Source organism: Arachis hypogaea, chromosome 1 (assembly GCF_003086295.3).
Source record: "Arachis hypogaea cultivar Tifrunner chromosome 1, arahy.Tifrunner.gnm2.J5K5, whole genome shotgun sequence".
Classification (NCBI taxonomy): domain Eukaryota; kingdom Viridiplantae; phylum Streptophyta; class Magnoliopsida; order Fabales; family Fabaceae; genus Arachis; species Arachis hypogaea.
In genome coordinates this window covers 73,680,185-73,752,273 of record NC_092036.1, presented here as the reverse complement: position 1 = coordinate 73,752,273, position 72,089 = coordinate 73,680,185, and the positions used below count along the sequence as shown (strand labels likewise).

The window sequence follows — 72,089 nt, the reverse complement described above, 5'->3', positions numbered from 1 at the left end:
GACACTTTGCGATCCACGCGTACGCGTCAGTCACGCGTACGCGTCGCCATGCGACCTCACATTCCACGCGTGCGTGTCTGCTGCGCGTGCGCGTCGATCTCAGCATCCCAAATCCTTGTTTTTACACGAGTTCTCCACTTGCATGCTTTTCCTCTTCATTCCTTTGATCCATTCCTAACCTTTCCAATCTGAATTCACAAACAAACACATTAAGGTATCTAATGGAATCAAAGGTGAATTAAATTTAGCTAATTAAGGCCTAAAAAGCATGTTTTCATACTTAAGCACATATTAGGAGACGATCATAAAACCATGCTATTTTATTGAATGAATGTGGGTAAAAGGTGGTAAAATCCCCTGAAATCACTACAAGATAAACCCTAAAAATGGGGTTTATCAATAGAAACACTAAATTCTTTCATCTTCAGACTTTGGTGCATAGAAACCATAATAGAGTGTGGATTATATGTTAGAGATGGGTCTTGGTCTACTGATCCAGATATTCTCCAGGAAGAAGCCCTCTCTTTTTACAAGAATATCTTTAGTACAATGGAAGAGGTTAAGGATGATTGTTTAGGGGATGTTCTGATGCCCACTTTAAGCACCTAGGCTTGTGCTAAGTTTATTGACCCTGCCTCTTTTGTGGAAGTCAAGTCAGTAGTATTCAGTATGAGCCATTTTAAGGCTCCTGGTCTAGATGGTTTTCAAGTTTATTTTTTTAAAGAATATTGGGAGATTGTAGGCACTGAGATTTGGAATATTGTCTGGAGCGCTTTTTTGGGAGAGTACTTAAATCTTAGCATCATAGAAACTCTGATTGTGCTTATTCCTAAAATTGATAACCCTACCTTTATGAAGGATTTCAGGCCAATTAGCCTGTGGAATGTTGTTTATAAAATTATCACCAAAGTTTTGACTAATCGACTTTGGCCCTTTCTTCCAGATATTGTTAGTCATTTACAAGGAGGTTTTATTCCGGGGTCGTGGTGCTCCTGATAATATTATTGTAGCTCAAGAAATTATGAATTTCATGAATCCTACAAAATCCAAGAAAGGTACTATTGCTTTCAAAATTGATCTTGAAAAAGCTTATGATAGGGTGGATTGGAGATTTTTGGAGAATACTCTCATTACTTTTGGTTTTTCTATCATCACTGTTAATTTAATTATGAATTGTGTCCGTGCATCATCTCTTTCTATTATGTGGAATGGGAATAGATTGGATAGTTTTTCTCCTAGAAGGGGGCTTAAACAGGGTGATCCAATGCCTCCTTACTTATTTGTGCTTTCTATGGAAAGACTTGCTTGCTATATATCTCATAAGGTGGTTGAGGGTGTATGGAAACCAGTTTATATCACTAGGGGTGGCCCAAAATTTTTTTATTTGATGTTTGCAGATGATCTCTTACTTTTTTGTCAAGCTACAAAGAGTCAGGTCCAAATGGTCATACATTCTCTTAAAATTTTTTGTAAGGCATCTGACATGAAAGTAAATCTTGAAAAGTCTAAAATTTTTTGTTCTAAAAATATGACTGTTCGCAGAAGAGATATTTTTACTATTGTTTCTTCAATACGTTTTGCTTTGGACTTAGGAAGATATCTTGGAGTTAACCTTAATAATTCTCGTACCAGTAGGACTTTTTTTCATTCGGTGATTGAAAAGGTGAGGGAAAGATTAGCTAATTGAAAAGGAAGTATTCTAAATAAAGCAGGGAGACTTTGCCTTATCAGTTCTGTTGCAGCATCCATTCCTGTCTATCATATGTAGGTATCTTTTTTTTTTTCAAATTGGGTTTATGATAAATTATCTTCTATGATGAGACAGTTCCTTTGGAAGGGTCAAGTTGATGGCAGAGGTCTTTCTCTTGTTAATTGGAGGACCGTGGTCACTCCAAAGAAATTTGGTAGTCTAAGTATTAGAGATCCTGCGTATGTTAATATATCTTTACTTGGTAAATTGGTTTGGCAAATTTTTCATTGTCAGGGCAAGCCTTGGGTTGCTCTATTGAGGGTGAAGTATCTGAGGAATGAGAGATTTTTTGATGGCCCTGTCCCTTGCAATGCTTCTGATGTTTGGAGGAGTATCTCAAAGGCTTTTGGTGCTCTTAAGGATGCCTTCTCTTGTTGCGTTGGGTCACTTGATCAATCTTTTTGGTTTGATAATTGGAGTACTGAGGGCCCAATTATTCAAGATGTCCTTTTTGTATATATATCTGACTCTAATTTAACTATTAGAGACATTTGGAAAGATGGTCAATGGAATTTTCATGATGTTTTCTTTAACATTCCAGAAGATGTCAAACAATGTCTGATTGCTTATAATCTAAATTTGAATGCTGGAGAGAGTTCAGGTTCGTCGTGGGGTGAGGCATCTTCTAGACTCTACTCAGCTAGAATGAGCATGATAATTGGTTGTGGGTATGGCGATTGCATATTTCTAAGAAGTACAAGTTCTTGATTTGGCTTAGTCTTTATAACGTTATTCCTACGTTAGAGTTTCATTTGGGTCGTGGCTTAGCTTTATCTATCACTTGTCATCGGTGTCAGAATGGTTCTGAATCCATTATTCATTATCTTCAGGAGTGCCCTTGTGCCAAGGAGGTATGGAACCTTTTAAGCCAATATTCAGATAACTCAAATTTACGTGATTGGCTCTACAGAGGTACAAGGAGTGGTGATGTTTTTCTTTTTTTTAGACTATCTGGTGGATTTGGAGAAGACAGGATCATGACTTATTTAATATAGATGACTCTTGGAGTTCTAGTAAAGTCGTGAGTTTGATTCATAGTTCAATAAGGGAGTTCCACACTATTTTTGCTATGCATCAATCTTTGTCTCCTCCTTTACTTTGTTTGCATTGGATTCTACCTCTAGTTCATTCTGTTAAATTGAATTGTGATTCTAGTTGTTTTGCTCCTTTTGGCTATACTGGTTTTTGTTGTATCATTTGCAATTCTGATGGATGTTGGTTGAAAGGTTACACTAGAAAAATTGAAGTGTTCAGTGTTCTTTTTGCTGAATTGTATGTGATTTGGAGAGGTTTTCTTCTAGCTTGGGATAGTGGACTTCGTTAGGTTATTTGTGAAACAGAATGTTTAGAAGTTCTTTTCTCGGTAAACCAAAGAATGCTTGGTAAGGATATTCCAGAATAGGATTTGGCAAAGCATATACAAGAGGTAATGAATTGGAATTGGACAGTCTCTATTCTTTTAATTCAAAGGAATGTAAATAGTGTTGCAGATTGTATGGCTAAAGTAGCTGCTTCTGGCGTTGACATTCACTCGAATTGGAGTCAACCATGGAGTGAGTTTCAACATCTAATAGATTAAGATATGAACCTAGCCAATTAATTTGGTTTTGTCTCTATTTTTTTCTTTCTTTTTTGTTTAATCACAAAAAAATAGCATAGTTTGATTTATTAGCTAATTTTACCTAGTAGGATAAAATTTTGTCGTTTTTATTGTTATTTTTTTCTTTTTTTATAATCATGTAAGCCCTAGGAGCACTTTCACTCATATTGATAATAGAGTGTCCCCGTGGAAGTTTATCTGATAATTTGGCACTCCAATAATTAGTTGAGATCATAGATGATATCATATGAAAATGTACATGGATCGGATCTGACCAAAATCTCAGTTTAATATATAATAAAATCATTGGATAGGACCAAATCAAATATCCGTGTTTTTTAGGTTTGGATTCGATCCAATATAGTCAGATATACCTGGTCAAAAAATTTAAAGAAGTGAAGTATTATAAAGTTTAGCAACAATTCATTCTTACTAAAAAGATTTTAAATGAAAAAAAGTAGTGAAACTTATTGGTCGTGGGAATATTTTAAAAGAAACAATCTAAGTTATTATGCACTAATACAAATAACATGTGAGAAAACCTAAGATTGTTAAAGAGGTTGCACTGCACTTTCAACTTTTGGATATCTAACACTATAGTAACCAGAAAATGTTATTCACTTCAATATGAACAAAATTAATCAAAAACTAAAACCAAATCAGAATTTAAAGCACAACAAAAAATAACCAGAAATTTAATAACTAATAGTAGTACCAAATTTAAATCACAATAAAAAAATCAAAATTTTCTAATAGTATTACTAAAAAAATTTAATTCAGACTAGTATCTAAATTTAAAGTAGAACCAGAACCTCATTGTAACTAAAAAAAATTTCTTATTATTAAAACACTAGAATTAGACCCTAAATATATCTAAGTTAAAAAAATATAGAAAAAAGACATAACCGAAGAAATTACCAAAACACAAATTTTATTAATATTTATTTTTTTAAAAAAATACCTTGTCAAGGACTTAAAGAAAGCAAAAACAAAAGCAAAAACAAAATTGCATAAATGAAGCAGAACTACAGAAATAAAATGAAGAATAGAACAACAAACCGAAGTAGAATAGCAGCGAGGAACAATAGTGAGGAGGCAAGTAGTGATGAACCACGAGGAGCGAAGGACTGAGAAAGGGAAGAGTGGACGATTGTGCCAACGTAGAGGAGGAGTGAGGTGAGGTGAGCCGTCGTGCCTCCGGCATGGCGGCTGGAGCACGGAATTGTGATCACATTTTCCAACGGAGATTGCCGGCTTGAAGCAAGCTATGGTCATCCTGTAAATCTTAGTCAGGCGAATTCAATTGGTATTGAGTTTTGATAATTGAAAGATAAATAAAACGCAAATTAAAATAAAGATACTTATGTAATTCATTGGTAGGAATTTCAGATAGGCGTTTGGAGATGCTTTGTTGCTTCTGAACCTCTCTGCTTTCCTATTGTCCTCATCCAATCATGCATGCTCCCTTCCATGGCAAGCTATATGTTGGTGGATCACCGTTGTCAATGGCTACCATCCGTCCTCTCAGTGAAAATAGTCCAGCTACGGTTTCTGTACGGCTAATCAACTATCGGATTTCTCGTCTCGGATGAAAATACCAGGCACAGCTACCGCACGACTAATCATCTGTTGATTCTCACTTGTGTCAGAATAGGATCTCTCTATTCTTTTGCACACTATCACTGCGCCCAACATTCGTGAGTTTGAAGCTCGTCACAGTCATCCCGTCCCAAATCCTACTCAGAATACCACAGCCAAGGTTTAGACTTTCCGGATCTCAAGAATGCTGCCGATTGGTTCTAGCCTATACGACAAAGGTTCTAATCTCACGGACTCGGTCCATGGATCAGAGACCCAAGAGACTATACTCCGGCTGTTGTCCAATGACTACATTGAACATCATGTAGACCGTTTGTGATTATCAAGCACGCGGATCTTGGCTAAGCGAGTAATCACGGGTCACCCCTTCATTTTGACATAACTGAATTAAGTACGAGAGTATATCTTGGAGAAGAAGTAAGCGTTAATTGAAGGAGAAACAATAGTACTTGTATTAATTCATGAAGAACAACAGAGCTCCGCACCTTAATCTATGAGGTGTAGAAACTCCATCGTTGGAAAATACATAAGAGAAAAAGGTCTAGGCATGGCCGAATGACTAGCCTCCCAAATGTGAAAATATGGCATTCAAGTCCTTGAATACAATAGTAAAAAGTGTTATTTATACTAAACTAGTTACTAAGGATTACAGAAAACGAGTAACTAAGTGCAGAGAGTGCAGAAATCCACTTTCGGGGCCCACTTGGTGTGTGCTTGGACTGAGCTTTGAGCTTTACACGTGCATAGGTCTTTTCTGGAGTTAAACGCCAGCTTGGATGCCAGTTTGAGCTTTAACTCCAGTTCTGGTACCAGTTCCGGCGTTTTACGCCAGAAAAGGGTCTCTGGTGGGCGTTTTAGCTCCAGTTTGGGCCATCAAATCTCGAACAAAGTATGAAGTATTATACATTGCTAAAAAGCCCAAGTTGTCTACTTTCCAACACAATTGAGAATGCGCCAATTAGGCTTCTATAGATCCTGGAAATTCACTTCAAATGCAGGAGGGTCAGAATCCAACAACATCTGCAGTCCTTTCTCAGCCTTTGAATCAGATTTTTGCTCAGGTCCCTCAATTTCAGCCAAAAAATACCTGAAATTATAGAAAAACACACAAACTTATAGTAAAGTCCAGAAATGTGATTTTTTTTCATAAAAACTAATAAAAATATACTAAAAAGTAAATAAAACATACTAAAAACTGTGTAAAAATAATGACAAAAAGCGTATAAATTATCTGCTCATTACAACACCAAACTTAAATTGTTGCTTGTCCCCAAGCAACTAAAAACAAAATAGGATAAAAAGAAGAGAAAATACAATAAATTTAAAGTGTTGCTTGTCCCCAAGCAACTAAAAAAAATTGGATAAAAAGAAGAGAAAATACAATAAATTTCAAAATATCAATGAAGCTTAGTTTCAATTAGATGAGCGGGACTAGTAGCTTTTTGCTTCTGAATAGTTTTGGCATCTCACTTTATCCTTTGAAGTTTAGAATGATTGGCATCCATAAGAACTCAGAATTCAGATAGTGTTATTGATTCTCCTAGTTTAGCATGTTGATTCTTGAACACAGCTATTTTTTGAGTCTCTGTCGTGACCCTAAGCATTTTGTTTTCTAGTATTACCACTGGATACATAAATGCCACGGACACATAATTGGGTGAACCTTTTCAGATTGTGACTCAGCTTTGCTAGAGTCTCCAGTTAGAGGTGCCCAGAGTTCTTAAGCACACTCTTTTGCTTTGGATCACGACTTTAACCACTCAGTCTCAAGCTTTTCACTTGGACCTTCATGACACAAGCACATGGTTAGGGACAATTTGATTTAGCTGCTTATGCCAGGATTTTGTTCCTTTGGGCCCTCCTATCCATTAATGCTCAAAGCCTTGGATCCTTTTTACCCTTGCCTTTTAGTTTAAAGGGTTACTAGCTTTTTCTGCTTGCTTTTTCTTTTTCTTTATTTTTTGCCATTTTTTTGTTTTCTTTTTCGCAAGCTTTGTGTTTTTCATTGCTTTTTCTTGCTTCAAGAATCAATTTTATGATTTTTCAGATTATCAATAACATTTTTCTTTTTTCATTATTCTTTCAAGAGCCAACAATTTTAACATTCATAAACTTCACTATAAAAAATATGCACTGTTCAAGCATTCATTCAGAAAACAAAAAGTATTGTCATCACATTAAAATAATTAAACTATTTTCAAGATAGGATTCGAAATTCATGTACTTCTTGTTCTTTTGCAAATAGAAACATTTTTCATTTAAGAAGGGTGCGAGATTCATGGAACATTCATAGCTTTAAGACATAGACTCTAAACACTAATGATCATGAAATAAAGACACAATCATAGACAAAGCATAAAGCAAAGGAAATGAAAAACGGAAAAACAAATAACAAGGAAATTAAAGAACGGGTCCACCTTAGTGACGGCGGTTAGTTCTTCCTCTTGAAGATCCTATGGAGTGCTTAAGCTCCTCAATATCTCTTCCTTGCCTTTGTTGCTCCTCTCTCATGGCCTTTTGGTCCTCTCCGATTTCATGGAGAATGATGGAGTGCTCTTGGTGCTCCACTCTTAGTTGCTCCATGTTGGAACTCAATTCTCCTAAAGAGGTGTTGAGTTGCTCCCAATAGTTGTGTGGAGGGAAATGCATCCCTTGAGGCATCTCAGGGATTTCTTGATGAGGGACTTCCTCATGCTCTTGTTTAGCTCTTGTTGAGGTCCATGAGTGTGCTCTCTTATTTTCTCCATCCTCTTTCTAGTAATAGACTTTTGAGATGAATCTCTCCATCTCCCATGACTCAGAGTTGGAACCAACTTCCTTCCCTTTCCTCTTCCTAGAGGTTTCTCCGGCCTTAGGTGCCATTAATGGTTATTGATGAGCGGATAATTTATACGCTTTTTGGCATTGTTTTTAGTATGTTTTTTATTATGTTTTAGTTAGTTTTTAGTTAAAATTCACTTTTCTGGACTTTACTATGAGTTTGTGTGTTTTTCTGTGATTTCAGGTATTTTCTGGCTGAAATTGAGGGACCTGAGCAAAAATCTGATTCAGAGGCTGAAAAGGACTGCAGATGCTGTTGGATTCTGACCTCCCTGCACTCGAAGTGGATTTTCTGGAGCTACAGGATCGCAATTGACGCGCTCTCACCGGCGTTGGAAAGTAGACATCCTGGGCTTTCCAGCAATATATAATAGTCCATACTTTGCTCGAGATTTGATGGCCCAAACCGGCGTTTCAAATCAGCTCAAAACTGCCCGGCGTTAAACGCCGGAACTGGCACAAGAATGGGAGTTAAACGCCCAAACTGGCACAAAAGCTGGCGTTTAACTCCAAGAAGAGTCTCTACACGAAAATGCTTCAATGCTCCGCCCAAGCACACACCAAGTGGGCCCGGAAGTGGATTTTTATGTCATTTATTCATCTTTGTAAACCTTAGGCTACTAGTTCTTTATAAATAAGACCTTTTGCTATTGTATTTTGATCTTGGTAGCTATCTTTAGTCTTATGCTATCTTAGATCATGGGGTCTTGCCTCACGGCCATGCCTAGACCTTGTTCTTATGTATTTTCAACGGTGGAATTTCTACACACCATAGATTAAGGTGTGGAGCTCTGCTGTACCTTGAGTATTAATGCAATTACTATTGTTCTTCTATTCAATTCAGATTATTCTTGTTCTAAGATATTCATTTGCACCCAAGAACATGATGAATGTGATGATTATGTGACACTCATCATCATTCTCACTTATGAACGAGTGCCTGACAACCACTTCTGTTCTACAAGCAAACAAGGCTTGAATGTTTATCTCTTGGATCCCTTGATCGGAATCTTCGTGGTATAAGCTAGAACTGATGGCGGCATTCAAGAGAATCCGGAAGGTCTAAACCTTGTCTGTGGTATTCTGAGTAGGATTCAATGATTGAATGATTGTGACGAGCTTCAAACTCCTGAAGGCTAGGCGTTAGTGACAGACGCAAAAGAATCACTGGATTCTATTCCAACCTGATTGAGAACCGACAGATGATTAGCTGTGCCATGACAGGGTGCGTTGAACATTTTCACTGAGAGGATGGGAGGTAGCCACTGACAACGGTGAAATCCTACATACAGCTTGCCATGGAAAGGAGTAAGAAGGATTGGATGAAGACAGTAGGAAAGCAGAGAGACGGAAGGGACCAAGCATCTTCATACGCTTATCTGAAATTCCCACCAATGAATTACATAAGTATCTCTATCTTTATCTTTATGTTTTATTCATCATTCATAACCATTTAAGTTTTCCTGACTAAGATTTACAAGGTGACCATAGCTTGCTTCATACCAACAATCTCCGTGGGATCGACCCTTACTCGCGTAAGGTTTATTACTTGGACGACCCAGTGCACTTGCTGGTTAGTTGTGCGAAGTTGTGACAAAGAGTTGAGATTGCAATTGAGCGTACCATGTTGATGGTGCCATTGATGATCAGAATTTCGTGCACCAAGTTTTTGGTGCCGTTGCCGGGGATTGTTCGAGTTTTCGGCAAGCTTTTGGTCCGGTAACATCAGTGCCAAATTTTTTATCCGGCAACAGCACCAAGTTTTTGGCGCCGTTGCCGGGGATTGTTGAGTTTGGCCAACTGACGGTTCATCTTGTTGCTTAGATTAGGTATTTTTCTTCAGAGTTCTTAAGAATGAATTCTAGTGTTTCATGGTGATGTTCTTATCATCACGAAAGCTGATTGATTTTCATCAATTTAGCTCTTGAATGCAATGTCCCGCTGAAGCTTGGCTAACCATGTCTAATTCCTTTAGATTAAAGCTTTAGACTAACATTGCATGATTCCTGGAATTCTCATTAAGAATTTTGATATTTTTATTTTCTTCTCCACTTAATTTTCGAAAAAATCCAAAAAAATTACAAAATCATAAAAACCAAAAATATTTTATGTTTCTTGTTGAGTCTAGTGTCTCATGTTAAGTTTGGTGTCAATTGCATGTTTCTGTTCTCCTTGCATTTTTCGAATTCATGCATGTGTCTTCATTAATCTTCAAGTTGTTCTTGATGATTTCATTGCTCTGATCTTTAAATTCTCTTGACTTGAGTATTTTGTGTTTCTCATGTGCATTCTCATTTTGTTAGTGTCAGTAGTAGACAAACTGCTAAGTTTGGTGTCTTGCATGCATTGTTATTTGATTTTAGTTGCATTTTGATTATTCCTCATTATTAAAAATCCAAAAATATTTTTAATTTGTGTCTTTTCAAGTCAATAATACAGAGAATTGAAGATTCAGAATATACAACAGAGGAATTATACAGAAAAAGCTGGGCGTTCAAAACACCCAGTGAAGAAGGCAAACCGACGTTTAAACGCCAGCCAGGGTGCCTGGCTGGGCGTTTAACGCCCAAAAGGGGTGAGTTTTGGGCGTTAAACGCCAGAATGTGCACCATTCTGGGCGTTTAACGCCAGGATGGCACAAGAGGGAAGATTCTGTTTTCAATTCAAATTTTTTTTCAAGTTTTCAATATTTTTCAAAATCAAATCTTTTTCAAATCATATCTTTTCAATCATATGTTTTCAAAATCAATTTCTTTCCATTTTCAAAAATACTTGCTAACAATTAGTGATTTGATTCAACAATTCAAGTATGTTGCCTTTTCTGTTGAGAAAGGTTTAATGTTTGAATCATATCTTTTCTTGTTAGCCAAGTCATTAATTTTCAAAATCAAATCTTTTTTTAAATTGTTTTTCAAATCATATCTTCTCAATCACATCTTTTTAAAACCATAACTTTTCAATCATATCTTCTTGATCACATCTTTTCAAAATAGTTTTCAATCATATCTTTTTAATTTCTTATTTCAAAATCTTTTTCAAAAATCACTTGATTTCTTTTCCACTGTTAGTTTTCGAAAATCAATTAAAGTTTTTCAAAATGTTTCTAAAATCTTTTACTTAATTTTCAAAAATTTCTTCCCCTTTTCTCACATCCTTCTATTTATGGACTAACACTCCTCCTCAATGCACAATTCAAACTCTATCTTTCTAAGTTCGAATTCTTCTACCTCTTCCTTCTATTTTTCTTTTCCTCTGACACCTCAAGGAATCTCTATACTGTGATATAGAGGATTCCATATTTTCTTGTTCTCTTCTCTTTCATATGAGCAGGAACAAAGACAAAAGCATTCTTGTTGAGGCTGACCCTGAACCTGAAAGGACCTTGAAGCAAGAGCTAAGAGAAGCTAAAGCACAATTCTCTGTAGAGGACCTAACAAAAATCTTCAAAGAAGAAGACATGGCAGCCAAAAACAACAACAATGCCAACAATGCAAGGAAGGTGCTGGGTGACTTTACTGCACCTACTCCCGACTTCTATGGGAGAAGCATTTCTATCTCTGCCATTGGAGCAAACAACTTTGAGCTTAAGCCTCAATTAGTTTCTCTAATGCAACAGAATTGCAAGTTTCATTGACTTCCATTGGAAGATCCTCATCAGTTTTTAGCTGAATTCTTGCAAATCTGTGACACTGTCAAGACCAATGGGGTTGACCCTGAGGTCTACAGACTTATGCTATTCCCTTTTGCTGTAAGAGACAAAGCTAGGATATGGTTGGACTCACAACCTAAAGAAAGCCTGAACTCTTGGGAAAAGCTAGTCAATGCCTTCTTGGCAAAGTTCTTTCCACCTCAAAAATTGAGTAAGCTTAGAGTGGAAGTCCAAACCTTCAGACAGAAGGAAGGAGAATCCCTCTACGAAGCTTGGGAAAGATACAAACAATTAATCAGAAAGTGTCCCTCTATTATGCTTTCTGAATGGAACATCATATGTATTTTCTATGATGGTCTGTCTGAACTGTCCATGATGTCTTTGGATAGCTCTGCTGGAGGATCTCTTCATCTGAAGAAGACGCCTTTAGAAGCTCAAGAACTAATTGAAATGGTTGCAAATAACCAATTCATGTACACTTCTGAAAGGAATCCTGTGAACAATGGGACTAATCAGAAGAAAGGAGTTCTTGAGATTGATACTTTAAATGCCATACTGGCTCAGAATAAGATATTAACTCAACAAGTCAATTTGATTTCTCAAAGTCTGTCTGGAATGCAAGCTGCACCAGGCAGTACTAAGGACGCTTCATCTGAAGAAGAAGCTTATGATCCTGAGAACCCTTCAATGGAAGAGGTGAATTACATGGGAGAACCCTATGGAAACACCTATAATCCTTCATGGAGAAATCGTCCAAATCTCTCATGGAAGGATCAACAGAGACCTCAACAAGGTTTCAACAATAATAATGGTGGAAGAAACAGGTTTAGCAATGGCAAGCCTTTTCCATCATCTTCTCAGCAACAGACAGAGAATTCTAAGTAGAACCACTCTGACTTAACAACCATGGTCTCTGATCTAATCAATACCACTCAAAGTTTCATGACTGAAACAAGGTCCTCCATTAGAAATTTAGAGGCACAAGTGGGTCAGCTGAGCAAGAAAATTACTGAACTCCCTCCTAGTACTCTTCCAAGCAATATAGAAGAAAATCTAAAAGGAGAGTGCAAGGCCATCAACATGGCTGAATTTGGAGAGGAGGGAGAGGCAGTGAACGCCACTGAGGAAGACCTCAATGGACGTCCACTAGCCTCCAATGAGTTCCCTAATGAGGAACCATGGGAATCTGAGGTTCACACTGAGACCATAGAGATTCCAATGGATTTACTTCTGCCATTCGTGAGCTCTGATGAGTATTCTTCCTCTGAAAAGGATGAGTATGTCACTGAAGAGCAAGTTGCTAAATACCTTGGAGCAATCATGAAGCTAAATGACAAGTTATTTGGCAATGAGACTTGGGAGGATGAACCCCCTTTGCTCACCAAAGAACTGGATGACTTGTCTAGGCAGAAATTACCTCAAAAGAGACAAGATCCTGGGAAATTCTCAATACCTTGTACCATAGGCACCATGACCTTTAAGAAGGCTCTGTGTGACCTAGGGTCAAGTATAAACCTCATGCCTCTCTCTGTAATGGAGAAGCTAGGGATCTTTGAGGTACAAGCTGCAAGAATCTCACTAGAGATGGCAGATAATTCAAGAAAACAAGCTTATGGGTTGTAGAGGATGTTCTGGTAAAGATTGAAGACCATTACATCCCTGCTGATTTCATAGTCCTAGAGACTGGGAAGTGCATGGATGAATCCATCATCCTTGGCAGACCCTTCCTAGCCACAGCAAAGGCTGTGATTGATGTTGATAGAGGAGAATTGATCATTCAAGTGAATGAAGAATCCTTTGTGTTTAAGGCTCAAGGATATCCCTCTGTCACCATGGAGAGGAAGCATGAAGAACTTCTCTCAAAACAGAGTGAAATAGAGCCCCTACAGTCAAACTTTAAGTTTGGTGTTGGGAGGCCACAACCAACTTCTAAGTTTGGTGTTGAACCCCCACATTCAAACTCTAAGTTTGATGTTGGGAGGTTCCAACATTGCTCTGAGTATCTGTGAGGCTCCATGAGAGCCCTCTGTCAAGCTACTGACAATAAAGAAGCGCTTGTTGGGAGGCAACCCAATGTTATATTTTATCTATTTTCCTTTGTTATTTTATGTTTTCTGTAGGTTGATGATCATGAGAAGTCACAATCAGTTGAAAAAGCAAAAACAGAATGAAAAATAGAAAGAACAACAGCACACCCTGGAGGAGAACTTGCTGGCGTTAAACGCCAGTGAAGCTAGCAAATGGGCGTTTAACGCCCAGTCTGGCACCATTCTAGGCGTTTAACGCCAGAAAGGGGCACCAGACTAGCGTTAAACGCCAGGAAAGGGCAAGAAGTTGGCGTTAAACGCCAGAAATGGGCACCAGCCCGGCGTATAACGCCAGATTGGCACAGGGAGCAATTTTGCTCGCCACTTGGTGCAGGGATGACTTTTCCTTGACACCTCAGGATCTGTGGACCCCACAGGATCCCCACCTACCCCACCACTCTCTCTCTTCTTCACCCATTCACCAATCACCTCAACATCTCTTCCCTAAAAACCCCTCACCTATCAAATCCGATCTTTCTCTTCACCACTCACATCCATCCTTCATAAAACCCCACCTACCCAACCATTCAAATTCAAACCACTTTCCCTCCCAAACCCACCCATACATGACCGAACCCTACCCCTCTCTCCACTCCTATATAAACCCATCTTCACTCCTTCATTTTCACACAACCTAAACACTACTTCTCCCCCTTTAGCCGAACCACAAAGCCATTTCCATCTCCTTTATTTCTTCTTCTTCTACTCTCTTCTTTCTTCTTTTGCTCGAGGATGAGCAAACCTTTTAAGTTTGGTGTGGTAAAAGCATTGCTTTTTGTTTTTCCATAACCATTTATGGCATCCAAGGCTGGAGAAACCTCTAGAAAGAGGAAAAGGAAGGCAAAAGCTTTCACCTCCGAGTCATGAGAAATGGAGAGATTCATCTCCAAGGTGCATCAAGACCACTTCTATGAAGTTGTGACCTTGAAGAAGGTGATCCCCAAGGTCCCTTTCAAACTCAAAAAGAGTGAATATCCGGAGATCTGACATGAGATTCGAAGAAGAGGTTGGGAAGTTCTTACCAACCCCATTCAACAAGTCGGAATCTTAATGGTTCAAGAGTTCTATGCCAATGCATGGATCACCAAGAACCATGATCAAAGTGTGAACCCGAACCCAAAGAATTGGCTTACAATGGTTCGGGGGAAATACTTAGATTTTAGTCCGGAAAATGTAAGGTTGGCATTCAACTTGCCCATGATGCAAGGAGATGAACACCCTTACACTAGAAGGGTGAACTTTGATCAAAGATTGGACCAAGTCCTCATAGACATCTGTGAAGAGGGCGCTCAATGGAAGAGAGATTCAAGAGAAAAGCCGGTTCAACTGAGAAGGCATGACCTCAAGCCCGTGGCTAGAGGATGGTTGGAGTTTATCCAACGCTTAATCATTCCGACTAGCAACCGGTCCGAAGTTACTATAGACCGGGCTATCATGATTCATAGCATCATGATTGGAGAGGAAGTAGAATTTCATGAGGTTATATCCCAAGAACTTTATAAGGTGGCGGACAAGTCCTCTACCTTGGCAAGGTTAGCCTTTCCTCATCTCATTTGTCACCTCTGTTATTCAGTTGGAATTGACATAGAGGGAGACATCCCCATTGATGAGGACAAGCCCATCACTAAGAAAAGGATGGAGCAAACAAGAGACTCCTCTCATCATCAAATCCCTGAGATGCCTCAAGGGATGCACTTTCCTCCACAAAACTATTGGGAGCAAATCAATACCTCCCTAGGAGAGTTAAGTTCCAACATGGGACAACTAAGGGTGGAGCACCAAGAACATTCCATCCTCCTCCATGAAATTAGAGAAGATCAAAGAATCATGAGAGAGGAGCAACAAAGGCAAGGAAGAGACATTGAGGAGCTCAAGCACTCCATACGATCTTCAAGAGGAAGAACAAGCCACCATCACTAAGGTGGACCCGTTCTTTAATTTCCTTGTTCTTTACTTTTCTGTTTTTCGAAAAAATCATGCTTATGTTTATCTATGTTTGTGTCTTGTGATCATTAGTGTCTTAGTGTCTATGCCTTAAAGTTATGAATGTCCTATGAATCCATCACCTCTCTTAAATGAAAAATGTTCTTAATTGAAAAAGAGAAGAATTGCATGAATTTTGAATTTTATAACAGATTAATTATTTTGATGTGGTGGCAATACTTTTATTTTCTGAATATATGCTTAAACAGTGCATATGTCTTTTGAATTTGTTGTTCAAGAATGTTGGCTCTTGAAAGAATGATGAAAAAGGAGACATGTTACTGAGGATCTGAAAAATGATAAAAATGATTCTTGAAGCAAGAAAAAGCAGTGAGTACAAAAAAAAAGAGAGAAGGAGAAAAACGAAAAAAAGGGAGAAAAGAAAACGAAAAAAAAAAGAGAGAAAAAGAAAGAAATAAAGTTGTGATCCAAGGCAAAAAGAGTGTGCTTAAGAACCCTGGACACCTCTAATTGGGGACTCTAGCAAAGCTGAGTCACAATCTGAAAAGGTTCACCCAATTATGTGTCTGTGGCATGTATGTATCCGGTGGTAATACTGGAAGACAGAGTGTTTTGGGCCACGACCAAGACTCAATAAGTAGCTGTGTTCAAGAATCATCATACTTAACTAGGAGAATCAATGACACTATCTGGATTCTGAGTTCCTAAAGAAGCCAATCATTCTGAATTTCAAAGGATAGAGTGAGATGCCAAAACTATTCAGAGGCGAAAAGCTAAAAGCCCCGCTCATCTAATTAATACTGATCTTCATAGATGTTTTTGGAATTCATTGTATATTCTCTTCTTTTTATCTTATTTGATTTTTAGTTGCTTGAGGACAAGCAACAATTTAAGTTTGGTGTTGTGATGAGCGGATAATTTATACGCTTTTTGGCATTGTTTTTAGTATGTTTTTAGTATGTTTTAGTTAGTTTTTAGTATATTTTTATTAGTTTTTAGTTAAAATTCACTTTTCTGGACTTTACTGTGAGTTTGTGTGTTTTTCTGTGATTTTAGGTATTTTCTGGCTGAAATTGAGGGACCTGAGCAAATATCTGATTCAGAGGCTGAAAAGGACTGCAGATGCTGTTGGATTTTGACCTCCCTGCACTTGAAGTGGATTTTCTGGAGCTACAGAAGCCCAATGGCGCGCTCTCAACGGCATTGGAAAGTAGACATCCTGGGCTTTCCAGCAATATATAATAGTCCATACTTTGCCCGAGATTTGATGGCCCAAACCGGCGTTCCAAATCAGCTCAAAACTGCCCGGCGTTAAACGCCGGAATTGGCACAAGAATGGGAGTTAAACGCCCAAACTGGCACAAAAGCTGGCGTTTAACTCCAAGAAGAGTCTCTACATGAAAATGCTTCAATGCTCAGCCCAAGCACACACCAAGTGGGCCCGGAAGTGGATTTTTATGTCATTTACTCATCTTTGTAAACCTTAGGCTACTAGTTCTTTATAAATAAGACCTTTTGCTATTGTATTTTGATCTTGGTAGCTATCTTTAGTCTTATGCTATCTTAGATCATGGGGTCTGGCCTCACAGCCATGCCTAGACCTTGTTCTTATGTATTTTCAACGGTGGAGTTTCTACACACCATAGATTAAGGTGTGGAGCTCTGTTGTACCTTGAGTATTAATGCAATTACTATTGTTCTTCTATTCAATTCAGCTTATTCTTGTTCTAAGATATTCATTTGCACCCAAGAACATGATGAATGTGATGATTATGTGACACTCATCATCATTCTCACTTATGAACGAGTGCCTGACAACCACTTCTGTTCTACAAGCAAACAAGGCTTGAATGTTTATCTCTTGGATCCCTTGATCGGAATCTTCGTGGTATAAGCTAGAACTGATGGCGGCATTCAAGAGAATCCGGAAGGTCTAAACCTTGTCTGTGGTATTCTGGGTAGGATTCAATGATTGAATGACTGTGACGAGCTTCAAACTCCTGAAGGCTGGGCATTAGTGACAGACGCAAAAGAATCATTGGATTCTATTCCAACCTGATTGAGAACCGACAGAAGATTAGCCGTACCGTGACAGGGTGCGTTGAACATTTTCACTGAGAGGATGGGAGGTAGCCACTGACAACGATGAAACCCTACATACAGCTTGCCATGGAAAGGAGTAAGAAGGATTGGATGAAGACAGTAGGAAAGCAGAGAGACGGAAGGGACCAAGCATCTTCATACGCTTATTTGAAATTCCCACCAATGAATTACATAAGTATCTCTATCTTTATCTTTATGTTTTATTCATCATTCATAACCATTTGAGTTTGCCTGACTAAGATTTACAAGGACCATAGCTTTCTTCATACCAACAATCTCCGTGGGATCGACCCTTACTCGCGTAAGGTTTATTACTTGGACGACCCAGTGCACTTGCTGGTTAGTTGTGCGAAGTTGTGACAAAGAGTTGAGATTGCAATTGAGCGTACCATGTTGATGGCGCCATTGATGATCACAATTTCGTGCACCAGTTATGAAAAAAAAAGCAGAGCTTTTTTCCACACCAAACTTAAAAGGTTTGCTCATCCTTGAGCAAAAGAAAAAAGAAAGGATTAGAGGAAGAAGAGATGGAGGAGATGGAGGTGTACAAATGGTTCGGCCAAGGGGGTTTTAGGTGGTTATGATGTGTGAAAATGAAGGAGTGATAAGGGGCTTATATAGGAGTGGAGTGGAGAGGGAATTCTTGTAATAGGGGTTGGGTTTGGGAGGGAGATGGTTTGAGTTTGAATGGGTGGGGGTAGGTAGGTTGTATGATGGTTTTGGAGGAGACATGAAGGTGATTGGTGGCGGTTATTTTGGGAAAGAGTGTTATGGAAAAGTGTGAAAAGGAGAGAAAAAGAGTTGGGGTAGGTGGGGATCCTGTGGGGTTCACAAATCCTGAGGTGTCAAGGAATTCTGGTCCCTGCACCTTTCTGGCATTTAAAGGCTCTCTGTGTGCCATTTCTGGCGTTTAACGCCAGCTCTGCTGCCTTTTCTGGCGTTAAACGCCAGGCTGATGCCCCTTTTTGGCGTTTAATGCCAGCCAGACACCCTTTTCTGGCGTTAAACGCCAGTCTGTCTGCCAATTTTGGCGTTTAATGCCCAAAATGCTGCTAGACTGGGCGTTAAATGCCATTCTGCTATCCTTACTGGCGTTTAAACGCCAGTAAGCCTGTCCTCCAGGGTGTGCTATTTTTGATGCTGTTTTTTTATTCCGCTTTAATTCTACAGCTGTTTTTGTGACTCCACATGATCATCAACCTAAAGAAAACATAAACTAATAATGGAAATTGAAATGAAAAATTAATTAGCATAGATAAATAAAATTGGGTTGCCTCCCAATAAGCGCTTCTTTAATGTCAATAGCTTGACAGTAAGCTCTTACAGAGCTTTATAGATACTCAGAGCATGATTGTGGCCTCCCAACACCAAACTTAGAGTTTGAATGTGGGGGCTCTGCTTGACTCTGTATGGAGAGAATTGGATGAAGCTTTTCATGCTTTTTCTCCATGTTTACAGAAGAATATCCTTGAGCCTTAAACACAAGGTAGTCCTCATTCAATTGAAGGACTAACTCTCCTCTGTCCACATCAATCACAGCCCTTGCTGTGGATAGGAAGGGTCTTCCAAGGATGATGGATTCGTCTTCATCCTTTCCAGTGTCTAGGATTATGAAGTCAGTAGGGATGTAAAGGCCTTCAACCTTCATTAAGACATCCTCTACAAGTCAATAAGCCTGTTTCATTGATTTGTCTGCCATCTCTAGTGAGATTCTTGCAGCTTGCACCTCAAAAATCCTTAGTTTCTCCATTATAGAGAATGGCATGAGATTTATACCTGACCCTAGGTCACACAGAGTCCTCTCAAAGGTCATGGTGCCTATGGTACATGGAATTAAGAACCTTCTGGGATCCGGTTTCTTTTGAGGTAATGTTTACTGAACCAAGGCATTCAGTTTATTGGTGAGCAATGGAGATTCATCCTCCCAAGTCTCATTACCAAATAACTTGACATTCAGCTTCATGATTGCTCTTAGGTATTGAGCAACTTGCTCTTCGGTAATGTCTTCATCCTCTTCAGAGGAAGAATGCTCATCAGAGCTCATGAATGGTAATAGTAAATTCAGTGAAATCTCTATGGTCTCTGTATGAGCCTCAGATTCCTTTGGTTCCTCATTAGCAAACTTATTAGTGGTCAGTGGACGTCCATTGAGGTTTTCCTCACTGGAAAGATATTGAACCCGATGAAGAGTTGAAATAAATCCTAATTTCTAAAAATCCTACCTAAATCCTAAGAGAGAGGAGAGAACCTCTCTCTCTAAAAACTACATCTAGAACTAAAATTATGAATATGAGAGCATAATGAGTCTCTGCAAGTTCCCTGACTTTAATCTGTGTTTCTGGGCCGAAAACTGGGTTGAAATGCGGCCCAGAATCTCTGCCAGCGACTTTTGTAATTCTGCAGATCGCGCACATCACGCGATCGCGTCATCTATGTGGACGCGTGATGAGAGAACTATTGCGTGGTCTAGAAATTTGCGGATAAATCCTTATTGCAAGTATAGTTTCTAAACCTTCAAAAGTCCTTTCATACAAACGATTTGGGTGTCACAAGTAACAAACCCCTTTAAAAATTGTTAACCGAGTATTCAAACCTCGGGTCATCTTCTCAAGGAACTGCAAGGAAGTATGTTCTTATTATTGGCTATAAAGGTTGTAATCGGGGTTTAGAAGGTGAGAAGCAAGTGATTTAAAAGACAAGTAAAGTAAAGGGCAATTAAAATAAATAAACACTGTAAAGCAAACGTTTGGCAAGGTAAGAGAAATTGGAAGTCCAACTCAGTTATCTCTCTCAACAATAATGAAAGTTGAATCTGAATTCCACTTAGTTAACTTTTAAACTATAGGAAAGTCAAGGGACTAATTAGCTTTATCTTCGAATCCTATTTATTTCCTAAGAAAAAGTTGGGATTATTGAAGTTTAGTTCAATTAGCAAGATAATGATTATCAATTATGCTGAGTTTAATAACTATTGAGTTACTAATTTCTTAACCAAGACCAAAAAGGAAAAAAATAAATTGCTGGAATAAAATATCTTCAAATCGTAAGCAATGATAATCATAAATTAACGAGAGCAATAATAAACTGAAAATACCTCAAATGTCATTAATTCAAATAATAATCTGTAACATGGAGTAATTCATAAATTAAATTATAAAAGTAAATAATCAATTCAAATGCTGGAATAAATAAATAAAGTAAAAGGGAAGCTTAAAAACAAAGGAACATAAAAACCTGGATCGAGAGTCACTCCTAAAACAAGGAGAAGTCCTAAATCCTTTAAGAGGAACCCTAATCCTAATCCTAAGAGAAAGGAGAGAACCTCTCTCATTAAAACTAAATCATGGAAAAGTGAATTATGAGTGAATAATTATGAATGCATGCATTCCCCCACTTTATAGCCTCTAATCTGTGTGTTCTGGGCTGAAAAGTGGGTCAAAAGCAGCCCAGAAATCACTCCCAGTGCTTTCTGGTCCGTACAGGTCGCGGGTGAGTGACGCGGAGGTGTCGTCCACGCGGCCGCGTGGATTGAGGTTCGCAGATGCGATGCGGCTGCGTGATCCACGCATTCGCGTCGCCTGGCGTTAGAACAGGTATAGCAAATTTATATCATTGCGAAGCCCCGAACGTTAGCTTTCCAACGCAACTGAAACCATCTCATTTGGACCTCTGTAGCTAAAGTTATAGCCGTTTGAGTGCGAAGAGGTCAGGCTGGACAGCTTAGCAGTTTCTCCAACTTCTTGTATTCCTTCCACTTTTGCATGCTTCCTTTCCATCCTCTGAGTCATTCCTGCCTTGTAATCTCTAAAATAACTTAACACACATATCAAGGCATCTAATGGTAATAAGAGAGGATTAAACATAGGGAACTTAAGGCCAAAGAAGCATGTTTTCAATCAAAGCACATAATTAGGAAGGCAAATGTAAAACCATGCAAATAGTATGAATAAGTGGGTAAAAAGTTGATAAAAACCACTCAATTGAGCACAAGATAAACCATGAAATATGGGTTTATCAACCTCCCCACGCTTAAACATTAGCATGTCCTCATGCTAAGCTCAAGAGAAGCTATAAAGAGATGAAGAGGAATGATAGAATGTATGGGATGCAACCTATGAATGCAACTAAATGCAAAATATTTCTACCTACTTGGTTAAAAATAGATAAATCTTTCAAGAATAGATATGAACTGAATTTCACTAATTTAAATCACAAAATACAGTACACATAACTTGCAAGAAGAAAATAGCTCATGAAAGCAGGGAACATAGAATTAGGCATTGAACCCTTACTGGTAGTGTATATCATTCTAACTCTCAAGTGTCTAGGGTCAATTCTCTCAATTCTCTACTAATCTTGCTTTCTATAGCTTGCTCTTCATCTAACAATCAACAGAAATTTAATGCACCAATACACAAATCAATAGGTCTTTTAAGGGTTGTAATGGGGTTAGGGTCAAGGTAAGATTGTATTTGGCCAAGTGGACTAAAATCTGAATCCTTAATTAACATAAACTTTTCACTTAACTTATGACAATCCATGTAATATAAAATCAATAAATACCCATTAACTGTGTTTACTACATATTTATGCATTCCAAGTTTCAAGTACAGTACATATGCATTGATACCAACACTTACTTTGGGACATTTTGTCCCCTTTCACTTATTTTGCTCTCTTTTTTTCATATATTATTTTTTTCTTTTTGTTTTTCTCAGTGCATATGATTGAATGCATGAACATGTCCTAAACATTTCTTTCACATTTTCAGAAAATTCTAACATACTCAATTCTCAAACCAGATGTTTCCAAACCCTCTTTCCCCACACTTAATTCATGAGCACTTTCACTAGTCTAAGCTAATCAAGGATTCAAATTAAGGACATTATTGTTTTCCGCTTAGAGTTAATGATGTGCTAAAGTAAAGAATTAAGGGGTATAATAGGCTCAACATTGGTTTGCAAGGGATAATGAAAGGTAAGGCCATATGGGTATGTAAGATCAGTGAAACAAAGGCCTCAATCATATAAGTGCATGCATACAACAAATAAATGGAAATATAGAATTAAGCAAGACAAAGATCACAATTTTAGAGAGAAAAATACACACTAAAACAAAATTTTTGGTTGATAAAATGCAACCAATTCAAATAGGCTCAAAAATCTCACAAGTTTTGTGTGTTCGAACTCTAAACCATGTTCCAAAATAATATTTCTTCAAACAAGTGTAACATTAAATTTTATTCAAATTAGTGAAATGTTATAAAAAGTTTCTTGGAAAAGAAATTATTACTTCAACCAAGTGGTAAAATATGCAAAAAAAAAAAATCAGATAATTATGCAAATGCAACAACTAATCTACAAAGAAAATTTAAACATTGGTGTTGAGACAAGAAAGTACTAATCCATGGAGATCGGTATCGACCTCCCCACACTTAAAGATTGCACCGTCCTCGGTGCATGCTGAGATGTGCAGGTGGACGGGTTGTTGCAACTGATGCTTTTCTTCAAGATTTTGCAAATGGACTTGTCTGTCTCCCCTTATAGAAGTTTCTCCCTTTTTCGTCTTCGGTGGCCAGCCTAAAAAAAGAGAAAAAGAAGAAAAGTAACCCAAAAGATAGAAAATAAATAAAGTATGGGTGTTAATGCCAAATGATAAGGGTCTCATTTACATGGAAGCTTCAACATGTACGTGAGAAAACAATAGAAGCCATGGCATGCTAGTGGTACAAAATGTACAACAATGGGAAAGAGAGTGTAAGACAATATAAATTCATGTCAATGCAAAATTAATACAAATAACATAGAAGATTAACATTGACTTAAATAGTATTGCCCAACAGTGTAAAACAAGTTACCAAAATAAATTCAAGAAAAGATGCAACAGTTGAATAAGAAAAGATATTTAACACCAATGGAAAAATAAAAAATTCAGAAAAGAAAATAAAAATATGGACAAATTTAAAATGCAATGAATGAGATATGCAAATCAATTAAAATAAAATAAAAAGAAAAATAAGAAGAATGAGAAGGGAAAGAAGTGAGTGAGGGAGGAAAAATTAGGATTGGGGAAGAAAAGATAAGATATTTGGCAAATTAGGATAAGCTGTGTGGCGCAAGCGACGCGATCGCGTGGGGCACGCGGTCGCGCAACTTGCGCTATAAATTAATCGACGCGGTCACGTCGGTCACGCGGTCGCATGACACGTTTTATGCTACTGGCGCGCGGGCAGCCTCGCGCTCGCACAACTCTCTGTTCAGAATCATATTAGTGCCAAATTTTAAGTGGCGCGATCGCGTGGGGCATGCGATCGCGTGAGTGGGCTTTAAAGGAATATGACGCGGTCGCGTGGGTCACGCAGCCGCGTGGGAAGGATTATGCGTTCAGCACCAATCCCGCACCACTCTCGCACAACTTTCCGGTGTGCACCACTTTGACGTCAAAATCATGGTCACGCGGCCGGGTGGGTGACGCGGTCGCGTGGGAGGCCAAAGTTCCACATGACGCGGTCGCGTGAACGACGCGGTCGCGTGGGATCAAATTATGCTAATGGCGCGCCTCCAGCCACGCTCTCGCGTGACTCTCTGTTCAATTCTTTTCTTCCCAACGCACTAGCGACGCAGACGCGTCAGTGACGCTGCCGCGTCGCGTGCGTGGTTTCTTTTTTTTTATACAGGGATGTAATTATGCAGTATGCAGTGCTAAATGCAAATGTTATGAATAATATCCAGGTTCAATAGAAATAAACAATATAAAATAAACAAAATGAAATAAAATGGAAACAGGAGCGATTATACCATGGTGGGTTGTCTCCCACCTAGCACTTTTAGTTAAAGTCCTTAAGTTGGACAGTGGAGGAGCTTCCTGTTATGGCGGCTTATGTTTAAACTCGTCCAAAAATCTCCACCGGTGCTTGGAATGCCAATAGCCTCCGGGGTCCCAAACTAGGCATGTAAATCATCTGAGCAGCTTCAAACAGATTGTTAGGCTCCCGGGGTGACAAATGTCAGAATAAACTCCAGGATTCCAAGCCTTGCTTTTAAATCCGCCTCCGTCTTGATCTATATGTTTCCATCCGGGCGGTTTAAAAAGTAGAATCTCACCATGGTGACCAAACGTTCTCCGTGATCCGTGCAATTGAGCATGATACCAATCCGTATACTTCGAGGTGAAGTGTGGAACCTTATTGAACCTTGTGCACCAACTCTGAGTATGAGCCATTTCCCTCTTACTCTTAAAGCCGCAAAGATCTCTAAGCTGGCCATCTGTTTCAAGCAAACCATATTCAAGTGAATAAGTAAAGTTATATGTTAAGGATTGTACCCACTTGAAGCTTGTATTAGGTGGTAATGGCCTTGGGATGGGTGTTTCCGGTGGTTCTGTAAGTTCTACTCCCTTGTGCTCTTCTGTGAATTCCTCCACTTCATTGCAAGAGTCTTCAAATGTATCTGTGTCCTGGTCAAAGTCTCCTATGTCTTCCTCATCACTTGAGTCATAGATTGGAGGTTGAGAGAAATCTACCTCCGCATCATCTTCGCATTCACTTGGGGAAGATTCTTTGATCTCAGAGAATTCACTTGCGGATGCAAGTTCATTACTAAGAGAGCTAGACTTGTGACTATCATCATCAAGGGAATTCGCTTCTTGGATTATTCCATTTGATTCTTCATAAGCGACTTGCCTTGGGGGTTGTGTACTATCCTCCTTAGCATCAACTGCAACGTCCCTAATGGAGTTATCCTCAGCTCTGGATTCCCATGGAGGTTCAGCATCTCCTAGATCTTCAACCAACTCTTCTTCTTGAACAATGACAGCTTCTTCTACTTGTTATAGTACAAATTCATTTCCTGTCTTGTCCACTGGAGTTTCTGGTATCTCTTTCATGCTCCGCTCTTCATTAGACTGTCCACATGGAGTTGTGGCTGATCCTTGTATATTTGAGCGCCTAGAAACCCATTGAATTACTGCTTGCTCTAGTTGTCGAATGGTGGTTTGAAGATTATCTACTATTCCCTTTAGGCGAACCTCTGCTTCTCGAGTTGCCGGATTTGGACATGATACATAATAAAGTGGTGGTGATTGGGGTGATTGGATTGGTAGTGGGGTAAGGAAGGATCATATGGTGGCGAATGGTGAAAAGAAGCTTGTGAGTGTGGTGGTTCAAGGTTATGTTCAAAGGGTGGCCTATATGCACGGGGTGGGGCTTGTTGGTAGTTACAAGGTTGTCCACCGTATCTTTCAGCTGGGTATGCATTGTAGAATGGTCTTTGTCCATGATATCTCGGAGGGTGTTGTTGCCTAAAGGGTTGATTAGATCCTCTTGGCTCCATCCATCCTTGATTGGTCTGACCTTGATGCATATTCCTGCTGTAACTTCTATTTCCTTCAACAAAGTTAGAACCAAACTCAAAGCGAGAGGGGTGAGAGTTCATCGTAGCAAATAAAATTTAAAAGGAAAATTAAAAATAAATAAACAAACAAAAGAAAAATATTTACAATAACCAATAATAAGGCACACGTTAGCAGTTCCCGGCAACGGCGCCATTTTGATGAGAGAACTTTTGCGTGGTCTAGAAATTTGCTGATGCGTACGCGTCACTTGTCGGTGGTCATCTCCTCAATTTCTTGTGTTCCTTCCATTTTTTTGCAAGCTTCCTTCCCAATCTCTCACTCATTCATGCCCTATAAAGCCTGAAACACTTAACATACAGATCAAGGCATCGAATGGTAATAAGAGAGGATTAAGATTAGCTAAATTAAGACCAAAGAAGCATGTTTTCAATCATGTAATAATTTTAGGAAGGAAATATAAATGCATGGTAATTATATGAATAAGTAGGTAAAGACTATGATAAAACCACACAATTAAGCACATTGTAAACCATAAAATAGTGGTTTATCAAAGGCTCTGCTCAGAATTCTCTGTCTGTTGCTGAGAAGATGGTAGAAAAGGCTTGCTATTGCCAAACCTATTTCTCCCACCATTATTATTATTGAAGCCTTGTTGAGGCTTCTATTGATCCTTCCAAGAAAAATTTGGATGATTCTTCCATGAAGGATTATAGGTGTTTTCATAGGGTTCTCCCATGTACTTCACCTCTTCCATTGCAAGATTCTCAGGGTCATAAGCTTCTCCTTCAGAGGAGGCTTCTTTAGTACTGCCAGATGCAGCTTGCAATCCAGTCAGATTTTGAGAAATCATATTGACTTGCTGAGTCAATATTTTGTTCTGAGCCAATATGGCATTCAAAGTATCAATCTCAAGAACTCCTTTCTTCTTAGTCATCCCATTATTCACAGGATTTCTTTCAGAAGTATACATTTTCCCACAGAGATTGCCAGCTTGAAGCAAGCTATGGTCATCCTGTAAATCTTAGTTAGGCAGATTCAATTGGTATTGAGTTTTGATAATTGAAAGATAAATAAAATGCAAATTAAAATAAAGATACTTATGTAATTCATTGGTGGGAATTTCAGATAAGCGTTTGGAGATGCTTTGTTGCTTCTAAACCTCTTCTTTCCTATTGTCTTCATCCAATCATGCGTGCTCCCTTCCATGGCAAGCTGTATGTTGGTGGATCACCATTATCAATGGCTACCATCTGTCCTCTCAGTGAAAATGGTCCAGCTACAGTTTTTGTACGGCTAATCAACTGTCGGATTTCTCGTCTCGGATGAAAAATACCAGGCACAGCTACCGCACAGCTAATCATCTGTCGGTTCTCACTTATGTCGGAATAGGATCTCTCTATCCTTTTGCACACTATCACTGCGCCCAACATTCATGAGTTTGAAACTTGTCACAGTCATCCCGTCCCAGATCCTACTCGGAATACCACAGACAAGGTTTAGACTTTCCGAAACTCAAGAATGCTGCCAATTGGTTCTAGCCTATACCACGAAGGTTCTAACCTCACGGACTCGATCCGTGGATCAGAGACCCAAGAAACTATACTCCGGCTGTCGTCCAATGACTACGTTGAACATCATGTAGACCGCTTGTGGTTGTCAGGCACGCGGATCTTGGCTAAGCGAGTAATGAAGATAGTGGGTGATTGTTACGGTCACCCCTTCATTCTGACTTAACTGAATTAAGTACAAGAGTATATCTTGGAGAAGAAGTAAGCGTGAATTAAAGGAGAAACAATAGTACTTGCATTAATTCATGAAGAATAGTAGAGCTTCGCACCTTAATCTATGAGGTGTAGAAACTCCACCGTTGGAAAATACATAAGAGAAAAAGGTCAAGGCATGGCCGAATGGCCAGCCTCCCAAATGTGAAAATATGGCATTCAAGTCCTTGAATACAATAGTAAAAAGTGCTATTTATACTAAACTAGTTACTAAGGATTACAGAAAAGGAGTAACTAAGTGCAGAGAGTGCAGAAATCCCCTTCCGGGGCCTACTTGGTGTGTGCTTGGTCTGAGCTTTGAGATTTACACGTGCATAGGCCTTTTTTGGAGTTAAACGCCAGCTTGGATGCCAGTTTGGGCATTTAACCCCGGTTCTGGTGCCAGTTCCGACGTTTTACACACTAGAAAATGATCTCTGGTGGGCGTTTTAACGCCAGTTTGGGCCATCAAATCTCGGGCAAAGTATAAAGTATTATACATTGCTGGAAAGCGCAAGATGTCTACTTTCCAAAGCAATTGAGAACTCGGCAATTGGGCATCTGTAACTCCAGAAAATTTACTTCGAGTGCAGGAGGGTTAGATTCCAACAGCATCTGCAGTCCTTTTCTCAGCCTCTAAATCAGATTTTTGCTCAGGTCCCTCAATTTCAGCCAGAAAATACCTGAAATTACAGAAAAACACACAAGCTCATAGTAAAGTCCAAAAATGTGATTTTTGCATAAAAACTAATAAAATATACTAAAAAGTAACTAAAACATACTAGAAACTATGTAAAAACAATGTCAAAAAGCGTATAAATTATCCGCTCATTAGCAGCGCAGAGGACAATAAAGGTGGACAACTGGATGGTGAGCTAAGGTGTGAGTGTGAGTACCAAGGGAGTGTGTATGTTTATATATATTCATTAATTTATTATTTAATTTTTTATTTATTTTGCGTAGTTACACATTTAAAATCCACAATCTGACTTTATTAGTAAGCAAACCGGATTCAATCCAATAATCTTACGAATTAGATGTCAATGAATATTGCAAATCTTGCAGATTCGATCTAAATTTGTGCACCTATAAATGAGATAGAATAAGAATTTGTTTCTTTTAGGATTGATTTGGTAAAACTTTTGAAAATTTGTTTGTCTTTTTCAAAAATTCAAGTACTTTGTTTTAAATAAAAAAATTATGCATTTGTACTTGTTTTTAAAAATTAAAAATACTTTTAAAAGTTTCTCAGTAAATTTTTTTTAAATTTAATTTGTAATTATCAAAATTAAAAAATCTAATATAATTTTATATATTAATAAATATCTAAATTTATTTTTATATTTTGGTTTATTATAGTCTTTTAAATTTTTAAGAATTATTTTATCAAATACAATTATTATCTATATTTATTAAAAATTATTATTATTTTTATTTACTAAACATAGATTTTACAATATTTAAAATTATTTTCAGAATTATTTTGGTAACCTATTTTTTAAAATAAAAATTTTACGACACCAAATTTTAGTACGTGGCGGAAGAACAAAACAGAACACTTTTTCGTAGAATTAACTCAGAAAAGTAAATTGATGATGTGTTGTTTGAAGGTCACTAACATTTAATAGTCAACACTAATACTTCATTAACTGAAATCTTTCGCAAAGTCTTTGTGAAGTAGATATTAAATACCAAATTAATTTGTAAACTTTTCAAAGACGAAATTGTTTAGTCATTTTAGTGTCTAAAATTTTAGGGACTAACTTTAACATACTCACCAAAAGGGTCTTGACCGTATAGATAAATGCGAAGTGAAATAGGGAAGAGCACACAAAACAACGCACAAACAACGGTCGGAGATGAAAAGGTTGTTGACCCGATAAAAGCTGCACCGCCCTTCACATCACCTATCATATATGCTTCAAGCTTCCCCCTTCAACAATGTATGTGTAGTGCACTGATTATTAGCATTTAGTCGTAGTAAATCACTATTTATGTCCTCAAAGATGGAGATGGATCGTCTTAATTTAATCAATAATTGTTTAGGAACAACGCCGGATCTAAAAATTTTGGACAGATTGACAAAATATATATAATATAATAATAATTTTTTTAATTTAAATATTTTATTAGTTCTTATATTTTATTTTTTTAATCAAGTTTTTATAGTGTAAAAACTTATAATTAATTATTATATTAAGCAATTTTTTTAAATAAATCTTTAATAGTTATCATCTTTTAAAAAATATACTCTAAAATATTTTATTTTTAAAATATTTTATAATTTATCATACATCAAATATAAAAATAAATGTTAACAAAATGTTAAAAAGAATCTAATTGAAGATTTTTATCTAATATAAGAACCCAACATAATTATAAATTTTTAAATTATAAGAACTGTTCGGTTGCACAGATGGATGTGAGAAACAGTAGGGTGTTGAGAATCTAGATTTGAGTGTGAGCCTGGCGAGGGGGAGAGAAGCTGCGATCATCGGTAGGTTGGCAGGTAGGGCCACCTGCAAGGACACTTCGATGCTAAAGTAAGTGTTCGTACCAAAAGACGGCTAATTAGGGTGAAAAGATGACATACTTTAAGGGAGGGGTAGGTCCCTCCCCTTTTATACCTTTTTACTCAGGTGGGCCCTTTTGCTGGAGCCCATTCGGCTGGAAGTATCCGCCAGTTGTCCAAGTTTTTTCCGGAAAGTGGTGTGATACATGGATCACTTTGTCTCGTACGGGTCGGTAATCCGCCGAATGGATCTCTGACCTATATTGGGCTGGGCCATAATAATGCCCCAAACGTGGCAAGCCGTGAGGATCGTGATTGGCGTGTTCATCTTACTCGTATCTCCTCGTGCAGCTGTCTTTCCCTACTAAACACTCCGTTTGTGAGATTCACGCCTCTAGTGCGCGTGAGCTGCCCCCAACCGTTACTTAGGGGTATCGTTTTAATTTTTGTGCCCGAAGCATTTAATTCTCTTTATGAATGATTTAAATGCATAGAGAAAGGTCTATTAAGCCCCTAGCCTCTTCGCGCTTCTTTCTCTCCCCTTTTTGTTACTTTTTCTTCTTCGTAACTGCCCTTTACCATTACTCATATTTCTCCTTCATTTTTGCTTAATTGCTACGCTCTCTTTATCATTTCTCCGCCTTCTTCCCCCATGATTGCTACTCCTTTTCCTACATGATTCATGGATTTCATTGCCCCTGCCAATTTCATTTCATCCTCCTCATCTTAAATATTGGTATGTGAGCATTCTTTTATATTTTATTTTGCGTACTTTGATGCTTCTTTTTGTCATTGCCGCTGCACCTTGCCATTACTGCTGCATTTTATTACTTCTTTGCCTATATGGAACTAGTGCCTGTAAAATAGCCGTTAGAGGAGTGTCGTAGGTGTCTCCTTTTGGATTTTGGCCTTGAAATAGTACGGTATAGGATAGTAATTACATAGGAGAACTTAGTTTTAGTTTTGGCTTAACCTGAGCTTCCGACTTCTCGAGATTTTAACATAACTGGTGCCCCCACTGTAGGTATGGCACAGCGACCTCCTGTGAATTGTTACATCTAGTGTACCACCAACGTCACGAGCACGTCCTCTAGGGTGATCGCAGACGATTTACAAGAGCTTCGCAACTCGGGGGCATTACGTGGGTATGGTCTCGAGGAAGCCAACTATAATGTTTTCGTGTCGGGCTCCCGTGAACGTGTTTGTCAACTCAACCTCAAGGCTTCCCAACTGGATGTGGGTGTACAAGCCTATGTTCACAATTCTAGGAGTTTGTTTTTCTTTTTCTCCGATTGTCACTGGCCTTTTAAACCGGTGTGACGTTGCTCCCTCACAACTTCATCCGAACAGCGGGGCAGCCATCCGGTTCTTCGAGATGGTTTGCGAGTACCCAGAGCTCTCGTCCTTCGTCAATGTTTTCCTCTTCTTTTTCTTACTTACAAATCCCTCCCAAGAGGGCAAGCATAAAAAAGGGGGTACCTTTTCCTTTTGAGCTGTGCAAGACCGGAAAATCTTCGGTCTCTTTGAGTATTCATTCCATGGTTTTATAGAAACTTTCTTCAAAGTAAGGCCAACTTGAGGTCGTCACCATTTTTGGCTTACCCTTAAGGGAGAAAGGCGCATACCGACCTACTGGATCTTTGGTGCCGGCTCTAATTACTTAATAAAAGTGACTTATGATGGATTAGGTTGGCGGAACCAACAGATCACCGATGTCTTGTTGGCAATTTTGGGTTTTAACAACCTCAATCCCTATCACTTAATGGATGACTAGGAGGCTGGTCGCAATTCTGTGGGTAAGATCCTGTCCTTTATTGTTGTTCTTCCATTTTCCCGTCCTGTGCCTTGTTGTTTTGCTTCCAATTTCATAACTTTGCTTTTTGCTTCTTTTGCAGTTGGGATGGCCATTGAGCATATTCTTTGAGCCGTATGATGACTCATCTTTTTCTTGGAGATGATGAGGATAGATCGGACACCCGTACCCCCAAACCTGAGGCTCCCCCGACCGGAGAGGGTGAACCTCAATTGTAGCCTCCAACTGAGACACCTCCCAGGAACATTGCCACTGACGAGGCTGTTCGGGGTAAAGGGGTTGTAATTGAGCCAGAGATAGAAGTGATCGTAGTCCCCAACCCCAAAAAGAGGAAAATTGACTCCAGCTCAAGGCAAGTTCTAATTGTGATGGAGAAAATTTTGATGTGGGGTTCTTTATTGACTCTCAACTCTTGCCAGGGACTGAGGATTTCTTTCGGGATGAGGATTTGGCGCTCAGGCGAGGGGGACGTACGGAAACCTCTTTGGGCTGCCGCCATTGGCAGAAAGGTGGAACCAATCTTGGCTCCGTGCCAGGTTCTAGAGCTGAAACATAGAGCAACCCAAAGAGATATTACTTACTTGAAAGCTAATGGGTAAGCCCCGGAGGACCTGACTTGTCAAAGGGGAGAAGAAGGTGAAGGAGGTGAGTGAAGAGATAAATCACCTCATTGACCAAGACCTCTTCCTCTTCAAGCAACTTAATGATGCACAAGGTCGGGCCACCATGGCGGAAAAAAGTGAAAGAGTTAGAAGAAAACCTAGCAGAGGCGATGAAAATTGATAGTCTCTGCTCGCCAGGAGACCGCGGACATGAAAAAGTAAAATAAGGAGATCCTCAAGGACGCCTAGGATGCCATACCTGCTGCCGAGGAGGCGATCAAGGCCCATGTCTCTTTTCTTGCTCCCAACTTCGACACTTCCAATGGCGCCTTTAAAATGATTCAAGATAGCAAGATCTTTGATATCCCAAGAAAATGACATGCTTTAGAACTTGTAATATTTCTTTGAACTCTTTTTGTTATCGGGCCGATGTGATGTCCTTTGTATTTGTATTTTGAACTTGTCGTTTTATTGTTGTTGGGCCGATGTGATGCCCCTTATTTAATAAATCATGATAATACAGGTAAATTATAAAAAGTAAAATCTCCTAAGGAGTAAAATCTCCTAAGGAGCTTGAGAGAGAGGAAAGATAACAGGTTGGACGGGAGATTGTCAAGTCCGTAGGAGTAAAATCTCCTGAGGTTCGTTGCATTCCATGTCCTCGGAATCTCCTTCCTGTTTAACTGCTCCAACTTGTAGGCACCCTTTCCATGCACTTCTTTTATCTTGTAGCGTCTTTCCCAATTGGGGGAGAGCTTCCCTTCTCCCCGGGTTGGCAGACCGATATCGTTACATTGTAGCACCAGGTCGCCTTTCTCAAACCTTTTGTTTGGACTTTGCCATTGTAGCGCAGTGCTAACTTCTGCTTCAGCACTGCTTTTGACAAGTGGGTCATCTCCCTGGTCTTGTTTATCAGGTCTTTCTCAGCTGCTTCGTCGCTTCTTCCAAGGAGCAGTTTTGGGCTCGATTCTCCAATTTTCTCGGGGATCACCGCATCCACACCATAAGTAAGCCAAAAAGGCATCTCCCCGGTAGAGGATTGTAGTGTTGTTCTATAGGACCATAAGACCAAAGCTAACTCGTTCGCCCAAGAGCCCTTCCTCTGATCCAAGTATTTCTTCAGCCCACTCAGAATGACGTTGTTCGCCACCTCGGCTTGTTGGTGCACGAAATTGTGATCTTAATGGCGCCAACAACTTGGTATGCACAATTGTAATATCACTCTTTTTCACAACTTCGCACAACTAACCAGCAAGTGTATTGGGTCGTCCAAGTAATAAACCTTACGTGAGTAAGGGTCGATCCCACAGAGATTGTCGGCTTGAAGCAAGCTGTGGTCACCTTATAAATCTCAGTCAGGCGGATTCAAATGGTTATGGAGTTTTGATAATTAAAATATAAATAAAACGTAAAGTAAAGATAGAGATACTTATGTAATCCATTGGTGGGAATTTTAGATAAATGTACGGAGATGCTTCATTCCTTTTGAATCTCTACTTTCCTACTGCCTCCATCTAATCCTTCATATTCCTTTCTATGGCAAGCTGTATGTAGGGGGATCACCGTTGTCAATGGCTACTGTATATCCTCTAAGTGAAAATGGTCCAACTATGGGTTACGTAGGACTAATCATCTGTCGGTTCTTGATCGTGTAGGAATAGGATTTACTATCCTTTTGCATATGTCACCACGCCCTACAATCGCGAGTTTGAAGCTCGTCACAGTCATCCCATCCCAGATCCTACTCGGAATACCACAGACAAGGTTTAGACTTTTTGGATCTTAAGAATGCTGCCAATTGATTCTAGCTTATACCACGAAGACTCTGATCACAAGGAGTTGAAAGCTCTATTGTCAGGAGAGGCAATCAAATGCATGGACCAGGAATCCAAGAGATACACATTCTAGCTTGTTTACATGTAGAACGGAAGTGGTTGTCAATCACACGTTCATAAGTAAGAATGGTGATGAGTGTCACATAATCAACACATTCATCATATTCTTGTGTGTGAATGGATATCTTAGAATAAGAATAAGCATGAATTGAATAAAAAACAGTAGTAATTGCATTAATACTCGAGGAACAGCAGAGCTCCACACCCTTAATCTATGGTGTGCAGAAACTCCACCGTTCAAAATACATAAGAACAAGGTCTAGGCATGGCCGAATGGCCAGCCTCCCCAAATATCATGTGAATTCGAGAATAGGGAAAAAGACCCCTATTACAATAGTAAAAAGTTTTATTTATACTAAACTAGTTACTAGGGTTACAAAAATAGGTAAATGATGCAGAAATCCACTTCCGGGCCCACTTGGTGTGTGCTTGGGCTGAGTATTGAAGCTTTCATGTGTGGAGGTCTTCCTTGGAGTTAAACACCAGTTTGTAACTTGTTTCTGGCATTTAACTCTGCTTTGCAACTTGTTTCTGGCGTTTAACACCAGAATAGGGCAGAAAGCTGGCGTTAAACGCCAGTTCGCGTTGTTTAAACTCGGGCAATTAAGAGCGCGCCATTTAGATTTCGATTGCTTCAAAAAATCTATGTCAAGTGCTGGGAGGTCAGAATCCAACAGCATCAGTAGTCCTTTGTCAGCCTCTGAATAAGATTTTTGCTCAGGTCCCTCAATTTCAGCTAGAAAATACCTAAAATCACAGAAAAACACACAAACTCATAGTAAAGTCCAAAAAGGTGAATTTTGCTTAAAAACCAATAAAAATATACTAAAAAGTAACTAAATCTTACTAAAAACTATGTAAAAACAATGCCAAAAAGCGTATAAATTATCCGCTCATCACAACACCAAATTTAAATTGTTGCTTATCCCCAAGCAACTGAAAATCAAATAGGATAAAAAGAAGAGAATATAAAATGAATCCCATAATATCAGTGAAACTTAGTCTCAATTAGATGAGCGTGGCTAGTATCTTTTTTGCTTCTAAACATTTTTGGCATCTCACTTTTTCCCTTGAAGTTCAGAATGATTGGCATCTATAGGAACTCAAATTTTAGATAGTGTTATTGATTCTGCTAGTTAAGTATGTTGATTCTTGAACACAGCTACTTTATGAGTCTTGGCTGTGTCCCTAAGCACTTTGTTTTCCAGTATTACCACCGGATACATAAATGCCACAGACACATAACTGGGTGAACCTTTTCAGATTGTGACTCAGCTTTGCTAAAGGCCCCAATTAGAGGTGTCCAGAGTTCTTAAGCACACTCTTTTTGCTTTGGATCACGACTTTAACCACTCAGTCTCAAGCTTTTCACTTGGACCTTCATGACACAAGCACATGGTTAAGGACAGCTTGATTTAGCCGCTTAGGCCTGGATTTTATTTTCTTGGGCCCTCCTATCCATTAATGCTCAAAGCCTTGGATCCTTTTTACCCTTGCCTTTTGGTTTTAAGGGCTATTGGCTTTTTCTGCTTGCTTTTTCTTTTTCTTTCTTTTTTTTCGCCATATTTTTTTTGCTTCTCTTTTTTTTTCACTGTTTTTTCTTGCTTCAAGAATCAATTTCATGATTTTTCAGATTATCAATAACATTTCTCTTGGTTCATCATTCTTTCAAGAGCCAACAATTTTAACATTCATAAACTTCACTATAAAAAATATGCACTGTTCAAGCATTCATTCAGAAAACAAAAAGTATTGCCACTACATCAAAATAATTAAACTAATTTCAAGATAAAATTTGAAATCCAAGTACTTCTTGTTCTTTTGTAATTAAGCACATTTTTATTTTAGGAGAGGTGAATGATTCTTGGAATTATTCATAGCTTTAAGACATAGACACTTGATGAGCGGATAATTTATACACTTTTTGGCATTGTTTTTATATAGTTTTTAGTAGGATCTAGCTACTTTTAGGGATGTTTTCATTAGTTTTTATGCTAAATTCACATTTCTGGACTTTACTATGAGTTTGTGTGTTTTTCTGTGATTTCAGGTAATTTCTGGCTGAAATTGAGGGACCTGAGCAAAACTCTGATAAAAAGGCTGACAAAGGACTGCTGATGCTGTTGGATTCTGACCTCCCTGTACTCGAAATTGATTTTCTGGAGCTACAGAACTCCAAATGGAGCGCTCTCAACGGATTTGAAAATTAGACATCCAGGGCTTTCCACCAATATACTTTATTCGAGATTAGACAACGTAAACTGGCGCTCAACGCCAGTTTCATGCTGCATTCTAGAGTCAAACGCCAGAAACACATCACGAACCAGAGTTGAACGCCAAAAACACGTTACAACTTGGCGTTCAACTCCAAAAGAAGCTTCAGCTCATGTAAAGCTCAAGCTCAGCCCAAGCACACACCAAGTGGGCCCCGGAAGTGGATTTCTGCATCAATTACTTATTTCTGTAAACCCTAGTAGCTAGTCTAGTATAAATAGGATATTTTACTATTGTATTAGATATCTTTGGTGTTAGTTTTATTTTATTATTCATCTTAGGAGACTATTGATCTCATTTTGGGGGCTGGCCATTCGGCCATGCCTGGACCTTCATCACTTATGTATTTTTAACGGTGGAGTTTCTACACACCATAGTTAAGGGTGTGAAGCTCTGCTGTACCTCAAGTTTCAATGCAATTACTACTATTTTCTATTCAATTCCACTTGTTCTTATTCTAAGATATTCGTTGCACTTCAACATGATGAATGTGATGATCCGTTACACTCATCATCATTCTCACCTATGAACACGTGACTGACAACAACTTCCGTTCTACCTCAGACCGGGCGCATGTCTCTTGGATTCCTTAATTAGAATCTTCGTGGTATATGCTAGATTGATGGCGGCATTCATGAGAATCTGGAAAGTCTAAACCTTATCTATGGTATTCCTTGTAGGATTCAGGGATTGAATGACTGTGACGATCTTCAAACTCGCGATTGTTGGGCATGATGACAAACGCAAAAGAATCAAGGGATTCTATTCCAACATGATCGAGAACTGACAGATGATTAGCCGTGTTGTGATAGAGTTTTTGGACCTTTTTCACTGAGAGGATGGGATGTAGCCATTGACAACGGTGATGCCCTAGATACAGCTTGCCATGGAAAGGAATAAGAAGGATTGAAGGAAGGCAGTAGGAAAGTAGAGATCCAACAGGGACAAGCATCTCCACACACTTATCTGAAATTCCCACCATTGAATTACATGAGTAACTCTATCTTTATTTTCTGTTTTATTTATTATTCGAAATTTCCATAACATTTACTATCCGCCTAGCTGAGATTTACAAGATGACCATAGCTTGCTTCATACCAACAATCTCCGTGGGATCGACCCTTACTCACGTAAGGTATTACTTGGATGACCCAGTGCACTTGCTGGTTAGTTGTGCGGAGTTGTGACTAAGTTTGATTCACGTTTGAGAGCGTTACCAAGTTTTTTGCGCCATTGTTGATGATCACAATTTCGTGCACCAAGTTTTTGGTGCCATTGCCGGGGATTGTTCGAGTATGGACAACTCACGGTTCGTCTTGTTGCTCAGATTAGGTAATTTTCTATTTATTTTTCTTTTCAAAAAATTTTCAAAAATATTTTTCAAAATTTTTTCTTTATTTTCGAAAAATTATTCAAAATTTTTAAGAATGAATTCTAGTGTTTCATAAAGTATGTTGAAGCTTGGCTGGTTGTAAAGCCATGTCTAACTCAATTGGATTGAGGCTTCAAAACCATCAGCATAGAGGCAAGTTAATTGGAATATCAATTGTTACATGCCTGATTTATATCTTCTAAAGCTGGCTGGCTATTAAGCCATGCCCAACCCTTGATTGGAGCTTTAGGCTAATATTGAAAGATTGCTGGAATTCTTATTAAAAATTTTGGATTTCTTATTTTCTATATGTTTTTCGAAAAAATTAAAAGAAAATCCAAAAAAATCATATAATCATAAAAAACCAAAAATATTTTGTGTTTCTTGTTTGAGTCTTGTGTCATATTTTAAGTTTGGTGTCAATTTCATATTCATATTGTTCTTGCAATTTTCGAAAATTCATGCATTCATAGTGTTCTTCATGATCTTCAAGTTGTTCTTGGTAAGTCTTCTTGTTTGATATTGATGTTTTCTTGCTTTGTGTCTTTTATTGTTTTTCATGTGCATCTATGCATTCATATTGTATAAGCATTAAAGTTTTCTAAGTTTGGTGTCTTGCATATTTTCTTTGCATCAAAAAATTTTTCAAAAATATGTTCTTGATGTTCATCATGATCTTCAAAATGTTCTTGGTGTTCATCTTGACATTCATAGTGTTCTTGCAAGCATTATGTGTTTTGATTCATAATTTTTATGTTGTGAGTCATTTTTTATGTTTTTCTCTCTCATAATTAAAATTTCAAAAATTAAAAAATATCTTTTCCTTGTTTTTCTCATAAATTTCAAAATTTTGGGTTGACTTAGTCAAAAAAATTTTAAAATTAGTTATTTCTTGTTAGTCAAGTCAAAATTTCAAATTTAAAAATCTTATCTTTTCAAAATCTTTTTCAAAAATCAATTCTTTTTCATTATTTTTATTTTCGAATTTTTTATTTGAATTTTTTCAAAAATCTTTTTCTTAATTTTATTTCAAAATTTCAAAAATTTACTAACAATTAATGTGATTGATTCAAAAATTTGAAGTTTGTTACTTTCTTGTTAAGAAAGGTTCAATCTTTGAATTCTGAATCATATCTTGTAGTTTCTTGTTAGTCAAGTAATCAATTTTAATTTTAAAAATTAAATCTTTTCTAACCATATCTTTTTAATCATATCTTTTTATCTTATCTTTTATATCATATCTTTTTCAAAATTTTATCTTTTTTTTTCAAAAATTTGATTTTAAAATATCTTTTCTAACTTCTTATCTTCTTATCTTCTTATCTTTTTAAATTTGATTTTTAAATCTTTTTCAACTAACTATTTAACTTTTTGTTTGTTTCTTATCTTTTTTCAAAACCACCTAACAACTTTTCTCTCTATAAATTTCGAAAATACCTCCCTCTTTTTCAAAAATTCTTTTTATTTAATTAATTATTTTAAATTTTAATTTTAATTTCATTTCTTATCTTTATTTTCGAAAATCATTTAACTCCTTTTTCAAAATTTATTTTCGAAATTCCTTTCCTCTCCTCTTCTTCTATTTATTTATTTATTCACTAACACTTCTCTTCATCTCAAATCACTACCTCTATCCTTACCCTTGTGTTTGGATTTTCCATTCTTCGTTTTCCTTTCTTCTTCTACTAATAATAAGGAACCTCTTTACTGTGACATAGAGGATTCCTCCTCCTTTTTCTATTCTCTTCTTTCTCATATGAGCAGGAACAAGGAGAAAGGCATTTTTGTTGAACCTGATCCAGAACCTGAAAGGACTCTGAAGAGGAAACTAAGAGAAGCTAAATTACAATAATCCAGAGACAACCTTACTAAAATTTTTGAACAAGAGAAGGAGATGGCAGCCAAGCCTAACAACAATAATACAAGGAGGATGCTTGGTGATTACACTACACCTACTTCCAAGTTTGATGGAAGAAGCATCTCAATCCCTACCATTGGGGCAAACAATTTTGAGCTAAAACCTCAACTAGTTGCTCTAATGCAACAAAACTGCAAGTTTCATGGACTTCCATCAGAAGATCCCTACTAGTTCTTAACTGAGTTCTTGCAGATCTGTGAGACTGTTAAGACTAATGGAGTATATCCTGAAGTCTGCAGACTCATGCTTTTCCCTTTTGCTGTAAGAGACAGAGCTAGAGAATGGTTGGACTCTCAACCTAAAGATAGCCTGGACTCCTGGGATAAGCTGGTCACAGCCTTCTTGGCTAAATTCTTTCCTCCTCAAAAGCTGAGCAAGCTTAGAGTAGATGTTCAGACCTTCAAACAAAAAGATGGTGAATCCCTCTATGAAGCTTGGGAAAGATACAAGCAGATGACCAAAAGATGTCCTTCTGACATGTTTTCAGAATGGACCATGATAGATATATTCTACTATGGTCTATTTGAGTTTTCCAAGATATCATTGGACCATTCTGCAGGTGGATCCATTCACCTAAAGAAAACACCTGCAGAAGCTCAAGAACTTATTGACATGGTTGCAAATAACCAGTTCATGTACACTTCTGAGAGAAATTCCGTGAATAATGGGACGCCTCAAAGGAAGGGAGTTCCTGAAATTGATGCTCTGAATGCCATTTTGGCTTAGAACAAAATGTTGACTCAGCAAGTCAACATGATTTCTCAAAGTCTGAATGGATGGCAAAATGCATCCAACAGTACTAAAGAGGCATCTTCTGAATAAGAAGCTTATGATTCTGAGAACCCTGCAATAGTAGAGGTAAATTATATGGGTGAACCTTATGGAAACACCTATAATTCATCATGGAGAAATCTTCCAAATTTCTCATGGAAGGATTAACAAAAGCCTCAACAAGGCTTTAATAATGGTGGAAGAAATAGGCTCAGCAATATCAAGCCTTATCCATCATCTTCTCAGCAACAAACAGAGAATTATGAATAGAGTACCTCTAACTTAGCAAATTTAGTCTCTGATCTATCTAAGGCCACTTTAAGTTTCATGAGTGAAACAAGGTCCTCCATCAGAAATCTGGAGGCACATGTGGGCCAGCTGAGTAAGAAAATAACTGAAACTCCTCCTAGTACTCTCCCAAGCAATACAGAAGAGAATCCAAAGAGAGAGTGCAAGGCCATTGATATAATCAACATGGCCGAACCTAGAGAGGAAGGAGAGGACGTGAATCCCAATGAGGAATACCTCATGGGACGTCTCTCAAGCAAGAAGGAGTTCCCTATTGAGGACCCACGAGAATCTGAGGCTCATATAGAGACCATAGAGATCCCATTAAATCTCCTTCTGCCATTCATGAGCTCTGAAGACTATTCTTCCTCTGAAGAGGATGAAGATGTAACTGGAGAGCAAGTTGCTCAATATTTAGGAGCTATCATGAAGCTGAATGCCAAGTTATTTGGTAATGAGACTTGAGAAGGTGAACCTCCCTTGCTCATTAGTGAACTAGATACATGGGTTCAGCAAACTTTACCTCAAAAGAGACAAGATCCTGGCAAATTCATAATACCCTGCACCATAGGCACCATGATCTTTGAAAAAGCTTTGTGTGACCTGGGGCCAGGTATAAATCTTATGCCACTCTCTGTAATGGAGAAGCTGGGGATCATTGAGGTACAGCTTGCCTTATTCTCATTACAAATGGCAGACAAGTCAATAAGACAAGCTTATGGATTGGTAGAGGACGTGTTGGTAAAGGTTGAAGGCCTTTACATCCCTGCTGATTTCATAATCTTAGACACTAGGAAGGAGGAGGATGAATGCATCATCCTTGGAAGACCTTTTCTAGCCACAGCAGGAACTTTGATAGACGTTAAAAGAGGAGAATTAGTTCTTCAATTGAATGGGGACTACCTTGTGTTTAAGGCTCAAGGATCTTCTTCTTTAACAATGGAGAGGAAGCATGAAAAGCTTCTCTTAGTACAGAGTCAAACAAAGCCCCCACAATCAAACTCTAAGTTTGGTGTTGAGAGGCCACAGCCAAACTCTAAGTTTGGTGTTGAATCCCCACATCCAAGCTCTAAGTCTGGTGTTGGGAGTCTACAACATTGACCTGATCACCTGTGAGGCTCCATGAGAGTCCACTGTCAAGCTATTGACATAAAAAAAGCGCTTATTGGGAGGCAACCCAATTTTTATTTATCTAATTTTATTTTATTTTCAGTGTTCTTTTATGTTTTATTAGGTTCATGATCATGTGGAGTCATGAAAAAAATATTAAAATTAAAAACAGAATCAAAAACAGCAGAAGTAAAATCACACTTTGGAGAAAGGACTTACTGGCGTTTAAACGCCAGTAAGGAGCATCTGGCTGGCGTTCAACGCCAGAACAGAGCATGGATCTAGCGTTGAACGCCAGAAACAAGCAACATCCTGGCGTTTAAATGCCAGGAATGCATCCTGAGGAGAGCTGGTGCTGAACGCCAGAAACAAGCATGGAACTGGCGTTCAACGCCAGAAACAAGCATGGAACTGGCATTCAACGCCAGAAACATGCTGCACATGGGCATTGAACGCCCAGAACATGCATCACTTCGGCGTTTAAATGCCAGAATTGCATGCAAAGGCATTATACATGCCTAATTGGTGCAGGGATGTAAATCCTTGACACCTCAGGATCTGTGGACCCCACAGGATCCCCACCTACCATATTCTCCCCTCTTCTCAACATTCATCCTCTTTTTCCAATAAACACTCTTCCCCAAAACCCTTCACCAATCACCTCAATCTCTCTTCCCAATCACCCCCTTCACCACTCACATCCATCCACTCTTCCCCAAAAACCCCACCTACCTTCAAAATTCAAATTTCTTTCCCACCCAAACCCACCCTAAATGGACGAACCTACTCCCTCTCCCCTCACTATATAAACCCCTCCATTCTCCCTAATTTTCACACAACACAACCCCCTCTTCTCCACCTTGGCCGAATACACCTCCCTTACTCTCCTCCATAATTTCTCTTCTTCTTCTTCTTTTCTTTCTTCTCTTGCTCGAGGGCGAGCAATATTTTAAGTTTGGTGTGGTAAAAGCATAAGCTTTTTGTTTTTCCATTACCATTGATGGCACCTAAGGCTAGAGAAACCTCGAGAAAAGGGAAAGGGAAGACAAAAGCTTCCACCTTCGAGTCATGGGAGATGGAAAGATTCATCTCCAAAGCCCATCAAGACCACTTCTATGATGTTGTAGCCAAGAAGAAGGTGATCCCTAAGGTCCCTTTCAAGCTCAAGAAAAACGAGTTTCCGGAGATCCGACATGAGATTCAAAGAAAAAATTGGGAAGTTCTGACCAACCCATTCAACAAGTCAGAACCTTGATGGTTCAAGAGTTATATGCCAATGCATGGATCACTAGGAACCATGATCAAAGTATGAACCTGAATCCAAAGAACTATCTTACAATGGTTCGGGAGAAATACTTAGATTTTAGTCCGGAAAATGTGAGGTTGGCATTCAACTTGCCCATGATGCAAGGAGATGCACACCCCTACACAAGAAGGGCCAACTTTGATCAAAGGTTGGACCAAGTTCTTAGGGACATATGTGTTGAAGGAGCTCAATAGAAAAGAGACTCTAAAGGTAAGCCGGTTCAATTAAGAAGACTGGACCTCAAGCCTGTGGCTAGAGGATGGTTGGAGTTCATCCAACGCTCCATCATTCCCACTAGCAACCAATCTGAAGTTACTGTGGATTGGGCCATCATGATCCATAGCATCATGATTGGAGAGGAAGTAGAAATTCATGAAGTTATCTCCCTTGAATTCTACAAAATATTCGATAAGTGCTCTACTTTGGCAAGGCTAGCTTTTCCTCATCTTATTTGCCATCTATGTTACTTAGCTGGAGTCATCATAGAAGGAGACATCCCCATCAAGGAGGACAAGCCCATCACTAAGAAAAAGATGGAGCAAACAAGAGAGCCCACTCATGGAACCCAAGAGACGCATGAGGAAGCTCATCACTAAGAAATCCCGGAGATGCCTCAAGGGTTGCACTTTCCCCCCAACAACTATTGGGAACAACTCAACATTTCTCTAGAAGATTTGAGTTACAATATGGATCAATTAAGGGTGGAACGTCAAGAGCACTCCATCATTCTCCATGAAATTAGAGAAGATCAAAGAGCAATGAGGGAGGAGCAACAAAGACAAGGAAGAGACATAGAAGAACTCAAGGACATCATTGGTTCTTCAAGAAGAAAATGCCACCATCACTAAGGTGGACTCATTCTTTGTTCTTAATTTTTTCTGCTTTTCGGTTTCTTTATGTTAAATGTTTATCTATGTCTGTGTCTTCATTACATGATCATTAGTATTTAGTAACTATGTCTTAAGGCTATGAATAAATCCATGAATCCTTCACTCTCTTAAATAAAAAATGTTTCTAATTCAAAAGAACAAGAAGTACATGATTTTCGAATTTATCCTTGAATTTAGTTTAATTATATTGATGTGGTGACAATACTTTATGTTTTCTGAATGAATGATTAAATAGTGCATATATTTGATCTTGTTGTTTATGAATGTTAAAATTATTAGCTCTTGAAAGAATGATGAACAAAGAGAAATGTTATTGACAATCTGAAAAATCATGAAATTTGATTCTTGAAGCAAGAAAAAGCAGTGAAAAAGCAAAAGCTTGCGAAAAAAATTGAAAGAAAAAGAAAAAGTAAGCAGAAAAAGCCAATAGCCCTTAAAACCAAAAGGAAAGGGTAAAAAGGATCCAAGGCTTTAAGCATCAATGGATAGGAGGGCCCAAGAAAATAAAATCCAGGCCTAAGCAGCTAAATCAAGCTGTCCCTAACCATGTGCTTGTGGCATGCAGGTCCAAGTGAAAAGCTTGAGACTGAGTGGTTAAAGTCGTGATCCAAAGCAAAAGAGTGTGCTTAAGATTTCTGGACATCTCTAACTGGGGACTCTAGCAAAGCTGAGTCATAATCTGAAAAAGGTTCACCCAATCATGTGTCTGTGGCATTTATGTATCCGGTGGTAATACTGCAAAGTGCTTAGGGCCACAGCCAAGACTCATAAAAGTAGCTGTGTTCAAGAATCAACAAACTTAACTAGGAGAATCAATAACACTATCTGAAATTCTAACTTCCTACAGATGCCAATCATTCTAAACTTCAAAGGACAAAGTGAGATGCTAAAACTGTTCAGAGGCAAAAAGCTACAAGTCCCGCTCATCTAATTAGAATTAATATTCATTGATATTTTGGGATTTATAGTATATTCTCTTCTTTTTATCCTCATTGATTTTCAGTTGCTTGGGGACAAGCAACAATTTAAGTCTGGTGTTGTGATGATCAGATAATTTATACGCTTTTTGGCATTGTTTTTAGATAGTTTTTAGTAGGATCTAGCTACTTTTAGGGATGTTTTCATTATTTTTTATGCTAAATTCACATTTCTGGACTTTACTATGAGTTTTTGTGTTTTTCTGTGATTTCAGGTAATTTCTGGCTGAAATTGAAGGACCTGAGCAAAACTCTGATAAAAGGCTGACAAAGGACTGCTGATGCTGTTGGATTCTGACCTCCCTACACTCGAAGTGGATTTTCTGGAGCTACAGAACTCCAAATGGCGCGCTCTCAATGTCTTTGGAAAGTAGACATCCAGAGCTTTCCAGCAATATATAATAGTTCATACTTTATTCGAGATTAAATGACATAAACTGGCGCTCAACGCCAGTTCCATGCTGCATTCTGGAGTCAAACGCCAGAAACACGACACGAACCAGAGTTGAACGCCAAAAACACGTTACAACTTGGCGTTCAACTCCAAAAGAATACTCAGCTCGTGTAAAGCTCAAGATCAACCCAAGCACACACCAAGTGGGCCCCGGAAGTGGATTTTTGCATCAATTACTTATCCCTGTAAACCCTAGTAGCTAGTCTAGTATAAATAGGATATTTTACTATTGTATTAGATATCTTTGGTCTCAGTTTTATTTTATTATTCATCATAGGAGACTATTGATCTCGTTTTGGGGGCTGGCCATTCGGCCATGTCTGGACCTTCATCACTTATGTATTTTCAACGGTGGAGTTTCTACACACCATAGATTAAGGGTGTGAAGCTCTGCTGTACCTCAAGTTTCAATGCAATTACTACTATTTTCTATTCAATTCCGCTTGTTCTTATTCTAAGATATTCATTGCACTTCAACATGATGAATGTGATGATCTGTGACACTCATCATCATTCTCACCTATGAACGCGTGACTGATAACCACTTCCGTTCTACCTTAGACCGGGTGCATGTCTCTTGGATTCCTTAATCAGAATCTTCGTGGTATAAGCTAGATTGATGGCGGCATTCATGAGAATCCGGAAAGTCTAAACCTTGTCTGTGGTATTCCGAGTAGGATTCAGGGATTGAATGACTGTGACGAGCTTCAAACTCGCGATTGTTGGGCGTGATGACAAACGCAAAAGAATCAAGGGATTCTATTCCAACATGATCGAGAACCGACAGATGATTAGCCGTGCCGTGACAGAGCATTTGGAACTTTTTTCACTGAGAGGATGGGATGTAGCCATTGACAACGGTGATGCCCTACATACAGCTTGCCATGGAAAGGAATAAGAAGGATTGAAGGAAGGCAGTAGGAAAGCAGAGATCCAACAGGGACAAGCATCTCCAAACACTTATCTGAAATTCCCACCATTGAATTACATGAGTAACTCTATCTTTATTTTCTGTTTTATTTATTATTCGAAATTTCCATAACATTTACTATCCGCCTAACTGAGATTTACAAGATGACCATATCTTGCTTCATACCAATAATCTCCGTGGGATCGACCCTTACTCACGTAAGGTATTACTTGGACGACCCAGTGCACTTGCTGGTTAGTTGTACGGAGTTGTGACTAGGTGTGATTCACGTTTGAGAGCGCTACCAAGTTTTTGGTTCCATTGTTGATGATCACAATTTCGTGCACCAACACTTGACACTAATGATCATGTAATGAAGACAAAGGCATAGATAAACATGAAGCTCAAGAACAGAAAATAAATAGACAAGGAGATTAAGGAATGAGTCTACCTTAATGTGGGTGGCGTCTTCCTCTTGAAGAACCAATGGAACGCCTAAGCTCCTCTATGTCTCTTTGATAAACCACTATTTTATGATTTATCTTGTGCTCAATTGAGTGGTTTTTATCAAGCCTTTGCCCACTTATTCATATAATTTGCATGTTTTACGTTTTCCTTCCGGATTTTGTGCTATGATTGAAAACATGCTTCTTTGGCCTTATATTTGCTAATATTAATTCTCTCTTATTACCATTAGATGCCGTGATATTTGTGTTAAGTGATTTCAGGGATTACAGGGCATGAATGGCTCAGAGGATGGAAAGGAAGCATGCAAAAGTGGAAGGAATACAAGAAGTTGAAGACAGTCTGACCTCTTCGCACTCAAACAGTCATAACTTGAGCTACAGAGGTCCAAATGAGATGTTTCCAGTTGAGTTGGAAAGCTAACATCTGGGGCTTGCAACGATATATAATTTGCCATAGCTGCCCCGAAGTTAGGCGATGCGAACGCGTGGATGACGCGCCCGCGTCGCATCTGCAAAATTTCAATCCACGCAAATGCGTGGACGACGCTTTTGCGTCACTTTCCCGCGACCTGTACGTATCAGATTTAGAATTCAGCGATTTCTGGGCTGTTTCTGACCCAGTTTTCGGCCTAGAAAGCACAGATTTGAGGCTATAAAGTGGGGGAATCCATTCATTCAACATAGACTTCATACAACAATCATTCATTCATACATAGTTTTAGGATTAGATGTAGTTTTTAGAGGGAGAGGTTCTCTCCTTTCTCTTAGAATTTAGGATTAGGATTAGGATTAGGATTTCAACTTCTTCATCACAGGTTCAATGTTCCTTTAATTTATTTACCACTCTTATTTTATTACTTTAATTGATATTTATCTTTTCAATTTAGCTTATAAACCTTTCCATGTTAGATTTGAATTTATGTTTAAACGTAGTTTGATGTGTTTCAGATTTATGATCTTTTTCATTTAGCTTTTTATATTCTTTGGCTTTAATTGATTAATTGGAGACTCTTGAGTTATCAAACTCATCGTGATTGATAATTGCTATTTTTGCTAATTAAATTGAATTCCAATAACTCTAGTCCTTTCATAGGAATTGACTAGGACCTGAGGATCAAATAATTAGTCCACTTGACTTTCCTTTGCTTTAGCAAAGATTAACTAAGTGGGATTAAAACTCAATTCTCATCACCATCGATAAGGATAACTAGGATAGGACTTCCAATTTCTCATATCTTGCCAAGAGTTTATTTTACAGTTATTTATTTATTTTACTTGTCATTTAACATACTTCTTCCTTACTTTCAAAACCCCCAATTTACAAGAATCATAACCGATAATAAGAACATACTTCCCTACAATTCCTTGAGAAGACGACCCGAGGTTTAAATACTTCGGCTATCAATTTTAAGGGGTTTGTTACTTGTGACAACCAAAATGTTGTAAGAAATGACTCTTGTTGGTTTAGAAGCTATACTTGCAACGAGAATTTATTCTGAATTCTAGACTACACAAAGGTTCTCTCTTCAAAATGGCGCCGTTGCCGGGGAATTGCAAACGTGTGCCTTATTATTGGATATTGTAAATATTTTTCAAAAAAAAATTCAAATTTTTATTTTAAAATTTTTTATCTTATCTTATCTTATTTCAAAATCAAATTTCAAATTTCAAATCTTTTTTAAAAAAATCATATCTTTTTCAAAATCTTATCTTATTTTTTTTCAAAATTTTATCTTATCCTTTTTCAAAAATCATATCTTTTTCAAAATATTTTCTTTTTGTTAGTTTTTGTTTTTATTTTCTCTTACTACAATGAACTCTCACCCCTTTGGCTATGAGTCTAGTTATAACTATGTTGCAGGAAGAGGAAGCTATAACAGGAATATGCATTAAGGTTAAAGCAATCAAAGATGGACGGAGCCAAGAGGATCTGATCAACCCTTTAGGCAACAACACCTTCCAAGATATCATGGACGAAGACCATTCTACAATGCATACCAAAATGATAGATATGGTGGACCCCCTTGTAGTTACCAACATGCCCCATCATATGCCAATGAACCACCTCCTCAACATAGCTTTGAACCACCACACTCACAAGCCCCTTTCCACCATTTACCTCCAGATGACCCTAATCCTTATCCACCACACCAACCATCATATGAACCATACCCAGAACCACCACCTCAATATTCACCATCTCCATATCCTTATCAAAAAGAACCACCTCCATATTATGGACCTATTTTCCAAAAAAAGAACCCTCCTATCCATCCCAAACCTCCATGGAGAGCACACTTGCCTCTATCACTAGTCTCACCTCTACTCTTCAAGCACTTATATCCCGCATAGACCAACCCTCTACCCCCAATATTCAACCCTCAAGCTCCAATCTACTTCCATCTCAACCACATAATGATCCACCCATCCCATCACCACCATCCATGGAAGAGCACCCACATCCATTAACCCAAGAGCAACATGATCCCAATGATACTATTCACATAGAACAAGAGAGAGAGGATCATCTTCACGAATCCATACTTCATAAGGAGCTAGAGGAGACACTAAAGGTGAAGGTAGTATAGACCTTTGTAGATAAAGGAGTAGTTGAAGGGAGTTATCATAGAAAAGAAGCCATCAAGGAGGAATACAATTTCATACTTAAACACCTGGATCAAGCGATAAATCGATTGCCTTTCCGACGTTCAGACATTCAAGGAACTCCCATGACTTCATATGCAGAATCTAATGAAGAACGTAGCATGAAGGAGACACTAGAAACTCCAGTGGACAATAAGGAGCGTGACTTTGTACTCGAACAAGTGGAGGAAGCCGGAATTTTTGAAGAAGAAGAAGTGGTTCAAGACTTAGGAGATGTTGAACCTCCATGGGAAGGTCAAGTTATAGAGCCTCCTTCAAAGACGTTTGAAACTGATGTTGAGGATGGTGTACAACCTCTAATGCATCTCATGATTGAAGACTTTGAAGGGGATAATCAAGAGATGGATTCAATCATTGCTGAATTCTTATCTACCATTGAATCCTCTCCCATAGAACTTGACATGGAGATTAAAGAAGAAGAAGCACAACCTCTCATGCCCTTGGTGAACAATGAAGAAGAAATTGAATCAGAAGAAATCTGCCAAGAGGAAGAGGTTGAAATTGAAGAAGCTTGCAAAGAGGTGGGAGATGTCAAAGAAGAGCACATGGGAGTGGAGCTTGCACGTTCATTAGAAACACCTCCCCCTAAGTTGCCATCATCCTTCACAACATTCAAGTGGGTGAAATTCATATCCCTTATCTTTCTAATTCCACTTGAATATGGGCTACTGGAGACGGATGGTCAACTTAGAGCTCTTTGTGGCATTAAGAGCAAGAAGAAGATGGTTAGTGGTTGGAGTTGTCAAGCAAGGTTCAACATGGTTGTATGCTCCAAGTTGACATGCAAAGTTTGGTGTAAAGCTCAACTGAATGGGTCTAAGAAGTTGTTTGGCCGCTTTAGTGAGAATTCAGATTGCCTGCCACCCGGTTGGAACACTAATGATCAACAAGAAGACGGGTGTAAAAGCAAAGTTTGGGACCCCAGAATTCAATCTAGAAATCAATACTCTTGGGGCCTTGTCACTTGCTTTGGCTTGCTTGAAGGCTTTCTTCACCTAATTTGGGATCCCGGAGGCTGTGGGAATTCCAAACACTGGTGGAGATTCTTGGATGAATACAAGCACAAGCCACCATAACAAAAAGCTAACCAGAATGTCCAACTTAAGGACTTTAACTAAAAGTGCTAGGTGGGAGACAACCCACCATAGTATGATTGTTCTTTCTCCATTTTACTCTGTTTTCTTTGTTTGAACCTGGAATTTTTGCATGACATTCATTGCATTTTGCATTCTGCATACTGCATAAAAAAAATCGCACGCGATGTGACAGCGTCGCTGACGCGTCCGCGTCATAGGTGCGTTTGGAAGAAAATAAATTGAACAGATAGTCACGTGAGAGTGTGGCTGGAGGCGTTCTTGGGCACAAAATTGCAATCACACTTTTGCAATCCGCACAACTAACCAGCAAGTGCACTGGGTCGTCCAAGTAATACCTTACGTGAGTAAGGGTCAATCCCACAGAGATTGTTGGTATGAAGCAAGCTATGGTTATCTTATTAATCTTAGTCAGGATGCCAATAAGGTTCTTTGAATTTAATTGTAAAAAGTGAAAGTGTTTGGAATAAGTAATTGTTACTCAATAATGGAGAATATGTTGGAGTTTTGGAGATGCTTTGTCTTCTGAATTCCTGTAACATAATGCTTCCTCACTTTCAAACATGCAAGGCTCCTTCCATGGCAAGCTGTATGTAGGGCGTCACCGTTGTCAATGGCTACCTCCCATCCTCTCAGTGAAAATGGTCCAAATGCTTTGTCACAGCACGGCTAATCATCTGTTGGTTCTCAATCATGTCGGAATAGGATCCATTGATCCTTTTGTGTCTGTCACTACGCCCAACACTCGCGAGTTTAAAGCTCGTCACAGTCATCCAATCCCAGAATCCTACTCAGAATACCACAGACAAGGTTTAGACTTTCCAGATTCTCAAGGATGCTGCCATCAATTCTAGCTTATACCACGAAGATTCTGATTAAGGAATCTAAGAGATACTCATTCAATCTAATGTAGAACGGAGGTGGTTGTCAGGCACACGTTCATGGATTGAGGAAGGTGATGAGTGTCACGGATCATCACCTTCTTCATAGTGAAGCGCAAATGAACATCTTAGATAGGAACAAGCGTGTTTGAATGGAAAATAGAAATAATTGCATTAATTCATCGAGACGCTGTAGAGCTCCTCACCCCCAACAATGGAGTTTAGAGACTCATGCCGTCAAAGAGTATAAAATTCAGATTGAAAAATATCATGAGATACAAAATAAGTCTCTAAAAGTTGTTTAAATACTAAACTAGTAACCTAGGTTTACAGAAAATGAGTAAACTAAGATGGATAGTGCAGAAATCCACTTCTAGGGCCCACTTGGTGTATGTTGGGGCTGAGACTTAAGCTTCTCATGTGCCTGAGCTGTTTCTAGAGTTGAACGCCAAGTTGTAACATGTTTCTGGCGTTGAACTCCAACTTGCAACCTATTTCTGGCGCTGAATGCCAAACTGCAACATGGAACTGGCGTTGAATGCCAGTTTATGTCGTCTATATTTGCTCAAAGTATGGACTATTATATTGTTGGAAAGCCCTGGATGTCTACTTTCCAACCCAATTCAGAGCGTGCGAATTGGACTTTTGTAGCTCCAAAAAATCCATTCCGAGTGCAGGGAGGTCAGAATCCAACACCATCAGCAGTCCTTTTTCAGCCTAAATCAGATTTTTGCTCAGCTCTCTCAATTTTAGCCAGAAAATACCTAAAATTATAGAAAAATACACAAAATCATAGTAAAGTCCAGAAATATGAATTTTGCCTAAAAACTAATAAAATTATACTAAAAACTAACTAAAACATACCAAAATCTATATGAAATTACCCCCAAAAAGCGTATAAAATATTCGCTCATCACAACACCAAACTTAAACTGTTGCTTGTCCCCAAGCAACTAGATAAATAAAATAGAAATTAAGAAGTAATAAAATCTCAGAGTTTCAAGTGAAGCTCAGATTCTAATTAGATGTTCGGGACTAGTAGCTTTTTGCTTCTAAACAGTTCTGGCATCTCACTTTATCCTTTGAAAATCAGAATGATTGGCATCCATAGGAACTCAGAATTTAGATAGTATTATTGATTCTCCTAGTTAAGTATGTTGATTCTTGAACACAGTTACTTTATGAGTCTTGGCCATGGGCCTAAGCACTTTGTTTTCCAGTATTACCACCGGATACATAAATGCCACAGACACATAACTAGGTGAACCTTTTCAGATTGTGACTTAGCTTTGCTAAAGTTCCCAATTAGAGGTGTCCAGAGTTCTTAAGCACACTCTTTTACTTTGGATCACGACTTTAACCAATCAGTCTCAAGCTTTTCACTTGGACTTGCATGCCACAAGCACATGGTTAGGGACAGCTTAATTTAGTCGCTTAGGCCTGGATTTATTTCCTTGGGCCCTCCTATCCATTGATGCTCAAAGCCTTGGATCCTTTTCACCCTTGCCTTTTGGTTTAAAGGCCTATTGGCTTTTTCTACATCTTTTGCTTTTTTTTCGCAAGCTTGTTTTTTTTTCACTGCTTTTTCTTGCTTCAAGAATCAATTTCATGATTTTTCAGATCATTAATAATATTTCTCTTGTTCATCATTCTTTCAAGAGCTAACAATTTTAACATTCATGAAATTCAATATAAAAAATATGCACTGTTCAAGGATTCATTCAGAAGACAAAAAGTATTGCCACCACATCTAAGTAATCAGAAGTTTTCTTATTAAGAACTCGAAAAAAAAATATTGCCTCTTTATTCTAAAAATCTACTATTTTATTTATGTTTAATGATGATGAGAAAAATGAATTATAGCTTAATGGGAAATAAAATCAAAATAGATACACTAATTACTACTACTCCTATATAACTTCTAAGGTAAATTTATAAGACAACTATCAGAGAGTAAAGCTAAGATTAGGACTTAACAACTTTTATTTTGGGAAGTGGATGTTCCTCTAGTCTGTGGGGTGCTTGATCCTTCAAGAGATAATTTCTGACGCTTCAGTTCCTTCAAGTCATGCCTTTGCTCTTCTTGTTCCCCAAGCAGTTTGCAAAGCATGCTATTTTGATTATTCTGTTCTTCCTTTATTTGGTCCATAGCTTCTTGCAACTTGGTAACCGATGCTTCAAGATGTTCCAGTATTCAAATTGAGAAAATTCCGGGAGGAATTCCTGTGCTCTCCTCTTGATGGGGTCATCCTGCACTTGTTGTTTTTCCATTGATGTTTTGGTGATTGGTCGCTCAACTGAGATATACTCAGTTATTCCCATCTTTACTCCAGCATCTTTACATAGCATAGATATTAAGCTAGGATAATCCAATTTGGCATCTTTGGAGTTCTTATTTGCAATTATGTAAAGTTCACACAAAATCAATTGATGAACTTCTACTTCTCTTCCTAACATAATGTAGTGGATCATCACTGCTCTTTTAACGGTGACCTCAGAGCGGTTGCTAGTGGGCAGTATAGAACGCCCAATGAAGTCCAGCCAGCCTCTGGCGACTGGTTTGAGATCTTCTCTCTTGAGTTGATTTGGGACGCCCTTGGTACTGGTGGTCCACCTGGCTCTAGGGAGGCATATGTCCTCTAGAATCTTGTCCAGGCCTTTATTTGTTCTCATTATTCTCCTATTAAAGGAGTCTGGGTCATCTTTCAACTGAGGTAGCTTAAAGATCTCCTTGATTTTATTAGGGTGGATGTGAACAATATTTCCTCTGACCAAGGTCCGATAGTTATAGAAAGCAGTTCCAAATATTCTCTGCCTGTCTATTTGCCACAGATTAGCGTAGAATTCCTGAACCATGTTTCTTCCCACCTTTGTCTCAGGATTAGCTAGGACTTCCCAGCTCTTGTTTCAAATTTGTTCTTGGATCTCCAGATATTCATCTTCTTTCAGATCGAATCTAACTTCCGGGATCACTGACCTTAGACCCATTATTTTGTAGTAATGGTCTGAATGTTCTTTGGTTAAGAACTTCCCTTGATTCCAAAGTGGTTTTGGAATACTCTCTTTCTTGCCTCTTGGAGTGGGTTGTTTTCCTTTAGGAGCCATGATCTTAGTGAATATGGTTTAGTGATCACGGATAAACACACCAAACTTAGAGGTTTGCTTGTCCTTAAGCAAAAGAAAGGAAAGAAGGGGGTAGAAGGAGAGCTAGTATCGAATGGTGGATGAGAGGAGGGAGGCCGAATGTGGATTTAAAGGGAGGGGGTGGGTTTTCAAAAATTTTGAAGAAAGATAAGATAGAAGATATGATTTATAAATGATAAATATGATAAGAAAAAGATATAATTTAAAATTAAAAAGTTGTGAATGATATTTGAAAAAGATAAATCTGAATTTATATTTTGAAAAAGATTTTAAAAGATAATTGAGTTTAAAAAAAATTTGAAAAGGAGTTGGATGGGATTTAAAAAGGATTTGTGTTTATGAATTAAGATATATTTGATATTTTTGAAAAAGGGATTTTAGAAATTAGGATTAAAATTTTTGGAATTGAAGGATGAGAGTTTGTAACATGTTTATGCAAGAAATCATGAATTGGAATATAAAAATTTTGAAAAATGTGAATTAAAAACGAAATTACCTCCTCCCCACAGTCCTGGCGTTAAACACCCAAACGCTGCATGTTTTTGGCGTTTAACGCCCATTTGCAGCTTCTCCTGGGCGTTCAATGCCCAGCTGTTACTTCTAGCTGGCGTTGAACGCCAGGAACTCATTTGTCACTGGGCGTTTTTTTGAACGCCTAGGACGCTATGAATCTGGCGTTGGACGCCCAGAAGGTGCTTCTTTCTGTAATTTAATGCCCAGATGGCTATTCTTACTGGCGTTGAACACCCAGTAAGTGCTTCTTTTGGGCGTTCAGTGCCCAAAACAACTCTTACTGGCTTTTTTTGCACCAGTGAGCTTCTTTTTGCTGTTTTATCCTCTGAATCCTTCTGTAACTCTATGAACTCACGCAATTGCTATTTTACCTTGAAGATAATTGACATAAACCTGTAAAAATCAATTAATTAACAAATAAGCTTTGTAAATGGCTGGGTTGCCTCCCAGCAAGCGCTTCTTTATTGTATTTAGCTGGACTATTACTGAGCTTTAATCAAGTCTCAGTTTTGAGCATTCTTGCTCAAAATTGCTTTCAAGATATTGTTTAACTCTCTGTCCATTAACAATGAACTTTTTGTTAGAATCATTATCCTGAAGCTCCACGTATCCATATGGTGACACACTTGTAATCACATATGGACCTCTCTTCTGGGATTTTAATTTCCCGGGGAATAATCTGAGCCTAGAATTAAATAGTAGAACTTCCTGCCCTAGCTTAAAGACTCTGGATGATAGTTTCTTATCATGCCATCCTTTTGCTTTCTCTTTGTAAATTTTTGCATTTTCGAAAGCATTGAGTCTGAATTCCTCTAGCTCATTTAACTGGAGCAATCGTTTTTCTCCAGCTAACTTGGCATCAAGGTTTAAGAATCTAGTTGCCCAATAGACCTTATGTTCCAGTTCTACTGGCAAGTAACAGGCTTTTCCATACACCAGCTGGTATGGAAAAGTTCCTATAGGTGTCTTGAATGCTGTTCTGTATGCCCACAAAGCATCATCCAAGCTTCTTGCCCAATCCCTTCTACGGTTAATCATAGTCCATTCTAGGATTGTTTTAAGTTCTCTGTTAGAGACTTCAGCTTACTCATTTGTCTGTGGATGATATGCAGTGGCTACTCTGTGGCTAACTCCATATCGAACCAAAGCAGAGTAAAGCTGTTTATTACAGAAATGAGTGCCCCCATCACTGATTAATACTCTAAGGGTACCAAATCTGCTGAAAATGTGTTTCTGGAGGAATTTCAGCACTGTCTTAGTGTCATTAGTGGGTGTTGCAATAGCTTCCACCCATTTGGATACATAATCCACTGCCACCAAAATATAAGTGTTTGAGTATGATGGTGGAAAAGGTCCCATGAAGTCAATACCACATACATCAAACAACTCAATCTCCAAGATCCCTTGTTGAGGCATGGCATAACTGTGAGGCAGATTGCCAGATCTTTGGCAACTGTCACAATTAACTACAAACACTCGGGAGTCTTTATAGAGAGTAGGCCAGTAGAAGCCACATGGGAGGACTCTTGTAGCTGTTCGCTCACTTCCAAAATGTCCTCCATACTGTGATCCATGGCAGTGCCAGAGGATCTTCTATGCTTCTTCTTTAGGCACACATCTACGGATTACTCCGTCTGCACATCTCTTGAAGAGATATCATTCATCCCAAAGATAGTACTTTGCATTCGTAATTAATTTCTTTGTTTGCTGCCTACTGTACTCTTTGGGTATGAATCTCACTGCCTTGTAGTTTGCAATGTCTGCAAACCATGGCACTTCCAGGATGGCAAAGAGGCGCTCATCCAAAAAGTTTTAAGAGATTTCAGTAGGAGGGAGGGATGACCCTTCTACTGGTTCTATTCGGGACAGATTATCTGCTACTTGATTCTCTGTCCCTTTTCTGTCTCTTATTTCTATATCAAACTCCTGCAGAAGCAACACCCATCTGATGAGTTTGGGTTTTTAATCCTTCTTTGTAAGTAGATATTTAAGAGCAGCATGGTCAGTGTACACAATCACTTTTGATCCTACTAAATAAGATCTGAACTTGTCAATGGCGTAAACCACTGCAAGTAACTCTTTTTCTGTTGTTGTGTAGTTCTTTTGTGCATCATTTATAACACGATTGGCATAGTAAATGACGTGCAGAAGTTTGTCATGCCTTTGTTCCAACACTGAACCAATGGCATGGTCACTGGCATCACACATCAGTTCAAATGGTAATGTCCAGTCTGGTGCAGAGATGACTGGTGCTGTGACCAGCTTAGCTTTCAGAGCCTCAAACGCCTGCAGACACTCCTTATCAAAGATAAATGGCGTGTCAGCAGCTAGCAGATTACTCAGAGGTTTGGCGATTTTTGAAAAATCTTTTATAAACCTTCTATAGAATCATGCATGCCCTAGAAAGCTTCTGATTGTCTTAACATTGGCAGGTGGTGGTAATTTTTCAATTACCTCCACCTTAGCTTGATCCACTTCTATTCCCTTGTTCAAAATTTTGTGCCCAAGGAAAATTTCTTCAGTCACCATAAAGTGACATTTCTCCCAGTTTAAAACCAGATTAGTCTCTTGGCATCTCTTTAGAACAAGTGCTAGATGGTCAAGCCAGGAGCTGAATGAGTCTCCAAATACTGAAAAGTCATCCATGAAGACTTCCAGAAATTTTTCCACCATATCAGAGAAAATAGAGAGCATGCATCTTTGAAAGGTTGCAGGTGCATTGCACAGACCAAATGGCATCCTTCTGTATACAAATACTCCAGATGGGCATGTGAATGCTATTTTCTCTTGATCCTGGGGATCTACTGCAATTTGATTATAACCTGAATATCCATCCAGGAAGTAGTAGTATTCATGACCTGCTAGTCTTTCTAGCATCTGGTCTATGAATGGTGAAGGAAAATGATCCTTTCTGGTAGTTGTATTGAGCCTTCTGTAATCAATACACATACGCCACCCTGTAACGGTTCTTGTAGGAACCAGTTCATTTTTTTCATTATGAACCACTGTCATGCCACCCTTCTTAGGGACGACTTGGGCAGGGCTTACCCAGGGGCTATCAGAAATAGGATAAATAATCCCAGCCTCTAGTAATTTAGTGACCTCCTTCTGCACCATATCCTTCATGGCTGGATTCAGTCGTCTCTGTGGTTGAACCACTGGCTTAGCATCATCCTCCAATAGGATCTTGTGCATGCATCTGGCTGGGCTAATGCCCTTAAGATCACTGATGGACCACCCAAGAGCTGTTTTGTGCGTCCTTAGCACTTGAATTAGTGCTTCCTCTTCCTGTGGCTCTAAGGTAGAGCTTATGATTACAGGAAAAGTGTCACCTTCTCCCAGAAATGCGTATATCAGGGATGGTGGTATTGGTTTGAGCTCGGGTTTAGGAGGTTTCTCCTCTTCCTGAGGGATTTTCAGAGGTTCTATTATTCTCTCTGGTTCCTCCAAATCAGGCTGAGTATCTTTAAAGATATCCTCTAGCTCTGATTCGAGACTCTCAGTCATATTGACCTCTTTTACCAGAGAGTCAATAATATCAATGCTCATGCAGTCATTTTGGGTGTCTGGATGCTACAGAGCTTTGACAACATTTAACTTAAACTCGTCCTCATTGACTATCAGGGTTACTTCCCCTTTGTAGACATTAATGAGGGTTCGTCCAGTTGCTAGGAAAGGTCTTCCTAGAATGAGAGTTGCACTCTTATGCTCCTCCATTTCCAGCACCACAAAGTCAGTGGGAAAGGCAAATGGCCCAACCTTGACAATCATATCTTTAATCACGCCTGATGGGTGTTTAATGGAACTCCCAGCAAGTTGGAGACATATCCGGGTTAGTTTGACTTCATCAATCAATCCAAGCTTTTTGATAGTAGATGCATGTATTAGGTTGATACTTGCCACCAAGATCACATAGAGCTTGCTTGGTACAAGTACTTTCTAATGTGCATGGTATCATAAAGCTTCCGGGATCTTTAAGCTTCTCAGGTAAGCTTTTCAGAATGACTGCACTGCATTCTTCAGTGAGGTAAACTTTTTCAGTTTCCCTCCAATCCTTCTTATGACTTAAGATCTCTTTCATGAACTTAGCATAAGAAGGTATTTGCTCAAGTGCTTCTGCAAACAGAATCTTTATGTCAAGAGTCTTGAGATAGTCTGCAAAGCGAACAAATTGCTTATCCTGTTCTGCTTGATGGAGTTTTTGAGGATAAGGCATTTTGGCTTTGTATTCATCAACATTAGTTGCTGCAGGTTTATTGCCTACAGCCGTGGGTTGAGAAGCCTTATTAGAGGAGTTGCTATCAGCACTTGTATGTGTCTGATCCCCCACTGGTGTTTGAATACCAGGGGTGGAAGATGGAGTGGCGTTGGACGCCAACTCCTTATCTGTTTCTGGTGTCTGAATGCCAGAATTGGGCTTCCTTTGGGCGTTCAACGCCAGTTCCTTGCTTGTTTCTGGCGTTGGATGCCAGGACTGAGCATGGGTTGGGCGTTCAACACTAGCTTTCCACCCATTATCTGGCGTTTGAGCGCCAAAATTATTCCTCTCTGGGCTCTGACTGTCCTCAGAGAGATTTTGGGTAGCAGTCTATTCATTTCTTGGCTTTCTGCTGCCTTGAAGTGGGGTATTTAATGTTTTTCCACTTCTTAATTGAACTGCTTGGCATTCTTCTGTTATTTGTTTTGATAACTGTTATTCTGTTTGCTTCAACTACACTACCATACTCATATTAGCCATTCTTGTTTCTTGCAATATTTCCTTGAATTCGGCTAGCTGTTTTGTTAGAAAATCTAATTGCTGATTGAATTCAGTAGCTTGTTCTGCAGGACTGAGTTCAGCAGTTACTGTTTTAGCCTCTTCATTGATGAAAGGTTCACTGCTTAGGTACATATGCTGATTTCTGGCAACTGTATCAATAAGCTCTTGAGCTTCTTCTATTATCTTTCTCATATGTATAGACCCACCAGCTTAGTGGTCTAGAGAAGTCTGAGCTCTCTTTGTAAGCCCATAATAGAAGATATCTAACTGCACCCACTTTGAAAACATTTTAGAGGGACATTTTCTTAGCATTTCTCTGTATCTCTCCCAGGAATTATAAAGGGATTCATTATCTCCTTGTTTGAAGCCTTGGATGCTCATCCTTAGCTATGTCATCCGTTTTGGAGGAAAATAGTGATTCAGAAATTTTTTTGACAGCTGTTTCCATGTCTTTATGCTGTCCTTAGGTTGGTTATTTAACCACCTCTTAGCTTGGTCTTTTAGAGCAAATGGAAACAGTAACAATCTGTAGACATCCTTATCTACTTCCTTATCATGTACTATGTCAGCAATTTGTAAAAACTGTGCCAGAAACTTTGTAGGTTCTTCCTGTGGAAGACCGGAATACTGGCAACTTTGCTGTATTATGATAATGAGCTGAGGGTTCAACTCAAAACTACTAACTCCAATGGAGCATATTGATAAACCACTATTTTATAGTTTATATTGTGTTTAATTATGTGGTTTTATCATTATCCTTACCCACTTATTCATTAATTTAGCATGCATTTATATCTCCTTCCTGAAATTATTACATGGTTGAAAACTGCTTCCTAGAGACTTTTTTTATTATGCATTCTAGTTCTCTTTTATCTCATTCGATACCGTGATCTGTGTGTTAAGTGTTTCAGGCTTTATAGGGCATGGATGAGTTGGAAATTAGAAAGGAAGCTAGCAAAAATGGAAGGAACACAAGAAATTGAGGAGATAACCAGCCAGAAGTGACGCGGCCGCATGGCTCACGCGTTCGCGCAAAAGAGGAGAAATCGCAGTGACGTGGCCGCATGGCTCACATGACCGCGCGGAATGGAAAAGCACAAGTGACGCAGAGGCGGGGACGACGCGAACGCGTGGCATGGAAAAACGCGAATGACGCGTCCGCATGGACGATGCGATCACGTGACGTGCGCGATCTGCAGAATCTTCAGATTCCGCTGGGGCAATATTGGGCCCTATTTTGACCCAGTTCTCGGCCCAGAATAGTAGACTAGAGCCAGAGAACATGCAGAAACCAGAGACAACAATTCATTCTATACAGTTTTAGTTTTTAGATCTAGTGTTTTTTTACTCCTCCTCTAGGGTTTTTCTCTCTACAGATTGATAGTTTTTAGGATTTTATTTTTCTGTCACTTTTTGCATTGGGATACTGAGAAGAGTTATTACCTCATCAAGACTTCGTCATTCTAGTTCGTTTTCTTTATTTGGCTTTACTCTTCCATGTCCTTTGCTTTGTTAATTTTACCATTGGAATATTATTAGGATTTATTTAATAAAAGGATTACTTTTATTTTTATTTGATTATTTTGATTTTAATTACAATGTCTTTCTTTAATTCCTTTTCATATGTCATGAATTTTACATTCACAATGAGCGAGTAGTTCCCTAACTTGATGGGGAGTTGATTGAAAGGAACCAATTGAGTTGGAAGGCTTCAAAGAAAAATTGTAATTGGGTTATTGTTGGCTTGCCCTCTAGTCACTAACACCAATCCCTTTTAATTAAGTGGATTGCAACTTGTGAATGGGCATAGCATCCCAACTTGTTTAACTTTCCCTTACCTAGTAAGAGATAACTAAACAGGATAACCTTTAATTATCAATTAATCTAAAGAGTAATCCAACAATAGCGGAACTTCCAACTAATCAACTCCCAATCAAGGCTTTTATTTACATTATTTCCTGTTTACTCAACTCAAACCTTTTTGAAAACATCTAATTAATAAAATAACACACTTTTAAAATTTAAATTTCTGTGACACCTTTCTAAATTGATAAGTGGATTTCTAGTGAGTTAAGAACTATACTTGCAACGTACATATTTTAATAATTTTTAATTCACCAATTTCTGTCGCATCAATTTTTGGCGCCGTTGCCGGGGAGTTGCAACAGTGTGTTAATTTATTGATTGGTATTTATTTTTATTGCAATTTTTTTTCTTTTCATTCTATCACTATGAACTGTACGTTTCTTTCGTTAAATGACACGTTCGCTTCCTGATCCAAGCTTGCCAGCATTTGACCCTGAAATTGAAATAACTCTTTCACATATAAAGCGAGCTAGGCGTAGGCGACTCCTCTTTGAGGATGAACCTGAACCGTCATTTAAGGCAGAAACAAACCCCCTTTCTACTGATCCAGTTCATTTACGTGCAGGTGACATGGCAGCGCCCAGAAGAGTCACCATCCAGGAGGAAGGAGCCTCTGATTTTACGCTCCAACCATTCCAGGCACAACACCCAGCAGTAGCTGTAGATTTTGAAATAAAGTCTTCACTACTCAACTTGATGCCCAAATTTCATGGCTTACCTGCTCAAGAGCCTATCAAGCATCTTAGGGATTTCCAGACCGCTTGTTCTACTGTTAAGCGTGATGGTGCTGATGAAATCTCTATTCTATTAAAAGCCTTCCCGTTTTCTCTAGAGGGAAAGGCAAGAGAATAGTACTACACTCAGCCCCGAGAAACTATTTCCAACTGGGATACACTTAGGAGAGAATTTCTGGATAAATTCTTTCCCGCTGAAGTTGCTGATAAGCTAAGGAAGGACATGTCTATGATCGTTCAGGATGAATCTGAGACCCTCTATTAATACTTGGAACGCTTCAATACACTTCGAGATGCATGTCCCTATCATATGATTGACAAGATAGTTTTGCTCGGTTACTTTACACAGGGTTTGAGATCTCAAGATAGGACCACACTGGAAGGTGCTTGCAATGGTTCTATGAAAAAGTACAAGACTATGGACGAAGCATGGCAATTGATCAGAGACTTAGCTGACTCTACTGGAAATCATAGGCAGAGACAAAATCGGTTAAGAGCTGTTGCGGAGGTATCCACTAATACAGAGACTACTGCTATAGCCTAGAGTCTATGTGAAATGACTAACTTGCTGAAGCAGATGCAACTGAATCAACAACAAACTCAGCAAGTTCAGCCTTCCACACCACAGCACAGCCAGCAGTTAGTTCCACAAAGAGTATGCGGCATCTGTGCAGATTACAGTCACTATATCGATAAGTGTCCACAGTTCCAACTCGAAGACAATACTGTAGCAGCCACTCACAACTTTCATGACCGCCCCAATCAAGGGTACAATCAAGGTGGCAACTATAACCAAGGATGGCAGGATAACTCTAACCAAGGCTGGAGAGACAATTCTAACTTGGGTTGGAGAGATAATTCTAACAGAGGAGGCAGAGATAACAATGGAAATCAGAGGTGGAATAACAATAACAATTTTAGGCAATAGAATCAGACTCAATCCTACAGAGCACCTCATTTAAGACAACCTCAAGCCTCTCAGCAAACTTCTCAGACCACTGGCATCTCTTCATCTCCTAATGATGAATTACTACAAGCCATTTATCAGAGACATTAGGCTATGGAGAATAGTATTAAAGCAACTATGAATGTTTTGACTTCTATTTTACAAACTCTTGTCTCACAGATTGGATCAATGAACAACTCCAACAACCAGTCCTCAAGCTCTGGTGGACTTCCCTCTCAACCATTACCCAACCCAAAGGGTGGTATTAATGCCATCATCCTAAGGTCTGGAACCACACTGCAGGAGAGAAATCAGGAGGAGCCAAGCCCACCAAAACATGCCTCAGCTGAAGAGGTAGTAGAAGTAGAAGATGTTGAAGAGGAAGAAGACATACAGGACATAACTGAGAAAGAAGAAGCTCAACCACAGGAGGAAGCACCAAAAGGCACAGACACTACAGAAAACATCACCCCCATGCCATTTCCACAACTTGCAAGGAAGCCTAGGAAGTAGTTGGAACCTGACCCCAAAATGGTAGAAATCTTCAAAATGGTTGAGGTAACTGTCCCCCTTTTTGATGTCATTCAACAGGTACCTAAATATGCAAAGTTTCTAAAAGATTTGTGCATACATAAAGACAAAATTAATGAATTAGAAACTATTCCCTTTGGAAGCTCTATATCTGCTTTAATGGAAATTTACCTGAAAAATATAGTGACCTAGGTCCTTGTATAGTTAGTTGTACTATTGGTGGTGTAGTAATTTATGACTGCATGTGTGATTTAGGAGCATGTGTTAGTATAATGCCCTTATCTGTATATGATGTTTTAAGGCTCCCTCCCTTAAAAAGGTCGGCAGCTCGTTTTGTGTTGGCAGATAAAAGTATTATTACAGTAGCTGGAATTGCTGAAGATGTTTTGGTGAACATTAAAGGGCTCACATTTCCCACTGATTTCTATATCTTGGAGATGCCCAATAATGACTCAGATAAGCCATCATCAATCCTACTTGGCAGACCATTCCTGAAGACATCAAGATTCAAATTAGATGCTTTTTCAGGAACATATTCTTTTGAAATAGATAGCCGAATAGTAATCTTCAATTTGAATGGAGTCACGAACAACCCTCCAGAAGATCATTCTATCTTCCAGTGTGATATCATAGATGAAACTGTAGCTGAAATTCACCTGGAAGAGCTGGAAGAAAAGTACACAGAACAAAGTCCAAGTGTGGGGACTCTATTAACTGACAATAAGGATACTTCGGCATTTTCACAAGCTCCAAACAATCCAGAGCCTGCCCATGACCAGAAGATAGAGTTGAAACCTCTCCCTCCACATCTCAAATATGCTTATATTGAAGATGAGCAGAAGTTTCCAGTTATTATTGTACAGGACCTCACTCCTGAACAGGAAGAGCAGTTACTTAATGTGCTGAGAAAGCACAAGAAAGTAATTGGGTGGAGTTTGGCAGACATAGTAGGCATCAACCCTCAAGTATGTGAGCACAGAATATTTTTAGAGGAAGGAGCAAGACCTGTCCACCAACCCCAAAGAAGACTGAATCCCACTATTTTGGAAGTTGTCAAAAAGGAAGTAACCAGACTATTGGAAGCAGGTATCATTTATCCCATTTCAGACAGTAAATGGGTTAGCCCAGTACAAGTGGTGCCCAAGAAGTCTGGAGTCACTACAGTGAAGAATGAGCATGGAGAGCTCATAGCAACCAGAGTACAGAACGCTTGGAGAGTCTGCATTGATTACAGGCGTCTCAACCAAGCCACCCGTAAGGATCACTACCCACTCCCATTCATTGATCAAATGCTAGATCGCCTGTCAGGTAAATCACATTACTGTTTTTTAGATGGTTACACAGGTTATTTCCAGATTCATATAGCTCCTGAGGATCAGGAAAAGACTACGTTTACATGTCCTTTTGGGACTTATGCTTACAAGAGAATGCCCTTTGGCTTGTGCAATGCACCAACTACTTTTCAAAGGTGCATGATGAGTCTTTTCTCTGATCTTATTGAGGACTGTATGGAGGTTTTCATGGATGATTTTAGTGTTTATGGTGATTCTTTTAGCCTTTGCTTAGATGGATTATCTAGAGTATTGGATAGATGTGTCAATACAAACCTTGTATTAAATTTTGAAAAATGTCATTTTATGGTTAAACAAGGGATTGTACTAGGACATGTTGTATCTAATACTAGTATTTTTGTAGACCCAGCAAAGGTGAATGTTATTTCTAGTTTACCTTACCCCTCCTCTATGAGAGAAGTCCATTCGTTCCTTGGACATGCAGGTTTTTACAGGAGATTTATTAAGGACTTCAGTAAGGTAGCACTTCCCTTATCTACATTACTGCAGAAGGATATTGAGTTCGAGTTCAGTGAGGATTGTAAGCAAGCGTTTGATAAGCTGAAAATCAACCTGACTCAAGCTCCAATTGTGAGAGGACCAGACTGGAGCCAGCCATTTGAAATCATGTGCGATGCTTCCAACCAAGCAGTAGGAGCAGCGCTAGCTCAGTGTGAAGGTAAGGATCCTTTTGTTATTGCTTATGCGTCTAAGACTTTAGACGCTGCCCAGTCTAATTATACTACTACTGAGAAAGAGCTTCTTGCTATTGTTTTTGCTCTGGATAAATTCTGAGCTTATTTACTTGGTACTAGAGTAATAGTGTATTCAGACCATGCAGCTTTAAAGTATCTATTAGCTAAAAAAGAGTCCAAACCAAGGCTCATACATTGGATACTGCTTTTACAAGAATTTGATTTAGAAATAAAGGATAGGAGTGGTAACCAGAATCTAGTGGCAGACCACTTGAGTCGCCTTGAGCATATTAAGGATGATTCTACTCCTATAGATGATAATTTTCCATTGGATAACCTACAAGCAGTATCTGAAGTAGCCCCTTGGTACGCACCTGTAGCTAATTATCTAGTTAGCCGCACATTTCCTCCACACTTTTCTAAGCATCAAAGGGACAAGCTGAAAAGCGAGTCTAAATATTATATATGGGATGACCCATATTTGTGGAGATGTGGTGTTGATCAGGTAATTAGACGTTGTGTGCCTCAATCAGAATTCCAGTCCATTTTAGAGGCTTGTCACTCATCTGAGAGTAGAGGATATTTTGGCTCTCAAAGAACAGCTAGAAAGATCTTAGACTGTGGATTCTGGTGGCCTACTCTTTTTAGAGACGCTACTGAGTTTTGTAAATTTTGTTCCCCATGCCAAAAATTTGGTAATATATCCAGGAGGGATGAGATGCCTCAATAAATTATGCTTTTTTGTGAAATTTTTGATGTTTGGGGCATTGACTTCATGGGTCCGTTTCCAAATTCTAATGGTCATTTTTATATATTGTTAGCTGTGGATTACGTTTCCAAATGGGTGAAAGCAATTCCTACCCACACTGATGATGCTAACACTATTGTTTCCTTTGTGAGAAACCATATTATTTGCCGCTTTGGATCACCACGAGCAATCGTGAGCGATCAAGGCACCCATTTCTGTAACAAGAGACTCACAGGATTAATGAAGAAGCATGGGATAATTCATAAGGTTGCAACAGCATACCATCCTCAAACCAATGGGCAAGCCGAGGTGTCAAACAGAGAGATAAAGTGTATCTTGCAGAAGATAGTCAAACCTCATATAAAGGACTGGAGCCCAGGCTATAAGATGCATTATGGGCATACAGGACAGCATATAAAACACCCATTGGGATGAGTCCTTTTCGCTTAGTTTATGGAAAAGTTTGTCATCTCCCAGTTGAAGTAGAGCACAGAGCCTTTTGGGCAGTCAAGGAGTGCAACATGGGAATTGAGCAAGCTGGAGCTGAAAGGAAGTTGCAACTACAAGAACTGGAGAGCCTTCGCCTAAAAGCTTATGAGAACTCAAGAATATACAAGGAGAAGATGAAGGCTGTACATGATCAGCACATCAAGAGAAAAGAGTTCCAACCTGGGGATTTAGTCCTCCTTCACAAATCTCGATTAAGGCTCATGCCAGGCAAGTTGAGATCAAGATGGGAAGCTCCATACATAGTAGAGAAGGCCGAACCGTACGGAGTTTATCACCTAAGCCACCCTTCAAGCTTTGAACTTATCAAAGTTAATGGACAATGTCTGAAGCTGTACCATGGAGAGAAGATGCAGAAAAACAAGGAGCTTGAGATCTTCCTCTTGGAAGATCCCCACATAGCAGACGTTTGAGCTAGTGGAGCGTCCAACTTACGGACGTTAAAGCAAAGTGCTAGGTGGGAGACAACCCACCATGGTATGATCGTTCTTTTCTTCCTATCTTTAGTTTTTCCTAGTCAATAACTCTTCTCTTTATCAGTACCTTCCTGCATCTGCATTCGCATATTTTTATAAAAAAAAAGACCGCGCGACGTGACCGCATTAGCGACGCGTCCGCGTCGCAAGAAGAGGCGAGAAAATAAAAACGAACAGAGAGTTTCGTTGGTGTGTGGCTGGAGGCGTGCCAATGGCACAAATTGTCCCACGCGACCGCGTCGCTGACGCGTCCGCGTCACATGGGATTCCTGGCCTCCCACGCGGCCGCGTGCTCTGATTTCCGACGTAAAAGGGGTGCACAACGAAATATTGTGCGAGAGTGGTGCTGGATTGGTGCTGGACACACTATCCCTATCACGCGACCTCGTTGCTGACGCGTCCGCGTCATCCCTTCTGAAGCCCACTCACGCAATCGCATGCCCCACGTGATCGCGTCACCCTAATTTTGGCAAATATATCAATTTGAACAGAGAGTTGTGCAGGCACGAGGCTGCCCTCGCGCTAGAAGCACAATATGGGTCACGCGATCGCGTCAACTGAACTAAAGCGCAATCACGCGAACACGTGCCCCACGCGGCCGCGTCACTTGCGCCGCACAGCTCAACCACAACTGCCAAAATATCTTATTTTTCTCTCCTCCAAATCCTAATTTTTTTCCCTCCTTATTTCTTCCTTCTCCCTTTTTCCTTCTATCTCACCTTTCACTCTCTCTCTCTCTCTCACCTCCATTAACAAGGTTTTATTTTCTTCTTCCTTCCTTCCTTTTCTATCATTCTTCTTATTTTCTATGTTATTTTCTTTTCTTTTCTTTTTTTTTTCATTATCCGTATTTTCTTTCTTCTTCTTTCCTTTTTACATCGTGCTAGAAATTTATTTGAGTCATCATTCCTCATTATTTGCTTGTGGATTGTTGCAAATTGTTTGGTAATTATATCTTATTTTCATAAAAGGATTGCTTGCATGTTTACTTTAATACTTTCTATGACTTATTTACTATGCATGCTATGTGTTTGTGAAAAAGGCCATATGGCATCATGCACTTTTCTACATTATCCTATTCTACTACTCAATGCATGTTTTTCACAAATTTTCTTTACTATTTTATTAATTCAATTTAATTGCCAATACAAACATGTTAGTTTGTTACGAAGTGATGCTTGATCTATGCTACTCATGCCCTTGCCGGCATGCCAATAATCATCTTGCATCTACTTACCTTTTCATGCACCTATCCTATTTCCTTTAATGATCTTTTCACATGTTGTCATGACCATGTGTTTATTTCATTCATCTTTACGGTGCACTGTTTATTACTCACTCCATCTCTTTCCTTGCTTTGATTCTTTGGATCTAACTTACTTTCTCTCCCTTTTTTTTCAGAATGGCCACCAAGAAAGGCAAAGAGAAAGCTACCCCTAAACCCACAGCAAGGAAAGGTACGAAGAGAGCATTAGTGGCAGAACCTTCTTCAACTGCAGTCAAGCCCTCAACAAAGAGAATTAAAAGGATTATCAAGGTTGATGAAAAGGAACGAGCCTTCCCAGCCAAGGACACTGCACGATTCCCAAATCGCTACTGTGAGCAGATGTTTCCTATTCTGGCAGCTTGAAATTACAACAATGAACACCTTCTTATCCTTCCACCTCGTATCACTGAATTTGTTGAGCCACAAATTGCACAGAGACATTGGGGATTTTTACAGAGACAGCCACGACAGGTTAATCTTTCTTGGGTTGTTGAGTTCTACTCCAACTTCCACCTGCCAACTCTGCAGTCCGTCTATTTACACCAGAAGCAAGTCCCCATTATAGAAGAAGCCATACAGCAAGCCTTAGATCTCCCACCTGCTCCAGAAGGATTGGATACTTTTCAGAAAGTCGTAACCAAGCACCAGGCATACACTTTTGACTGGGATGTTGTTCTCAGAGTTATTGCTCGCCCTGGCAGCAAATGGATCTTCGGATACCATCATTCCCATCCTAAGGGAATCTCGGCTTCCGCACTTACCTTGGAGGCTCACGTATGGGCACAGATTATGTCCCATTACGTCTTTCCGAGTACTCATGAGTCCTCCTTCACTGCAGAAATGGCCGTTCTACTATGGTGCATCCTCACAGACCAGCCTCTCAACTTACCACGACATATCCGAAATGCTGTGGAACATGTGCAGATCGCAGGCAACCTACCTTTCCCCGCATTGGTCTCTGATCTCATCTCAGCAGTCGGAGTATCCTACAGAGCCGGAGACATCAAAGTCATTCTTCCATGGAATGATCAGTATGTCCCTAACGGGAGATATCTCAGGCCACAACTTGCCACTACCAGTCAGTCCACAGAGGATGCTGCAGCTCCTCCACCATCTACTAGTCAACTGCTACATCAAATACTGAAGCGGTTGGACCAACATGAAAAGAAAGCAAAGCTCCGAGAGCGCCGTAATCAACGCCGACTCAAACACCTCAGGGAGCTGCTTAGAGGAGACTGCAGAGACTCAGACACCCCAAACTCCACTTCCTTCACCAGCATAGGGAGCCATGATGGCCCCGACTGTGGAGACACTGCCACCAGCCCACCATTGTTCCTGACAGATGGCACCGAGGACGGTGCAAAGCGTTAAGTGTGGGGAGGTCGGTCAGTACCTGACTTCTGGATGTAATTTCTCTTCCCTAGCACCAATAAATTAGGATATTTTAGTTAGATTTTCTTTTTTTAGAATAGGTTAGTTGCATGCATGTTCTACTTGATTGAAAAGACAATAAGTTCTTGTAAAAAGATATCTTTGGAACAAAATTTCACTAATTTTAATCAAAACTTTTATGATAAATTTGCTTGAAGCTGTATTTGGAACATGATTTTTGAGCTAAAAAACACACAACCTGTGAAAATTTGAGCCTTTATGCATGGTTACATTATTTAACCATAATTATTTTATTCTTGTGTGTTTACTTCTCTATAATTGTAATCTATATTTTGTTTTAGCCTATATGTCCAATATTTATTATGTCTATATGCTTGTATGTGATTGAGGCCATTATTTGTTTAAACTCATTTATCCAAATTAAGCCTACCCTTTTTATTTACCTTTGTTAACCACTTTGAGCCTTTAAATCCCATTTGTTCTATATTTTACCACATTACTAACCTTAAGCGGAAAAACAATTGTATATCCCAAATTGAATCTTTAGTTAGCTTAAGATAGAATTGTGTAAGCTAGTTAAGTATGGAAATTTGTGGGAACAAAAGTTATTAAGGGAATATGTCATGATAATACAATGGGAATTTGGATACCTACTCATGTGAAGCTATAAGAATTAAAAATCTATGTGCATTGATAAGCTATGTTTATTTTGATTTCGGATATGAAAACTACTTTTATTTTTACAAAAAAAAATCAATAAATAAATAAGGGGACAAAATCACCCCAAAGCTGAATAAAAAAAAATTCAAAGATCAATGCACATATGATAAAAATTGATACATGAGTATGGAATGTAAAAGGGAATTCTGGGTAGCTAGGTATAAATTCTAAAGTTATATAAAATATATAGGTTGGGTTAAAGCTGGGTTAATTAAAGATTCAATTTATAAGCTTACTTAACCATATATGTATCCCTACCCTTACCTTGGCCCCATTACAACCTTGAAAAGACCTCATGATGTCTGCATTGGCATATTAACTGTTGTTGATTGGTTAGGAGAAAACAAAAGTTAGAGAGCATGATTAGAGAAGGATAGAGTGATTACCCTATACACTAGAGAGATTAGAGCGTACATACATCATCAGTGAGGGTTCAATGCTTGAATTTCCATGTTCCTTGCTTTCATGAGCTATCTTCTTGCACTTTTATCTGTCTTACTGTATAATGATAGAATTAGTGGAATTTGATTTGTAATTGTTTTGAAGAGCTTATTTACTTTTGATCAAGTGGGCAAGAATCATATAGTTGCATTCATAT

General features: G+C 38.9%; 1 non-coding gene across 1 annotated transcript; it reads right to left on the bottom strand.

The window, feature by feature from the left end:
• Window positions 1-40,425: 40,425 nt before the first annotated feature.
• On the bottom strand, window positions 40,426-40,529 carry LOC112715843 (small nucleolar RNA R71). The gene has a single exon (XR_003160016.1). It is a non-coding gene; the product is annotated as a small nucleolar RNA R71 (small nucleolar RNA).
• Between the last annotated feature and the right edge of the window lie 31,560 nt (window positions 40,530-72,089).